The 72089-nt window shown below is 37.8% G+C and overlaps 4 protein-coding genes across 4 annotated transcripts in view; all 4 read left to right on the forward strand.

Annotated features, from left to right (window-relative positions):
- Positions 1-2684: 2684 nt before the first annotated feature.
- On the forward strand, positions 2685-12437 carry LOC120528587 (extracellular calcium-sensing receptor-like). Its single transcript, XM_039752793.1, has 6 exons — positions 2685-2899; positions 4599-4890; positions 5373-6185; positions 6802-7029; positions 8219-8342; positions 11524-12437. The coding sequence occupies exons 1-6, from the start codon at positions 2685-2687 to the stop codon at positions 12435-12437; spliced, it is 2586 nt and encodes an 861-aa protein (XP_039608727.1).
- Positions 12438-19559: 7122 nt separating this feature from the next.
- On the forward strand, positions 19560-33015 carry LOC120528681 (extracellular calcium-sensing receptor-like). Its single transcript, XM_039752872.1, has 8 exons — positions 19560-19613; positions 24429-24546; positions 25443-25623; positions 26233-26524; positions 27152-27961; positions 28626-28853; positions 29706-29829; positions 32105-33015. Exons 1-8 carry the CDS (start codon positions 19560-19562, stop codon positions 33013-33015), a joined length of 2718 nt encoding a protein of 905 aa, XP_039608806.1.
- Positions 33016-35207: 2192 nt separating this feature from the next.
- Positions 35208-41342, forward strand: LOC120528777 (extracellular calcium-sensing receptor-like). The gene is made up of 6 exons (XM_039752925.1): positions 35208-35392; positions 35755-36046; positions 36838-37662; positions 38202-38429; positions 38832-38955; positions 40432-41342. The coding sequence occupies exons 1-6, from the start codon at positions 35208-35210 to the stop codon at positions 41340-41342; spliced, it is 2565 nt and encodes an 854-aa protein (XP_039608859.1).
- Positions 41343-64988: 23646 nt separating this feature from the next.
- Positions 64989-72089, forward strand: part of LOC120528874 (extracellular calcium-sensing receptor-like) — an 11932-nt gene continuing 4831 nt past the window's right edge. Inside the window, exons 1-4 of the mRNA XM_039752983.1 lie at positions 64989-65203; positions 68552-68840; positions 69031-69861; positions 70305-70532. Coding sequence (XP_039608917.1) covers positions 64989-65203; positions 68552-68840; positions 69031-69861; positions 70305-70532 — 1563 coding nt within the window. The remainder of the gene's footprint in view (positions 65204-68551; positions 68841-69030; positions 69862-70304; positions 70533-72089) is intronic.

Genomic DNA, 72089 nt, shown 5'->3' on the forward strand with positions numbered 1-72089 from the left:
TGTGGGCAGACAACCCTAGGGAAGACCCTCATCAATCCACGGAGGTGCAAACACCACCCGCTACCAAAAAAAGCCGCAACAGTGCGCGCCATCCCGTTCTGCAGGACCATGGGCAAGAAGACTGGGAAAAAGAAGGTCAATCCCAGTGGGCTGCAGGGCCTGACGGAGGCCGAGAGGACCTGGACCTACCTGACCGGGAGCGAGGAAGACAGAGTGCTAATTCGGGCCGAACAAGCCCGGGTAGCGAAGAACTCGGGACATGGACAACTGTCGAGCGCTTCGGACCCCCTAGACAGTCCGGGGGTGCCGACGTCCACTACGAAGGCGGTTTCGAATTTGTTTTTGTCCTGTTTTGCAGACGTCCGCCGAGAGAATCGCAGCGGCGTCTCGGATGACGGCCTCATGCTTTTGCCTCAGGCAAAATGGCCACAGTTCCCAGAAGGCAAGTCGCGACGCGAGACGGCTAGAGACAGCCACGAACGAGGACAACAGACTGGGCACCCGCGGTGCATGCCGGGATAGTGAAGGTAACTCGGAGTCCTCCGACGAGGCCGGTCGTCTCCTTACGGGTCCGAGCCTCCTGGAAGGGGAGGGGAAGGCGAGCGAAGCGCCACTGAAACAAGTCGCAATCGACAAAGAGGGACGGGTTGGGGCTGACGAGTCTGCCGGTGAAAAGGAAAAGGCAGATCTCAGCCGGCTCGGAGTAGCCAGCCGTGCCTCTGAGGAGTCCAAGTCCCAAGAGCCTTTGCGCGACCTAGCTTAACACGTGCCAGGGGGGGACGTGCTCATTGGTTCCCGGCCAGCAGGTAAAGAAGAGGCAGAAGCTAAAGTATAGCCGGTCGTAATAACTAACTTTATGGAATTACACTCGTTTCTTCCAGGACTTAAAGGAGCTGAAGAAACAAGTGGAAGAGCTGGGAGCGACGGCCGAGGTGCCGCTGAGGGAATTAATGAAATATCTACGGTGACTGGGCCGAGAAGCTCCGGTGGTGATCGATGCGGGAATACAGGTAAGTCCGGCCCGTATCGTAAAGAATAAAGGGACACAGTGCAAGCTGACACCGCGGTTAATAAGTAGCGGGTGTCAAAGCACCGTGTGCCCGACAAGAGACTGGAGCACAATGACTTAGTGGTCGGGTACTGGTGCAAACAGCCTGGGGCATGCGCGTAACGTGGCTTTCCGGAGCAGTGCAGCCCTTCAGAACCCGACCGGTCTTAAGTGCGGGGTAGTGCCGGGGGAAGCGCCACTCGTGCCGATGCAGCTGAACGGTGCTGTTCATCGGAGCGACGCGGTGCTAATGACGCCGCCTCCGGGTAAGCGTAGGACAACGGGTGTGCAGACAGCAAAGAGGCTCTCTTCTTTCCATAGAGAGCCTCAAGCTGAGCACAAGCCCCAGATGAAACAGGAGGTCCCCAAACCAAAGCGTGGGTCTCCTGACATATCTGAGAAAAGGCTAGAGGGCACCCTAGCGGCCGTAATGCCCTCCTTGGCAGATGAAGGGGCGGAGACGACACTGACGGAATTCCCGAGATGTTTTTGGTCCCGCAGAGGGAAGCAAACAGGAGGGCTTCGTCGGTGCCACAATTGCCGGCGACCGGGCCACGGATGGCGCCATTGTCCCCGGGGAGACAGGAGGTACACCGTCCCCCTAAGGTTCGCTCGAGGACAGGGGCAACGCAGTCAAGGCCCGGATGACACGTCCTCCTGGAGGAGGAGGTCCCTCGCGGGGCTGGACGCTCCGCCCCAGAAGTTGTCGCTAAGGGGGGGGGAACTGTGGAGGACTGCCGGCTTCCCATACCGGTCCACACCCCCAGGCCACCAGGAGGAGCTCTCCTGAAAGCAGGATCGTGCCCCGAGGTCCAGCAGGGCCTTATGGACTTTGTAGTGTTTATACACAGCCCTGCTGGATACCTTGGGTTCCACCAGGAGTCGCTGTGGGGGAGCATATGGGCACTGTGATGCCGTATGCTGTTGAATAAAATGACTGATTGCCCTGACCCGGAAGGAATTAGGAACTATGGACTGATGGGGCAGAAACACCTCCGGGTCAGGGGCTATAAAAGGATGGTGCCTCAGTCCAGACACTGAGCTGTGCTGGGAGGTGGAGGAGCAAAGTGTCTGGGCGAGGAGGAGAGTGATTATAGTGTTGTGTTGAAAAGAGTTTATTATATATGAGTAGTGTGGAGGGTGCTTGGTGCACTGTGGGAAAAGAAAATAAAAAGTATTGGACTTTTGCCTGGTGTCTGGAATTCTACCTCAGGGTTCAAGGGAGCACTAGCGCCCCCTACTGCCACAACGTATACTAAAAAAAAGTTGTATTGAGGTTTTCTGCATTTGTTAATTCCTTATTTAACCACTTTTCATAACAAATCTATCCATTTTATACCACCTGCTCAGTGGTGCTGATAATCATAATAATACAAATAATAATAATACAAATATCCAAATAGCTTCTGAGTAAAATGTTTAAAAAGTGATACTTAAGCTTAAGCTGGTTTAAAGTTGACTTACATTTGTCTCCTACTGATGTACAGAGTTATAGTCTTTGCTGCTTTGGTCTTTGCTTTACTATGGGACTAAGAAAAATAAACAACATAAATTTTATATGTTCTTAGAGGTACCTCCTGGGAGTATGTGCTAAGCATAAAATGACTGGCAAAAATCACAGCCAGCATTTGCTGAAATGACATTTAAACTCAGTGCTTCCATGCTCGTAACCTTACTGGTTCTTGTGCCCGTTTGTGAAAATTCCGCATGCAAACCACAAGGACATTTTCAGTTTAACGAGTTATATAAACCTGGAGATGTGATGCTAGGGGGAATATTTGCAGTGCATTTTAAAGCAATAGCACCAGAACTGTCTTTTAGGACAAAACCTGAAGAATGGAAATGTGAAAGGTAGATTTTTACATATATGCATGGATATAATATAATCAATGAATTAATATTACATTTGATAATGGATTAGCTCATTTTTACTGACATGTATTCATCTTAATTTTACCTTGCACGTGAAAAGTTTGTAAGTTTTTTCCACTTTTTTTAATATATTATAACTTTATAATTATATATCCTAGATATATTGAGTCTATCGTTTGCAATTTTATTTTGTTATGAATGTTTGTAGAATCAAGTAGAATGTCTATATTAATTATTATGTTATCCACTTGGCTGCGGTGGGCTGGCGCCCTGCCCGGGGTTTGTTTCCTGCCTTGTGCCCTTTGTTGGCAGGGTTTGGCTCCAGCAGACCCCAGTGACCCTGTCCTTAGGATATAGCGGTTTGGATAATGGATGGATGGATTATCCACTTGGATTGCTCTTTTTATAAATCTTTCTACCCTAATGTCAAACCCACTGAACAGTGCATTTAATGTCTTAAATCCGCAGTTGAGCAGCTATTAGGTGGTACTAGAGTGAACTAAAAAATTATAAAGAAAATTTGAAGAGAATTTTGAAGTAATTACAATCTTGTTGGGATAAAAGCAATTTAAAATTCAGCTCAGTGAAGAGCTTACATGCATCACAAATTTGATTTCAAGCACAGTGTTAGTTTTGGTAAACTTGTCTGGTGTACCATCAATTATAGCACAATTTTAGTGATTGCCAGACTAATCTAAAAGAATACACAGTAAGGAAAAATAACAGATTTTAATAATCAATAATATACAATGAAGATATCTAACCTATTTGAATGCTCACTAATAATATTAACCAAAGTAGAAAGGTTACCTTCATCCTTCCTTAAAAATAAATACAGGAATAAGCTGAATATGGAAGCAGATATGTGTTACCAAAACTGGAACATAAAGATTCTCTTTACCTTGATACAGGCTCAGCCTTCACATTGCCTTGTAAGCATTTGTGAGTTAAATCCATCTTTTAAATTTTAGACCTGAAGTCACGTGTAACTTGTGAGTTTTTTTTTTTTTTCATTGTTTTTAATTGAATGTACATGTAACTGTATATGTAAGTTAAAAGTATGGAAATTTTAGGGTTTTTAATTTTTATTTCACACATTCTTGCATTAAAAAAAACAACTGACATGCATGAGAAAAAAGAGTTTAGTACTTAACAATTTACAATGTTGCTTTCAATTTCTAGAAGGACGACAACAAGAAAAGTTTTCAGAGGCTGTACCTTAGATTTGTGATATGATAAAGCCAATTTGCTATCATATTCCAGGAAAACTGTCTTTATATACAGTATATGTTTTGATTGGTCAGTATTCTCACAAATATTACATTGTACAGTGACTATTGTGTCACAAGGCATATGGACAAAAATGTCATCACGGGATTTTTTGCAATTTAGGATTTAATAGTATTCAATGATAGTAGTAGTAGTATTTAATTATCTAAAGTAAATAATCATGTAAAGTTAAGAAACTGGGCTTTTTAACATTTTATTAAAATATTTGCCTTGAAAATGTTGGCTCTTCTTTATAATTTTGTGTTTGTACTTTCAAATATTTTAACTTCAAGATTTGATTAAAGCAAAACTTTATTTTATTATTCAGTTCTTTGAATAATTCTGTCTATGATAGAGCAAGGCATACACTTGCTTTCCAAACTAAATTCTTCCTTTTTTCTCTTAACAGTTTTGATATCAATGTCTTTCAAAGGGCACAGGTCATGGCATTTGCAATTGAAGAAATAAACAACGATCCAGCCCTTCTTCCTAATGTATCGCTGGGTTACAGGCTGTATGATGACTGTATGAATCTGCAGGTGTCTCTCAGAGCGGCACTGACTCTAATCGGAGGTCTGGGGGATGTTAGAGCAGATTCTGACTGCAAAGGACGCCCTCCTGTTGTTGCCATTGTTGGAGAACCTTTATCAACTCATTCTATTGCTGTTTCAAGAACTGTGGGCGTATTCAGCATGCCTATGGTAAGATGTTTGTTACTGTATATAATATGTATGCTACAGAATCTATTTTTTCTTTTTATGTAATGAAAGTTCCAGGCTACATCTAACAATACGTGACTCTAGTAATTTGCAGTTAATTATAATGTATGTGCAATGTTTTTTTTATTAATATCATAATCAATAAATCATCATAATTAGTTGTAAAATAATGTAGAATGTGTAAAACAGCTACTAAACTGCATTATATTGGTACTTGCCTAGCTGAAGAAGGGAACTTCTATGATGAGTGGAATTGTTTTGATGTTAAAAGGAAAAATTCTTTTATCTCTTTATGCATAATTGTGTCCTATTTAGATTGATTGTTATCCCACAATTTTTGTACTGAATTTCTATGTTCTGTAATGTTATGCTTAGTGCAATATCATGTAGTGTGATGATCATAATATACAATTTCTACAGTAAAAAATCCTATGTGTGTGCTTATTTATGGCTGCCTTCCTCAGATCAGTTATTGTGCCTCCTGCTCCTGCTTAAGCAATAAGCTGGAGTTCCCTTCATTCCTTCGCACTGCCCCAAGTGATGCCTTTCAGATCAAAGTAATGGCTGAAATTATCAAGCATTACAGATGGACCTGGGTGGGCACTGTTGGAACTGATGATGACTATGGACGTTATGAACTGAGAAGTTTGAACCAAGAACTTGAGTCCTTTGGCTGTATTGCTTTCTCAGAAGCCCTCAATGTCAATGAAAAAGGAAAGCTGCTCAATGTAGTGAAGATCATAAAGCAGTCCAGTGCCAAAATCATAGTGGTGTTTCTAACCAAGATGGATGCAGCTGTGTTTATCACAGAAATTGTGAGACAAAATATTACCGGCAGGCAGTGGATAGCTAGTGACTCCTGGAGTCCTTTTCCTATATTTGCAAGCAATGAGAACTTTAAATCATTTGGTGGCACGATAGGTATCATTCCAAGAAGAGGGGTTATCCCTGGACTGGAAACGTTTCTACTTCAACTTCGCCCTGATGCCGATCCCAGTCGCATTTTGTACAAGCAGTTCTGGGAAGCAATGTTCGAATGTAAATTCTCTTCAAACTTATCAGTTCTAGCAAACAGCAGAATGTGCACTGGGTCAGAGGACCTTGGCAGTACAAAGACAGAATACAGCGATGTTTCCCAGTTAAGAGGCTCTTATAACGTGTATACAGCAGTGTATGCAGTAGCACATGCACTTCACAGCTTAATGTCATGTGAAAATGGAAAAGGGCCTTTTCAAAATGATTCTTGTGCAGATGTGGCAACTATGCAGCCCTGGCAGGTAAGGACAAGGGGATGGTGTTGTGAGAAACTGTTAAAATATTCTAATTAACCAGTTGTAAAATAATGCCAACAGGTTCTAAAACACAGTAGTTGCTTTTTTAATATTAACACATTTGTGTGACAAGGGTCTGAAGCTGTTAGCCTATCTGCTTAGCAGCTTCAGAAAACTAAATTCAGTTTGCCTTTAGCTTTCATTTGTTCTACTTGATTGCATAGTTTATTTGGGTACTCCAGGTCTCAGTCACATCCTGTGACAAGTGTGTTGACTGGCAGCTTTAAACTGTCCCTCTGTACCTGTAAGAGTGTGTGTGTGCTCTGTGATCAATTGAACACTCGTACCATGTTGATTCCTTGCTTAAATCAGAAGCTTCTGTATTGAAATAGATTTTGACATGAACTAATAAAATGAAATATGCATATATTTAATTGATCGTGGTATCTTAACTATATATTTCATTTTTAATTTCTAATGCATATTTTTTAACAGTTATAAAAACATGATATAAAACACATATTCTGCATTTGTAATAGACAAACCCAGTGAAACTTTCTGAAAATAATATCAAATCCTACTGTACATTACTTAATTTATATTATAATTATTTTATTACAAGCTTTTACACTACCTTAAGAAGGTCAATTTCACAACTGAGACAGGGGACCGAGTGACTTTTGATGAGAATGGAGATCCTGTTGCTGTTTTTGATGTTATAAACTGGCAGAAAAACGCAGAAGGAACAGTGATTAGCAAAACCATTGGAGTGTTTGATGAATCTGCTGCAATGGGGAATCATCTTTTTCTCAAGGAAGAGGACATATTTTGGAACTTCAAATTTGGAACAGTAAGATGAATGGTTTTTTACTATCTATTAGCAGTTTATGTATTAAAAGTCATGTATTCATTATTTTCATGAACATTAGAAAGTTTTGAGAATAGCAAAGGATGAAGAAGATGGCGCACCATCTTTCTCTCAAAGGAGAATATATATTTTGGACCTCTGAATTTGGAACATTAAGACTAATATATTTCTGAATGTATTCAGTTACAGTTGTAATTCCGCTTTTGTATAAAACTAAAATAGGTGTTTATTAAGAAATTTTGGTAACAAGTTCATTTAAGTATTTATTACAAGAATCTGTTAGTAGTCTACATAATAGATAAATCATGTACTCTTTGTTTTAATACATATTAAAAAGCTCTAAGAAGAGTAGAAATAGTAACGGTGTAGAATTTTTGTAATACAGTGATTATTTAATGAAGTGTAGTATAATGGCATTGCTTAGCTCTGTTGTTAACCTGCATCTTCTCTTGGCTTCTGCACGGTTGTTTTTTAAGTTGTTCACATCCTAAAGGTGTCCAGGATGAATTATGACAACAAATTGTCCCAGACTAAGTGTGTGTAGCTGACGGATCGAGTGTGCCATGCAGTGCACAGGTATCCAAAACTTAGTTGCTTACTCACTCCCAAAGTTTAGCAAGAAAGATTCAGTATTTGACCAAGTATTTGAATAAGTTAGGGTTCAAAATTAATAATTTAATGATTAAATATAAGTGTACTGTATATATAAAAGTGCATAAAAATATCTAGCGTGCTTGGGGTGTTTGAAAGGGTGTGTGTGTGTGTACATGCACTGCCATACAGGAAAAAAATATCCATTTGTAAATTACAGAAAATGGTTTGTTGTCATGTGAATTTACTTCTTAGAACTGCAGTTCACTTCTCCACATCTCCAAAGAGATGTTTAGGTCAACTGGTTATTCTAAATTTGCAGCACTATGCGTATGTCCTGCGGTTGACTGACAGCCTTTCTTTCTGAGGTTATTTGCTGACTGGCATATCCCATGTAAGACGAATTGGATTAAGCCAGTTTATGAGTGTATGTTTGTAAGGCATAATGTAACGTAAAAACTGACTTCAGAAACCAGTGGCTGCTACTTCCAGAAATCATTTTTTTAAGTGTGTTGCAGTAATATATATAAAGATGCTACTGTTTCACCATGTTACATATAACATATCATCATTACTTCAGATTCCAGAATCTGTGTGCAGTAAGAGCTGTCTACCTGGAACAAGAAAGGCTACCAGGAAAGGAGAGCCAGTTTGCTGCTTTGATTGCATGACATGTGCTGAAGGAGAGTTCACAGATGAGATAGGCAAGTAAAGTGTAATGGAATATTCTTTACAAGAAGTTTAAATGTTCTTCATTTCTTCACTCTATAATCAGAGCTGTGCTGTATCTAATTTAATTAAGTACTAATGTAGAAAATGAACAGGAGGTTAAAGGTTAAATCAGAACAGGAGGGTCTGGTTTATGTAAATTTGCAATTGGATTATTACATTATATTCATAGTGGAATGCAATTAATTGTTGGTCAGCATTAAAGAATGACAGGGCATACCTTTTTGGATGATTATGCGTGCCAAAATTAAATGCAATCCAACTCGTTAACTAGAATGAAATGTAACGGTTGAAAATGTGGTGCATTTGGTTTTAGCAGGTTTTATCATGTCATAATTAAAAACATCGAACAAGTGATTGATCGCTTTTCATTCCTCCACACAATTTTCATGTCGGTTTTAAATGCAATACAAAAAGCGTAGTGCATTTTCATTCCTGCCCATAGATCATGTGTCTTAACTAAAAAATAATAGCCATATTGCATTTCGCTAAGCAGCAGCTCTGTGTGTACTGCATTTAGATTAGAGTGTGTGCCTCAATAGTGCTAAAACTAAAAGTAATCAAATGACCAATCAGCATCAAAAATTGGGGCAAGGAAGTCAACAGTTGGGGAAAGCAGCTGGACTCAGAAGATAGCAGGGCTAACCATTGTTGCATAACTTAAGAAGTCATTTGTAAGATACTGTGTTGTAATATGCATATTAGTAAAACAAGTTCTGTGTACAGTTTCCATGCCTGGCACATTTTCACTTGTTTCACTTTCCTAATTTACTAATGCTTTTTACAGTAGAAGTTAACACTATTGTCAAATATTCATAAATTATCAATTAGATGGTTGTTATTGTTTTACAAGTGGTTGAAAATTAAAACTAACCATAATGAGAGGAACCATTTAGGAAAAATCACTTTCAATGAAAGGAAGTTGACTTGGGTTGGTGGTGTGCAAGGATACCGTCAGCAGCAACTGTTACACAAACGAAGGTCTCTGGTTTCGTCCTTCATCAGGAGCTGCTTGTGCTCCCTTTATTAGTGATGCTGGAGGTGCAGAGAGCTTGGGGTCACAGTTCTTCCAGGGGCATGGGTTTCTCGTTACAATTAAGACAGACAGATCTGCTGTTTACAGATTTATCAATCATTTTCCTGTATTCACTTTAATGTGGTCCCCTTAAATCCAACAGAATAGATAAATCTTATATAGGTAAACCCTAAACCATAACCCTCAATATGGTTCTAAAAATCATTGATTGTTTACTATTGTCCACTGTCATTCAATTCCAATGTGTAAAACTTCAAAGGTAAAATATCTAAATCTGCCTTCTGCCCAGTACTAGCATAATCTCCAGTGCATTTCTACCCTGACTTGGATTAAGCAGGTTTCAGAATGTTAAGTTATGCATAATAAACTCTTGCTAAGCACTGCACAGTTCATTTCATAAAGCACATGGTGTAACATAGCTAGCAAGACTGATGGTCATAGCTTAAAAATTATGAAACATATATACATTCTCAAATCGGTTTAATTGAATGTAGGGTTACAGGGGACAGAAGCTTATCCTGTCAGTTTTCGGTTTAGTATGGAAAAAATCTGAACAGTGTGCCAATTCCCCATAGGTCCACTCAGAAGCATGATGTAAATTTGAAGATGAGCAAGCTTAAGAAGCACATGTTTGTGGATGTTGCAGGAGAACCCACTTACACACAGAGAGAACTTCTGAATCTCTACAATTTATTGTGCAACTGTGCCACTTAATCCTGAAGCAGATTTAATGATTTGTTAATGGCAGAAAATTTTTTTTAAAAAGACTCCAGCTCCTATAATAAATGACAATAGTATTATCAATTGTATCTCTATAGCTGCAACATTTAACATTTAGTTTTTATTTGTGAAATATCTTGAAAATGTTTAGTGTGTTGACAATTTTCCATTGAAGATATTTTATTCTTTTTTTTTCTCTCCTTATTTTCTATTTTCTTTTTCTGTGTGCTTTTCTGACCAACAATTAAAATCTAAACATTTTTTTCTGTATTTAAATCTTACCCTTAAAAAATACACAACTGAGATTTTCATTCAGTCCGTGTGCTCTCGAAAGATGCAAAAAAGACAAATTTAGCGATGAATTTTTAAAAGCATAGTCAAGTAAAGTGGAGGCAGGTGAAGATAACATAAGCAGTTTTCAGTTTAATGTACAGATTGCTCAATTCCAAGGACTTAGACACCATCTCTGCAATATATAAAATTATTTTACAGTCCCTCCCTTTCAAAGATCCAAGAGGAAAATGGGAAAAAGATCTCTTAATCAATATATCAGAAAAGGAGTGGAAAGTAGCAATGCAGAGACTTAACACGAGTTCCATATGCGCAAAGCATACAATTATTCAACTCAAAATTATATTTCGAGCACATCTGTCTCACTTAAAATTGTCCAAAATGTTTCCAGGGCAAGATCCAACCTGCGAACGCTGCAATCAAGTCTCAGCCTCACTGGGTCACATGTTTTGGGCCTGCACCAAATTAACATAATTTTGGATCAAAAATTTTAATTACCTTTCAGACAGCCTTGGTGTCACAATCCCTCCTAACCCATTAACAGCTGTGTTTGGGGTTCTTCCAGATGGGTTTAAAGTGGAAAAACACAAACAAACTATGATTGCATGCACTACACTTTTGACACGCAGACTTATTTTGCTAAACTGGAAGAATCCTAACTCTCCTCTTTTAAGTCGGTGGGAAACTGATGTTTTATACTATTTGAAATTGGAAAAAATCAAATATTCAGTTAGAGGATCTGTACCTGGAAGGATCTAATCAATAATATTTTAGAATAAGCTCTTAAAGCACAGAGGAAGCAGTTATCTCCTCATTTCTTTTTCGTCTCCATCCGTCTCAATTGGTCTGTTAAACTCATCAATTTGGGTATGTTTACAAGCCTTAAGTTTTACCCCATTGGCCATGCACTCTCACTCTCAGGGGTGGGGGTCGACTTTTTTTTCAATCTCAATCCTATTTTTTATAAAAATTGATCGATTTGTATGGAATGATTACAATAAAATTATTAAAAAAAAAAAGAGTTTAACTTACAAAACAATTACACCTTGCAGTGCTGTGAAAGCTTATTGAAATCTGAATATTGTTTTTTTTTTGTTTTGGTTTTCTAGATTCAGTTGAATGTCAGGCATGTCCTCCTGATTTCTGGTCCAGTCCCAAGAGAAATAAGTGTGTTCCAAAAGATGTTGAGTTTTTGTCATACGAAGATGGCATGGGAATTACTCTGACAGCGACAGCTTTGTCTGGAGTCTGTTTATCTGTTGCTGCTTTAGCAGTTTTTATTTACTTCCGAAGAACTCCAGTTGTTAAGGCCAACAACTCTGAGCTCAGTTTTCTTTTGTTGGTGTCGTTAATTCTATGTTTCCTCTGTTCTTTGTGTTTTATAGGAAAGCCCTCACCGTTGACCTGTATGTTGAGGCATGTAGTGTTTGGAATCAGTTTTGTTTTTTGTATTTCTTGTATCCTTGTGAAGACAATTGTTGTACTAATGGCATTCAAGGCTACACTGCCTGGTAATAACATGATGAAATGGTTTGGTGCTACCCAGCAAAGAGGCACAGTCTTTGCTCTTAGTTTTGTTCAATTTCTCATATGCATTGTATGGTTAGTTACATCCCCTCCTATTCCAATGAAAAACACAAGATATAACAATGCCAAAATTATCTTTGAGTGTGATATTGGATCAGTCACAGGATTTAGCTGCCTGCTGGGATACATTGGCTTATTGGCTTGTGTTTCCTTTTTGCTAGCTTTTCTCGCAAGACGCCTACCAGACACCTTCAATGAGGCCAAATTCATTACTTTCAGCATGCTTATCTTCTGCGCAGTATGGATTACGTTCATACCTGCTTACGTCAGCTCACCGGGGAAGCACACAGTGGCTGTGGAGATCTTTGCTATTCTAGCATCAAGTTTTGGTGTTCTTGTTGCAATATTTGGTCCAAAATGTTACATTATTTTGCTAAGACCAGAGCTAAACACTAAAAAAGCCCTGATGGGAAGAGATATTGTGAAAAAACAATAATGTACCTGAATAGCCCTATTGTTGAATTCTGTAATACAGAGCTAAATGTCCACTTTACAGGTTTTTGTAGCATCTGTACACTTTTCTGAACAGCTGTTTAAATACTATTCATAGAAAAAATAGTACTTTTCAAAACTTATTTAAATATTGGCAACTATTTACGAAAGCTTATTCCCACCACTCAAACAATATTGTGTTATTTCTGAAAGGTACTGTATTATTATTCAAAAGCATTGTTATTTTGCACAATGTACTGCATTATTTTGCAACAGTATGTCCTGTGATGGCTAATGAGGGATATATTAATAATGTGCATACATGCAAGCTTTAGACAAGTAGTGAACAAAAGGAATAGGTGTAAATTTAATTCTGCCTGTGCTGAGGGGTACATTTAATCTACATATATTTAGGTTCGTAGGGAAGGCAGTGACCATCACATCAGCAATTGGTGTAAGGCAAGAAGCAACCTGCTGCTGGCAGTAATATGCCGCATATGTGTGGAGGGAGAGAGGAAGAAATAACACAATACTTATGTAATTTCATAACAATAGGAAGTATTGTGAAATAATAATAATTATTGTGAAACACAATTCTTTTTCAAAATAACACAATTTATTTTTGTTGTTGAGTGGTGAAATAAGCTTCCGTACTTATTTTTTCACCTGTATACACAACAGTGCAGCTGGATCTCCAGGATCTTCGTGTAATAAATCTATTTTAGATACTCTTAATGTCAAATGCTGTGTGAACAATGAAAGCAGTTCACTTGTTCTTTCTGTAAGTAAGCTAGCTTCTTGATTTGAATGCCTTCATTATACAACTGAATCTCACATACAGTTGTATTACAGTAATCCCTCGCTATATCGCGCTTTGACTTTCGCGGTTTCACTCTATCGTGGATTTTAAATGTAAGCACATCTAAATATATATCACAGATTTTTCGCTGGTTCGCGGATTTCTGCAGACAGTGGGTCTTTTAATTTATGCTACACGCTTCCTCAGTTTGTTTGCCCCGTTGATTTCATACAAGGGATGCTATTGGCGGATGGCTTAGAAGCTACCCAATCAGAGCATGTATTACATATTAACTAAAACTTCTCAATGCTATAAGATATGCATCCCGCGCGGAGCTTGATTGTTTGCTTGTCTCTGCCTCTCTCTCACCCTCTCTGACATTCTCTGCGCCTGACGGAGGGGGTGTGAGCAGAGGTGCTGTTTGCTTAAAAGATACTGACGCTCCTCTAAAAAAATGCTGCTTTATTGCAGTGCTCGGCATATTTAAAAGCACAAAAGCACACGTATTGATTTTTTGATTGTTGCTTTAATCTTGCTCTCTCTCTGACGTTCTCTGCGCCTGACGGAGGAGATGTGAGCAGAGGGGCTGTTTGCACAGAGGCTGTTTGCTTAGAAGATACTAACGCTCCTCTAAAATGCGGCAAACTTAAAAGCACAAGTATTGATTTTTTGATTGTTTGCTTTTCTTTGCGAGCACTCTCTCTCTCTCTCTCCCTCTGAAATTCTCTGCTCCTGAAGAGAAGAAGATCTATTTGCATTCTTTTAATTGTGAGAAAGAACTGTCATCTCTGTCTTGTCATAGAGGACAGTTTAAACTTTTGACTAAAGGGTGTTATTTCATGTCTAGAGGGCTCTAATAATGTTAACAGTGTGGGAGAGTTTATAAGGGCTTAAAATATATAAAAATAACTACACAAACATATGGTTTCTACTTCGCGGATTTTCGTCTATCGCGGGGGGTTCTGGAACGCAACCCCCGCGATCGAGGAGGGATTACTGTATTTAATTTTATGTACTCTTTGTCCTGGGTCTTCTGGAATGCTGTCAAGCATGAGAATAGATGTATGATATAACAGGTGCAAGTAACCAAATGGGAAATAAGTATGGCTGGTTTGTCACACAGTTGATGTTACATTGTTTCATTTACTGATTGAGGGCCCTTCTGTGATATTTATTTTAGATTTTTTTGTTTTCTATCAGCATTTACCTGTGTTTCCTCTTCTAATTTTCTCCCATAATGGAAATTACATTGAATTGCAAGCCAAATTTCTGTGTTTAGCTGTGCCTTGAAGAGCAACTGGTGCTCTGTCTATGCCTGCTTCCTGCCTCGTCTCTAGTACTCTTGGGTTAGACTCTGAAATAGAAAAGGTGCTGAAATAATGCATGAGTGGATTTATTATTAAGAATGCTGAAACAATATACCTTTATTAAATTGCTTTGAATAAACATGTTAATTGATAATGTTATATTTATTTATTGAGGTACCATCTAATGTAACTAATATAATGCATACATTTTATGTACATATTGTCATATGTATGACAAAGACCCACACCAATAAAAGGTTTGGGGCAGCCACCCATATATTGTTACTGGCTGCAATGGATAATTTTTTGGTACAGAATTGTACAGGTTCAAGTCCACAACTGTACTGCCCTATACTGGCAAATTTAATGGAGAGCGGAGGAAGTGACATCATTCCTGGGATCAGAACTGGAAGTGATGTCATCAGTAGGACTGAAAGTGACATCATCAGTAGGGCTGGGACTGACATCATTAGTGGGCCCGGAGCAAGAAGTGCCATCATCAGAGCCAGGCAGGATTTCCCGTATCTGGTCTGCAGAGAAGTGAGAAAAACAGTCAGTGCACTCCACCAGCCCCTGGTCTGACATTACTCTCATTCAGACCCTTCAGCAGCCTCCCATGTGCACGTATGTGACAATATGAAAGAAAAATTGTGTAGCTCTTTTCTTACAAGACATAGCACTGTGCACTCACCAAGCAAATAGTAGAGCACACAAAAAGCAGCCCCACACATGGTAAAGGTACGTACTGCAATTAGAGGCAGGTTTCCATGCATGGTATTTTGTTTTGTTGGTTGCTATTTGTGCGTTTACTAGAGAGACGACTTGAAACATTCATTGCGACAGCATTTTTCAAATTTTAGGGCTGTATGTTCTTACACGTTCTTTCAAGTTTACATGTCAGGGGTCCTTGACACAAAATCCTATTACAAATGCTGCTGCAAAAATGGTGTACTACTGGTTCTGTGAGCAAAGCTGACTGTTAGGATAGAAATCCTCATCAGTCGCCACAGCAATTATCATACCAGTGTGAACATATTAAAGCTTTAAAAATTATCTATATATATAATTCATGAAAGGCACGCACGACAGTGAGCGCAAGTAAGACAGAACCACGCCCGCCAACTCACAGAGCCCCGCCCACCAACTCTAAGACCATGGGATACGCTCAACAGAGCCCCGCCCACCAACTCTAACCCTTCTACCGCGTCATGGATACGTACCACAGAGCCCCACCCACCAACTCTAACTCTCCTTCCACGTCCACCCTCAAAACTGGTCCCATCCACACACAGCCGACACAGCATTTCTTGCCAAGCATCTGCAGTACGCTTAAATCGCTCAGTCCAATCCAACAGCAGCTGTACGAAAGCTTTTCAAGAAAAACCCTAGGCAGAATTTACGATGCTACAATGCCCCGACATGTCACACCAATGTTGCAGCGATTTTCGTTGGAGAAGATGGCGAACCGCCTACCAAAAGGGACATTTGCATCTATTCCATAGGCAACTCCTGTAGACAGATTTCCACGCTCAATATGAATTGCAGTCCTATGGTTTACCCACTTTTATTCCCTTACGGAGACATTGGCTGGCACAAAGATTTACAACATGTTCCAGATAAAAGAACCACCAAGCGAAGAAGGCTTACTCAATGCCAATTTTACGCATACAGATTCGTAATGAGGAATATATTTAGTATTTTGCACTCCAGTGGGGAACTATTCCAACAGTACGTCATAGATGCGTATGTTAAAACAGAGAGCGTGCGACTCAACTATCTCAGATTAGATCAATAAGGACTGTCAGACGCACTGCAAGCAAATGCTGAAAATAAAAAACGTATGTTTAGGCAAAATGATCATATTACCGTCCACATTTCCAGGAAGTCCAAGATACATGCAACAAAACTGTCAGGATGCCATGGCCATAGCACGTAAATTCGGACAGCCTCATTTGTTTATCACTTTCACATGTAATCCTGCTTGGCCGGAAATTCTACATGCACTGTCGGATACCCAAAGACCAGAGCACAAACCTGATATCCCACATGCTGTTTATTCTTCACAATAATTCTAACAACCAGTCTTCAGCCACGGTCAGTTGTACATGACTTTTTCTAGGGTTAGATCTTTCGACTCATTATCTGTCGTCACCACCAAAACACCTATTCACACCTGCGTCTTTCAAGAAGTATTTATTTCTTCTTGATTTCTGAATTCCTTTGTTATTGTTTCCCGTTTCTATTCTTACACCGCTGTATGCTATGGCGGGCTTCAGCTAGTTCTGTAATAAAAACACAATAATAATTCCAAGAGTAATATAAAATTTGTTATTCTTTTGTTTCTAATAGAACTCTTAATGACACTAAAACATTTATATGACAATTCCAAAAATGAAGACCCGCTGTTGTAACTCCTTTAAATTTCAGTCACCCCATGACTGGATTTTGCTTGCATTAAAGGTGAAGCTGATAAATTTCCTTTCAATAATTTTTACAATACGATTATTTTTATTATTGTTGTGTTCCCTTTGTATTATTTTCTAAAGGCATGGCTGTATCTGTTTATGTGCCACACACATATAAAAGAAAATAAACTTCTTTAAGAAAAAAGACAATTTGCTAAATTTTTTTTGTTTATGTCAAGGTTTTAGGTGAAAAAGGAAATAAAACCTTAACAGGTTACCTACTGTATATATTATAAATATGAATATAAATAGTTTATATATCTAAGTTTATGAACCAACTCTATGTGCATCCAAATGCAGAGATGGCTCCTGGCATAGCCTATGTTGTGATTTATCACACAAAGTGGTGTGAGGCTTTCAAAAACAGTCAGGGAAGCAATCCTGAATCCCACCAACCTACCCAGAAGAGGTGTATTAAAAGGCAGCCTAGCTTCCACTTGAGTGGCTTGTTTCAGCCTACACTCAGCCAAAAGGCAACTCATTATCAAAATTCAACAATATATTCAGTAAAGTCCCGAAATAAACTTAAAATGCCCCATTTGACAGAGGATGATCATTAACTCTTGGCTTGAAAAGGGTAAGGAGACAAGAAATGTTTACAGGAGCATTTATTGAGTGAGAAGGAAAACAAATTCAGAAATTGTTCAAAGGAGCAAAAATGATCAAAAAAGGACAAAGCAAACGAGTTCCAATTTGAAATACACAATAATAACCAAAGAAAATTAGAATACCCATGAAAACCACCAGAATGAATTCAAAATGAACCACATTGACTTCACTACCCAGCGTGCCTTCATGGGGCCGGTCCATTAACAGTAATGGATCAGATGTCCTGCCTCTTTTGGATCCACCCATAAAATACAAATCACAAATAGACACTACATAATCATGTAATAGACAAATAAATGAACAGAAAAATACAGAAATAATGGATAACAATGAACAAAAATAAAAAGGCTGCATATGCTGGAACAGCCAATCTTAGAAAGTTAAAGTTTTGAGTTACACTCCTATTAATGTTTGCTTAATTTGAATAGAATATAAATTTCTTCCATAGTCATAGCTTATGGTATATTCTTTTCACCCTATAAGTTAATAAGAGATAGAAACTTTTTGCTATAACTGAGAAACAGTGTGATAATAAGCTCATTTGTGTTTAGAACAGGCCCCAGTACATAGGGACTTAAAAGGCCCATTTTCTTCTCAGAGATGGGATAAGCACACAGTTTTCTGAACATTTTGAAATGGTTCGGAAATGTTAAGTAAATAGTAATGATTTGAGATGTAACAAGATTAAGCTTAGAACTGAGCTATTTTAATCTTTTTTTGTGTGAACTGTTTTATTTTGAAACTTAACTAAACTTTCAAAAACGAAGATATTTTGTCTGTGGAATCATTTCTGCGCGTCAGGCTTTTGTTGACTCCCATTTTTTGAGTTAGAGCTGCTGAACTTTGGTAATTTTGGGAAAACACAGCTACATATGCAATTAGCTAGGGTGTGGTAAATGGTCAGTCTGTCTTGCAGTGTGCATCCAGGTCTTCCTGATCCTCATGTCTGCATCCAAACCACACTCATATTCACGGATGCAGCCAGGCTCCCCTTTCAATAGTCTGTACTCTTCCTCCTCCTCCACTGTTTATGTTGTCTACTAATCAGAATATAGCAACAGAAGGGAGAGCAGTGCCAATATAGGAATCTTTTTTACAATATCTGTCACTGTCCATGTCAGTGGAATGCTTGCACCCCTCTTTTCTTTAAATGTACAAAAAACATATGAAACTAATCATAATCGCTTGCTATGTAGCAATCATAAATCTCATTTAGGCTTTGATCTATTTCAGCTTTCCCTGATGATGCACAATATCTGTCCTGTGTTTCTCTCTGTTAAGCTGATTCAGATGTATGTGGCTTTTCGCTTTACATAAATGAAGTACCTTTCGTATACTTGTATCTTTTTGGCTTCAGTTCTGCAAACCTCTGTATCTAAAAATCTGACCTGCAATCCTCATGGACAATTTCAGTTTAATGGGTTATTCAAAGATGATGATATCATGCTGGGTATAATATTTGCATCTATCTATCTATCTATCTATCTATCTATCTATCTATCTATCTATCTATCTATCTATCTATCTATCTATCTAACTATCTAACTATCTATCTATCATCACACGCATGTACATGGGAGACAGTTTAACAGCTCATTTGATTGTAATTCTCCACCAATCCAGCAGCTGGTGATATGTGATCACACTCTCCTTTTTCTCCCTCTGCAGACCAGAAGACTCACAGCTCTCCTCTAATGATGTCACTGCAATGTCTGCCTATCTGGACCCACCTCTTCCTGCCTGGAACTCACATAACTGAAAGAATCACAATCTTCAACAGTCAGAATAGGAATCTGGTCTAAGAAGACTTGTTTTGATTTTTAACACTTTTTTTCGATTTCAAGTTTATAATAGTCAGGGTTGGCTACAAGGCTGTTCAAACATTTTTATTGCCTTGTGTTTCTATTACAGTGGCATAGTTGGCAGGATTTTTGCTGTGATGCAGCATGAAACAGCAGGACTTGAAAGCAGTCCTCCATTCCATGGCCAAGGATCTACAGGTACATAAGTGTAGGTGGAAGAACAAGAGACTTGGCTCACTGAATCAGAGGTATGTAACCAAGGTTGTGTTGCTCTCCGAGAGGGGCAACAGATAGGTCTGTCCCAGGTATTGTTTCCTCACCACTATGATGGTGATAAAGTGTTCTTCATATGGATTTTCGGGCATACTGCTAACCATGATTACCGGGGGCGTACAGAGTGGGAGCACATACAGTACAAGTGTCATTCTTAAGAAAAAGAGAGAAGTGCCAACAGAATGAGTCTTTAAAAACAATAAAGGAGAAATGTCCATTTCCCCGATATAAATGCTTATTCCAAGATTTGATTAATTAGATCGTTCCATATTTTAAAAGCATTTTTAACAGATCATCTAAGTGAGACTTTCTTTTTTTCTAAATTTAAATAGTACAGAACATCAGTTACCCACTGACTTATAACAGGTAGGCTGGGATTCTTCCGGTTGAGCAAGATAAGTATATGTGCTAGTAGTGTGGTATAAGCAATTAAAATCCATTTGTCCTTCTCCACTTTAAGCCCATCTGGGAGTACACCAAACACAGCTGTTAATGGATTAGGAGTGACTGTGACACCAAGGCTCTCTTATAGGCATTCAAAATTTTTTGTCCAAAATGATGTTAATTTGATTCACGCCCAAAACATGTGGCATAGTGAGGCTGGAGCTCGATTGCAACATTCACAGGTTGAATCTTGTCCTGGATACATTTTGGACAATTTTAAACAAGATAAATGTACCCAATAAAAAAATTAAGCTGAATGAATGAATGCTTTGCACATATGGAGCTAGAGTGTATTCTATGAATGGCTGCCTTCCACTCCTTTTCTTAAATTTTAAGTGAAAGGTCCTTTCTCCATTGTACCCTGAGATCTTTGAAACAAAGAGACTAAAATGTTTTTATATATTATTGAGATGCTTTCAAGAATGATCAGTATTGCCTCTGGATTAAAAATAGGTGGGGATTGAGGAAAATTGGGCAGGTTTTTTTTAGTAAGGTTTCTAATTTGAAAGTAGTGGAAAGATTGTGTTGATAGGAAGTTAAATTTGATGCATAATTGTGTATTAGATGCAAAGATATTATCTATATACAGTCCTGTAAGTGTTTTACTTCCAGATGTCTTCCAAACATTAAATACTGTGTAGGTTTGAGATGGTAGAAAAAAGTGACTATCATGTAGAGGTGCAACAGATAAAAGCTTCTCTGTCTTAAAGTGCTTCCTGCATTGGTTCCATATTCTGAGTGATTGATGGACAATTGGATTGATAGTATATCAATTTGTATTTACTGTGTCAGAAAGCAGGGCGCGTAAAGAAGTTCAGCATATTTTATTTAGTATATTTTAAACTGGTCTAAAAGAAATGGGAAGGTATCCAAGTCTAATACTGTCTACAAGAGGGTTTACTGGGAAAAGCAAACTTTTTTTAAATTTATTTTGAGTCTAGATATCTTTTGAAATTCTGCTAGTGCTTTGAGAACTGCTGGTATGGAAGTTTCTGAGACTGACATACACAGTATCATATCATCTGCATATAAAACCTTACATTTTACAAGTTTCCTATGGTTTTAGTATGTTTAGAGTATGTGTTAGTAATTACACACTACCTTATAGCTCCTTGTTTTGCTTTAGATGCTAGAATCAGTTTGTAGCAAAAACTGTCATGCTGGTACAAGAAAAATAGCTAGAAAAGGAGAGACAATCTGCTGTTTTGACTGTGTGCCTTGTGCTGATGAACAAAACAGCAATCAGACCGGTAGGTAAGGTTTGTCATGAGGCAAACATGCAAATTTAAGTCTGTGGGTATCCCTGCAATCAAACCAAGGTTACAAGGACAGGTTTAGCATTTTTAAAGTCTTTCATCAAAGCTGCTGGCAAAATTGAAGTATTGTAGAATAATTTCAATATTACTATCTCTCTGCTCAAATTTTAGGAATTTAATCCTTAAGAAAATAGAAATATAAGCCTTTAGATATTTTCAGAAATTTACTGTGGCATTTATGTATTTCCCATTTAGATTTGAATGCAACAAATGATCATCTGAACTCTGGTCTAATTATAAAAAAACAAATGTGTGCTAAAGCAAATGGAATTCCTTTCCTATTATGATGCTATGGGCATTACATTGGCAGCTACAGTTTTGACAGGTTTCTGTGTAATAGCTCCTGTATTTTCATTCTCCTTTGAAACACTCCTGTTTTTAAAGCCAACATTTCTTAACTGAGCTACTTTTTGCTGGTATCATTGATGTTATGTTTCCTTCACTCTTTGTCTTTCATTGCAGAGCCTTCACACATAACTCCCAGGCACATGGTGCTCCGGATAAGCTTGGTTATGTGCCTTTCTTGTATCCTGATAAAACTATTTTGTGATAATAGCTTTCACTGCAACACTGCCTGGAAAAAGTACAATGAAGTGGTTTGGTGTTGTTTAGCAGAGGTATAATATGGCTCATCACATCTCTCCAAAGTCCCACTAACAACACCAAATACCAGACTGTAAAAATCTTTTATATTTGTTGTACTGGGTAATCATTTACCAAAACTTTCAGTTATCTATGGCAGTAGTCAAATCAATAAATAAAAAAAAAAAAACTATTTTTCACTTCTAAATTCTAATGCTGTGCTACAGAAATTATGCTTAGGGTTAGGGTTAGGATAATTTATTTCCCTTTCTTTCCATACATCTTGTAGATGATGCATAATAATTCTGTTTAAGACAGTCAATAATGCCATTTTAGTTCTACTGAAGTTAATTGAAATACAAGGTGTCACGCACGAGTACATGGGGAGCGGCTTAAGGACCCGCCGGGCGCCGTGATCAGCCGTGCCGGGGGACAGAGGCGAAATACTGACCTTTCTTCTTTTGATTCCCTAGAAGGACCAAAATGCCACCGCCATAGACGTTCCCGGAAGTCTACAACTCCCTCCAGCTTCTGGGGTCCTTTCTAACCTCCGGTCCCCCAAAGATGACATCATTCTTCCCATCATTCAACACTGCTCTCCCCATCATTTCCTGTGCACCCTTATAAAATGTCTGACATACTTTATTTTGACTGTCTGTTATACTGGGTAGAAAATACTGACTAAAATGAACCTTTTCTTTTACAGTATATGGGGCTTAAACCACCCCAAACCTTTATACTTGTCTGTGCTTTTATTACAAAGGCTATTGGATTATCATTCAATTTATTCTGGTCCCATAGTTGCAACTTTTAAAATGTAGTTTTTAATCTCTGTAATATTTCTGAAATATTAATGTTGGATTAACAATTTTCCCTAGAAGGTATTTTTATTATTTTCTTAATGATTAGGAAAAAAAAACAAAACAAAAAAACAATATTTTCTGCAATTAAGCCTTAGTGTCATAAAACCACAACTAAGTGTGATTTTACATTTGTACTCTAAAAAATGTAAAGATTTGTTTTTCAGAATATGCTATAGGAAGTCTCCTAATGCAAGTAAAGTTGAAACAAAATTTTGAAGTTGGCACTTTAGACAAAATACAGTGATTGCATCATGATGAATTTCTCCTAGCCATATACATGTAAAGTGGAGGAAGAAAACTTATTAAAATCCTAATATTGCCTGTTTTTTCTTTTTTACACTAAATTCAATGTCAGACATGTCCTCCTAAATTCTGATCCAGTCTCAAGAGAAATGAGAGTGTTCCAAAAGATGTGGAATATTTATAATATGAAGATGGCTTGGGAATTACTCAAACAATGACAGCTTTTGCTGTGTTTTAGAAGTTTTTATTTGCTAATGAGGAACTCCAGTTTTTAAGGTCAACAACTCTGAGTTCAGTTTTCTTTTGTTAGTGACATTAGTTGTATACAGTACTTTCTTTGTTCTTTGTGTTTTATCGGAAAACTCTCACTCTTAACCATTATGTTGAGTAGTGATGAGCAAACTCTGCGAAGAGAGAACTCACTGTGATTTCAGCAAAATCAATTAAATGTTTGAGAACTTTACCAGACTCACTGAAACACATTAAAATCAATGAGAAGGAGGAATGGAACTAGTTTTAAGTGGATTATAATGGTGCAATGCTCTTTTAAGGGTTTAGATTATCGGTAGAAAATGTGTGTATACTGGTGCATACTAGCACACCAAGAGAACTGGTAGCAAAGAACAAAACATGCTTAATTTAACAGTGAAGATACAACATACAATAAATCTATGCAGAACAAAGACGTATTTTCATAATATTCATATTATGGTCAGCTAATGTACCCCTCAAATGAAAAACTGCATGAGGGCAGCAAATATACTGTAGCTGGAGTGGTGACATCATAACATAAATCTGAGGTTTGAGTATACTCAAAGTATGCATGTGTGAAAGATCTGCGCATGGATGGTAAACCTCTATAATGTTATGTTGGCCATGCAAAACATCTTGGGGTGATGGGAAAAAAATGTTTGTCTAAGCCAGCTACATGGCAAAATTCCATGGAAAATATTTAACAAATATTCATAGAGCACATTTGCTGCGAAAAACGCTTTGTTGAATTAACACTAAAGTTGAGGCACGTGATGTTTGGAATCATCTTTGTGTATTTTTGGTATTCTTGTAAAGACAATTGATGTACTCATGGTATTCAAAGCTACTCTGCCTGGTAATAACATCAGGAAATGGTCTGGTGCTGCCCAGCAGGGGATAAACAGTCTAGTTGTATTCAGTTTATGGTTAGTTATAGCTCCTACCGTTCCAGCAAAAAACACAAGGTATAACAATGCCAAAATTATCTCTGAGATTGATATTGGAAATTGGCTTTTTGGCTTGAGTTTCCTTTTTGCTAGCTTTTTCTTACTGGACACATACCAAGCACCTTTAATGAGGCCAAAGTCATCACTTTCAGCATGCTTATCTTCTGTGCAATATATGTTACTTTCAGACTTACTTATGTCAGCTCACCAGGTAAGTTCACAGCAGCAGTGGAGATCTTTGCTATTCTAGCATCAAGTTTTGGAGTCCTTGTTGCAATATTTGATACAATAGTATATATAATTGTACTGAGACCAGAGCGAAACACTAGCACAATTATGAGGGGTTGAGATAATGGAAAAAAAAAACAACAATCTAAATGAACAGCACTAATGTGGAATCCACTGTGGTAAATCTTTAGGTTTGTGTTTCCTTTAAAACATTTTCCCATGGTGGCATTCTACAAATGAATGAAAGCAGATACACCAACTTATCACAAGCTCCACGTTGTTAAATCCAATAAAGACCTATTTAGGAACATTTAATGTTAGGCAGAAAGCCCAGAGGGGGCTGGGTGGTCTTTTGGTCAGGAAACCCTGCTTTTTTTACCTCCAGTTTAACTGGAGGTTTTTTTTCTGTCCACCTTGGCCATCTGACTTTATTATCAGACTGTCATTTAGAAACTTGAAAACACAATTTTGTATGTAAGGACTCTTCTGCTCTAAAGTATATATCTGTGTTACTTAAGTGAGCATTATTTATCTTTTGAATACTATTTATTCATTATTATTCTTGTCTAAATTGAATTTGTTTTTCTTTGCGTATTACTGCTTCTTTGGCATGTTTTATAGCACTTTGAGCTACACTATAAAAGTGTACTATAGAAATAAATGTTGTTGTTTCCCTGATAATGCACAATATCTGTCATGTGTTTCAGCTGAGCTGTGGGATTTCTGTGTAACAAAGCATAGTTTTATTTTAAATACATGGACACCTCAGGAGGATTAGACATGCAGTATATACTGTAAAAGAAGATATAAATATTCAGAAGTATGTGGCTTTTGGCTTTACAGCAATGAAGTGTGTTTTGTATACTTGTGTGTTTTTAGTTTCAGTTTTTCAGACATCTATTTCTAAATATTTGACCTGCAATCCACATGGAAAATTTCAGTTTAATGGGTTATTCAAAGCTGGTGATATTATGCTGGGAGCAATATTTGCAGTTAATTTTAGAGCAATACCCCCAGAATTAAGCTTCATATCTAAACCTGAACAATGGAAATGTGAAAGGTGAGTGTATTAAAATTCACTATCTATCTATCTATCTATCTATCTATCTATCTATCTATCTATCTATCTATCTATCTATCTATCTATCTATCTATCTATAATAATGCTATCTCTAGATAAAGATATATCAGTATCTATTGATGCTAATATACAGTAAATTAAAAATAGAATTAATGTCATAAGTAAAGACTGCAGAAAAACAGAAACTTAATGAGGATTTAATTAGAATTTCAACTAATGAGTCTGATATGTTATACAATAATTACCAATAGAATATGAAAAATAAGCCATAAACAGGGAAACATCAAGCGATATTTGCAAAAATACACAAATGTATATAGTAGTTTTAAGCCCAAATTCTTATTATCTTCTGTTAGAAAAACTGATTGTCTGAGTAAGTTAAGAAAGATAGTGCAGCTACCCATTGTTGAATAGGATTTACTTTATTTTGCCAATTTAACAAAAATATAGTATGATGTTCTTAAAGGATACATAATAGAATGCTACTATAGGGCTTCTCTTTAAAGTTAACTTTTAAAATAAGTGATCACTTTTAAATTTTTACAGAACAAACTATACCATATGCTAAATATTTTAATTCTCCTATAGTTTTGACCTTGCTGTATTCCAAAGAGCACAGACCATGGTGTTTGCAGTTGAAGAAATAAACAAGGATCCTGCTCTTTTGCCAAATATAACTTTGGGATACAGACTCTACGACAACTGCATGAACCTGCAGGAAGCCATGCGAGCTGCGGCAACTCTTATTGGTGGAGAAGAGGAGGTTAAGGATGATTCCAGCTGTGATGGAGTTCCTCCTGTAGTTGCTATTCTTGGTGACCCATTATCAACACATTCCATTGCCATATCCAGGACTGTGAGTTTGTTCAAGATTCCTCTGGTAATGTTTTCTATCAATAACCCATATATGATGAAAATATTTAAAGTAAATGTTTACTGCTACTTAATTTCCTAACTTTCTGCAAATACCTTCTAATAAGATTTTAAAAGTGAGCATTTTAGAATAAAATTTTAAAACACCTAATAGTGGTTAAATTGTACATGACATTAATTGTATCTTCTCAAAATAATTTAATTGGAAAACTGGAAATATAGTATTGAGTGATTTGTTATAGCTATTTTTCCCTGAACTGAAAAATGTAATATTCTGACTGGTAGATTATAATACAGAATATTCCAATTAAAAATGAAAGAAATCAACCCATTGATTTGAGTTCAGTCATCAGTCATCAAGGTGAAACCTGTAATTTTACGTATTTAAAGATAATTGATATCTCAATGAGTGTGATGCAGTTTAACTGTGTGAAATGTTTTCATTAATGTTTTACTATCGGTGGTTTCCTCCCTGAAATCATTAACTTGTAGCATATCTGAACAAGCAAACTACATATTTTGTATACTTTATCAAATCAAATATCTAATCTAAATCAGTGTATACATATTAAAGTCTTTCCATTAAGGAATGCTGAAGCTCATATTCTAATCTTTGCAACTTTTTCATTTCTAGGTCAGTTATTGTGCAACTTGTTCATGTTTAAGTGATAAGCAGGAATTTCCTACATTCCTGCGGACAATCCCAAGTGACACATTTCAGGTGAAAGTGATGGCTGAAATTATGAACTACTTTGGATGGACCTGGGTTGGAGCTGTAGCAACTGATGATGACTATGGGCTATATGCTCTGACCAGTTTCAACAAAGAAGTGAAAAAATTTGGTTGTGTTGCATTCTCAGAAACATTAAAGACAAACGATAGAGCAAGACTGCTTCAGGTCATTAGTGTTATAAAACAATCATCTGCCAAAATCATTGTTTTGTTTCTAACAAAAACTATCATGGGAACATTTATAAAAGAAGCTGTTCTTCAAAATATTACTGGCAAGCAATGGATAGCAAGTGATTTGTGGAGTGCCTATCCTTCACTGGCCAGCAATGATAATTTTGACTATTTTGGTGGAACCATTGGGATCATCACAAGAAGAGGCTCCATTCCGGGCTTTGAAAAATTCCTCCGTGATATTCAGCCTACTTCAGATGTCAAAAACAACCTCTACAGTCAGTTTTGGGAAACACTATTTCAATGTAAATTCAAAAACTCATCAATGGCAGGAGATGGAAAAGTGTGCACAGGGACAGAAGACCTGAAAAGCATCAAAAATGAATATAGCGATGTGTCACAATTGAGAGCTTCCTACAACGTTTATAAAGCTGTGTATGCCCTAGCACATGCCCTGCATAACATAGTAATGTGTAAAGACAGAGAAGGGCCTTTTGAGAACAACACATGTGCAGACATTACAAAGGTGCAGCCCTGGCAGGTAAGGGAATCCAGAAGCACTTATTGAAACTGTGAAAGTTAATGACATGTATTAAAAGAAGAAGAACATGACTGTGTAAGGAAAACTATGTGATAAAGAAGCAGAACACTTCTTTTAGTTTTCTGTTGTCTACACTTTGGCAACACTGTAGAAGAGGGTTATTAGGAAACAATGTAGTCATCGACCTCACGGAGGAAACTATTAGTTTGGGAATAAGTTAATGCTAGTGGTTACGGTCATACTGCAAAATAAATAAATAAATGAAAATACAAGTGAATGAACAGTACATTGCATCATTTGTCATCTAGTGCTTTTGATTTTCCTGTGGTATTTTGATTCAAAACTGTTTTATAAAACTGATGAGTTGAAAGAAGTAGGTATGAATAGATGAATAGTCTATGATCCCAAATATGTTTCTTAAATTCTTCCAGACCTATATGTTAATTTATAAGCAACCTATTTATATGAGCTTCATTAATCTGTGGATAAAAATCAACCTCCAATTGCTCTATTAATATATAGTATATCTATAGATGTGTATATATAAACACAAATGTATTTATTGATGGCCTATAACGCAGATTAAATTTTTTTATATTTTTCTCCCATTGCTGTTTATATATAAATTAACAATTATGACATTTCTTTTATTGTTTCATCTAAGCTTTTGCACTATCTGAGAAAAGTCAACTTCACTACTCTTTCAGGGGACCGAGTAGCTTTTGATCAAAATGGAGATGCAGTTCCAATCCTTGACATTGTAAACTGGCAAAGAGCTGAAGATGGAGGCATGACCACTAAAACCATTGGATTCTTTAGTGAATTTGACATACATGAGACCCAGCTGATGATTAATAAAGACGACATCTTCTGGAATTTTGAATCTGGGAAAGTGGGTGGCTGTAGTTGTCTTGTGGAATTCAGTGAAATATGAAATATTTACAGTAAAATTAGGTTGTTACCACTATTTGCATAAAGTTTTCAAAGACGTTACATTGCTTTTTTTTTTTTTTAATTAATTTCTACATCTGAGGATTGCTCGTTGCATTTCTTCTTAGTATATACTCAGAACAACATGCTGGAAATTGAACCACATTATCTTTTGCAGTTTGTTCAAAGTAAACAATCAAAACCGGTATCAGACACCAGCAAAAACAATTATGTAAATATTTACTAAGTTGGAACTGCAATGAGATATTTATCCTACAGTATGCAATGTGACAATGATGTACTGATTTTTTTTATTAATCTCATTGTGTGATTTCTAATACTGGCTAAAAAAGGAGTCATACATGGTGATACAGGGTGCTATCTTTCCACCCTTAAAGTAGGAATTACCATATAATTAATAATGTTTCCTAATAATGTTATTAGTGAGAAGTCAAGCAAAATGACACCCTTTATTGGCTAACTAAAAAGATTACAATATGCAAGTTCAGACAGTTTAAAGTATTAAATAAACCTTGTAATCAGTAATGACACTTTTACACACATTCTCATGTAAATGATTTAATCAAGCAAATATATCCATTATTTTGGTAAATTATGAGATATGATGATAATAGCCATTACAGCACAGATACTACGGATAAACCTGACATTTGCATACTTGATAGTCACTTAATTAAAAAAGGCAATAACACCTCACATCAAAGTGAAGTTTCCCTATGGTTTTAATATGTTTTGAGTATGTGTTAATAATTACATGCTTCCTTATAGCTCCTTATTTTTTGTTGTGCTTTAGATGCCAGAATCAGTTTGTAGCAAAAGCTGTCAACCTGGTACAAGAAAAGCAGCTAGAAAAGGAGAGCCAATCTGCTGTTTTGACTGTGTGCCTTGTGCTGATGGAGAAATAAGCAATCAAACCGGTGGGTAAGGTTTGTTATTGCACTGCATAAACACGGGGCAAACATGCAAATTCAAGGAAGTGGGTGACTCTGTAATCAAATCAAGGTTGAAAGAACTGAGTTTAGCAGTTTGAAGAAGTCTTTAATCAGCTATGTTGGTGATATTAAGATTATTGCTTTGTCTCTGTCGAAACTGTAATAACTAAACCATTAAGAAAACAGAAACTTACAGAGTTGTAAAAAGTGCTCTGAAATGATACTTGAGTAAAGTTGCAGTACTTCATCAGATTTTCACTTTTACTGAAGTCTGAAGTATTTCAATAAAAGAAAAATCTTGTGTAAAAGTAAAAAAGTATCTGCTTTCAAAAGCACTCAAGTACCAAGTAAAAATAGCAATTTATAAAAATGAGAAGGTGCAAGGCTCTGCCTACAGGACACAATACATGTATTTTATTTTTAAACAACACTCACGCAATATTTGTGCTACAGAAATGCACTGCAGAATAGTAAATTGTGCAAATGCAATCATGTTGTTAATCAGTAGATAACTGCAGTCAGTTTCATGGTGATGACCCGAAGTGTGGTACTAGTGAGTATAGATATGACTTATGCTGTACCTCCACACTAGGATACCTAGCAGCTGAAGAGAAAAATAGTAAAATACAATGCAAAGAAGTAAGAAAAAATAAACACAAATTGGTCTTATTATACTTTACTGAAGTAAAGATGCAAATATTATGTTAAATAATAATACAACAATTTTATAATTGTTTATCTTTAACAAGAATTCTTTTAAGAAAGCAGAGAGTTCCTTTACTTAATTTGGTTTCCAATTTTATCTTTAAACTACTTGCTTGAGCACTCATGTAAACTATCAAATTAACTACAATTAAAGTATTATTAACTTTCTGGCATAACCAGACGTGTATACCAGTTGGTTGTATCATAATATAAACTGATATTTTTAATGCACAATTTAAATTGCGCAGGTTAACATTTTCCAGTACATGTAAGCATTAAACTAACTTGCTTTAATATTACACTACAAATAATTCAACTTCCAAAGAAGATAATGAAATGACAATTACAAATCTGGGTGTCCTACTGAAAAATGCTCTGGGTTGGTTCTGTTAAATTAAATGTTTTCTCCTGAATCACATAAAGGACTGATATGATAAAAAAAAGTACAGCTCAGAGAAAAAATAAGTCTCGCAATTTGCAATTTAGTTTAAGACAGAAACAGATTTTCAGAAATTATTTAATGATTTACTCAGAGGTTACCCTTGCACACAAAACTGAAAAATTCGCTTAATAAGCCAGCTGTACTTTTCCTTAGTCATTGTGGCTCTAGTGGATTCTGGTCAGTAAGGCTGTGCTCTGTTAGCTTTCCCTGAGATTAAATTCCATGAGGTAGCAACAATAATATGTATCTCTTCTTGAAGAAAAGCAGACACCCCTTTTATTAGCTGTTACATAAAATTGGGACAACAAGAAAGCTCACAACCCATGAGCTCTTGCAAGGAACCCAGTTTTCTTCAGTTAAACAGCAAGGTTTATGGCTGGACTCATGCTAGCATTAAATTAATTCAGCTTGTCAAAATCCGCCAAACATGCTATGGGAATTACATTGGCATGCAAAATACGCATTTTGTTTGCACAATATTTGCGGTTTCAAGATATTACCTGAAAATCTAATTTCCACAAGATTAAAAAGACACTTTTTTTGGACTTCAAAGGATCTGTCTAAGATAGCTTAAGAATAGGAAAAAATAAATGGTAACTTCCACATACATCTTTAAATTTGAAGATGAATTCTTGAAGGCAGAGATTTGTGTAGGTGCTGTCTTCAAATACGACTATGTGGACTATTCAGTTTCTCAGTCTCAACAGTAAGCAAGAAGCATGAGACCGACCTACCAAATGAACAGTGGAAGACACCCTATTGCTCTTTTATTTTTGAATGATTCCATTGGCTGTGTCCGAACAACGTTGAATTATAACAAAAGTTCACAACACACCCTATAGGTCTCTTAGATGAATTTATAATAATTTGATCTGCGTAATGAGTAACTAGGACTTGCTGGAAAATGTAATGAAGTAAAAAGGATGCTATCTGACCTAAAATGTAGTGGGGTAAAAGTAAACATAATCCTAAAGTAAATTTAGTCAAGTAAAGTACAAATAGCTGAATAATGTACTTAAGTAAAATAACAAAGTAGTTATAATTCGTTATTTTACAACTTAAGCCACAAAATCGTTTTTCAGAAATTAATTCATTTATTTTTTTCCCTTTTAGATTCAATTGAATGCATCAAATGTTCATCTGAACTCTGGTCTAATGATAAAAAAACCAAATGTGTGCTAAAGGAAACAGAATTCCTTTCCTATGGAGATGCTATGGGCATTACATTGGCAGCTACAGCTTTGACGGGTTTCTGCTTGACAGTTGCTGTGCTAGCAGTTTTCATTCACTTTCGAAACACTCCTGTAGTTAAAGCCAACAATTCTGAACTGAGCTACCTTTTGCTGGTATCGCTGATGTTATGCTTCCTATGCTCTTTGTCTTTCATTGGGCAGCCTTCACACATAACCTGCATGCTCAGGCATGTGGTGTTTGGGATAAGCTTTGTTATGTGCATTTCTTGCATCCTTGTAAAAACTATTGTTGTGATAATGGCTTTCACTGCAACAATGCCTGGAAAAAGTACAATGAAGTGGTTTGGTGTTGTTCAGCAGAGGTGCACCGTTTTTGTCTTTACTGCTCTTCAGGCTTTGATATGTATAATATGGCTTATCACATCTCCCCCAAGTCCCACTAAAAACACCAAATACCAGACTGCAAAAATTATCTTTGAATGTAACATTGGATCAGCAGCAGGATTTGGCTGCCTTCTGGGATATATTTGGCTACTGGCTGGTGTTTCTTTTTTGTTAGCATTCCTTGCCAGACGTCTACCAGATACTTTTAATGAGGCCAGATTCATCACGTTCAGCATGCTTATCTTCTGTGCCGTCTGGATCACTTTCATCCCCGCTTATGTCAGCTCTCCTGGAAAACACACAGTAGCTGTTGAGATCTTTGCAATTCTGGCCTCAAGCTTTGGTCTTCTCTTTGCAATATTTGCTCCAAAATGTTACATTATTCTCCTAAAGCCACATAAAAACACCAAGAAATCTTTGATGTGTAGAAGCTTACAGAAATACTAATGACAGAAAATAACAATTTCACACTGATAAGTATTTTTATTTTGGCCTGTTATATTTTAGATATTTGATTGAAATAAAATAAAATAAAACTGACAACTCTATAAAAGAAGTTCATTTTTTAAAGCATGATGTGGCACAAAAAATGTTTTCGCAGTATGTTGCCAAATATTCTCCTTTTTATGTTTCCCTTCAAAGTGCTAAATTTAACATTGTTATTTTAAAACAATACCATGGCAATGTTTAGTCTATAGTATAATACTGTATATCATAAAAGATATACACTTTAATTTGATAAAAATATATTCCTTGTTTATTTTATTTTGTATCCATTAGGCTTGAATAAAAAACTAAATTGCCTTTAAGTCTAGAGTATTGTTATTTTTCCTAATATGGAACTTATTAGTCAATTTCAGTTCTTGCTGTCTATCTGGTCATCCATCAATTTTAAAACCTCTGTAATTTTTTTGTAATTTTAAATTGTTCGGGTGCTAGTAGGTATTGTTATTTTAAGATTACCTATGAAGACATACAAGTAAGTCCAAAGGATTGCCATAAAAAATATCTTAAATGTAAATAGACTGAAAGCAATGGATAAACATGTTAGAACTGTAAAATAGAGAAACCTCAATAGAAGGGTACTAAGTAACAATTTGGTTAAGAGGTGAGGTCTTTTCAAGCCCGCTATTTGGTTATTTTGCATTCTTCAATTTCCTTCACTTTTTTCTTTCTTTATCCTTTCCTGTGTAAATTGCAAATTTTTTAAATAAAAAAATATATGTATTGTACTTGTTGTCCTGGGTAATCTTTATTAGATGTTCTGGGTTTTCTAAGGCAGTAGTAGTCAAATCTGCAAGTTTTAAACAACATATATATTTTTCATTTTACCTTCTAGTGCTGTTATTTACTGTTATTTATTTTCCAATCTATCCATACTATAAAAGAATAGACATTGTTAATGATACAAGAGAGTAATAGATAAGGATTGTGGTTGAAATGGTCTATAATCCCATTTTAGTCTGTCAACCTAAAGTAAATGCCTAGAATCCTTGGAGACACAACAATTTAGACAACAAATCTTTAACAGAAGCCCTCTCCACCATCACCCCATCATAATTCTGATATTGGCCCAATATTGAGAAGGAAGTAGAGCAGGCCAAAGTGATTCTGCATGTAAAGCAGTACAAGGGAACCAAAAACAAAAGGTCTTATAACCATCCTTAGTCAGACGGTGAAACAAATCCCAGGTTATTTTTAGGTGAAACAGTATTTTTGACAAAATTCCAGTTCCTATTTACCTCTATTTATGATTAAGCCATCAAAAGGATTTTACATTTGTCATAGAGATATTTGGGATATAGCAAAGTAATAGTTAAACATACCAGGGGAATTTCAAATGAGCAGTGTAAGTCTATATAGTAGACTAAGAGTTTAATGGCAGACCTCTCTGTAGAGGATTTAATTATATTGGATCCTAGAAACAATTAATTGATAATTTAAAATACGTATTACTGTTTTGATTACTTTAAGAATTCATATTATTCTTAGAACACATACTAGAAAAAACACTGAGCATAAGAACATTCTGTAAAAAGAAGTCTAAATACTTAAAGGATTATTAAAGTTTCTGTAAATAAGAAAATAAGCAAATCTGATATTTTATTTGTATGTTTCCTGCTTTTGAATACAGTGATGAAAACCACAATGACTTAAAATTTGTGTCTAGAAATTCATTTGATTGCTTTATTTTAGTTTAATAAGTTTAATAGAGATTTCAGTGTTTGTACAGTACTGTGTCTACATTTATAACCAGATTAATACTTTTTAATCAATGACTTATTTCAAAAATATAAGTATTCTAGTGGATTATTCTTTCAACTTACTATATATATTATGGAGCACATATGAGAAACTAGAGGAAGACCAACTTTAAAGAGATTTAAAAAAGCAGATAAAGATTCAAACTGCAACATAAATAAAATATGAAGAGTAGCTGCCAAGCTGCTGTTTAACAGTACGTCCAGCCCCCAGTGGCCCCAGCTTTACTCGAAATCATTTGTGAGACTAGCTTTTCAAACTGTGCTTCTCTGGAGAGGAAGCTGTTATCTACAGTATATAAGACTCGAGACAATAACCAGATCTGTAATGGGCTACATCTTCTAGCAATGAAATGCATAGTGTGTGTATTTATACTTATGGCTTTAGCATTTCCAGCACCTGCACCTGACAAATTCAAATGCAAGTCACAAGGAAAGTTTGCTTTTAATAGCTTATATAAACCTGGCAATATCATGTTAGGTGCAATATTTGCTGTCAATTTTAGGGCAATACCACCAGAGCTGTCTTACAGAAGTAAACCTGAACAATGGAAATGTGACAGGTAGAGTACACTAAGTGCACAGTGTTGCTTGTGCTTACTTTTTTTTATAGAAAGAAAAATATAAATAATGGATACAATGTAACACAGGACATGCCATTTTATATTTACATTTAGTAATAATTTACTAATTGTTCTTTTAGCTCCATAAATGTATATAATTTAATAATTATAATATATAGTATATTAAATATATAATTTAATAATAATTGCTATATGTCTAATGTAATGAAAATGTGTGTATTTTGTATAGTAATGCTTAATTGAATACAACTGAATACTTAATTTAATACTATTATTACAGCAGCATTCCTGTGTGAGGTGTTTTATAATTCATTTTTAATTTAATCTGTTTCATTTAACAGTTTTGACATTGCAGTTTTCCAAAGAGCTCAAGCAATGGTTTTTGCGATCGAAGAAATAAATCAGGATCAGACTCTTCTTCCTAACCTGACATTGGGGTACAAACTGTATGATAACTGTGTGAATCTCCAAGAGGCAATGAGAGCAACAGCTTCGTTAATTGGTGGAGAAGATTACATTTTTAACAATTACCAATGTCATGGAGTCCCCCCTGTCATTGCTATTATTGGAGATCCCCTTTCATTACATTCTATTTCTATATCAAGAATACTGGCTCTGTTTGGAATGCCTCTGGTAAAATATTTTAATATTTATATGAATTTCGTATACTTTAGCTAGTTTCAAAATGTTCATGTTTGCATTCATTCTACTGAACCAATGTTGTCAGTGTGTATGTTACCAAAAAAATACAATCCACTATACAGTCTACTTATACATACTGTATATACCTGTATACATTTTATTTTATATTTTTTCTATTTTGTTTTGCAACTTCAGTGTTATTACTTAATACACCTTGCTTGTAATGCTAGGATGTAAGAGTGAAAGATACTGGCCCCATTCCTGTTAACTCATTCTGCATAAAGATTTATATATTTCAAAAAAAAAACAAAGAAAGAAACATGGCTCCAGCAGTTACCAGGAATCTGACTGGGTTCACTAGACAGAGTTAAAAGACACCACACAGGATAATGCACATGGTGAAAAATTGAAGTTTATTGCCATTGGAATCATTTTGATGAAAAAATAAACATTCAACTTTCCTTCTAGCAAATTAATGAGTAACTAAATTTAGTTTTGTTCATTGAGCTAATGGAACTTGTTTTGTATCTTCTGTTATTTATATATGCATTGTATAAGCTTTCTACATTTCATTTATTTTATTACAGATGCCTCTGACATATCCATCATTTTTATTGATTCCTTTCATTTTATTCTAGAGTTGCTCCAAAATGTCCTATTGAAATATCTTGAAATATTTTTATTGTGAACTCTTTATTTATTTATTATATGTCTTAGTAAATTGTGCATTTTTATTAGTCTGTGTCACATTGATCTTGTTATTTTGGGGATGCCTTTTACAGATCAGCTATTGTGCAACCTGTTCCTGCTTAAGCAACAAGCAGGAATTTCCTACTTTTTTCAGAACTATTCCAAGTGACACTGTTCAGGTGAGAGGAATGACAACATTAATGAAACATTTTGGATGGACTTGGGTAGGTGCAGTAGGAGCTGACGATGACTATGGGCTTAATGCTCTGTTGAGTTTTAAAGAGGAAGTCGAAAAATTTGGCTGTGTTGCTTTCTCAGAAACCATCAATATCAACGACAGAACAAAAATATTTCATATAATCAACATTATAAAACAATCGTCAGCAAACATCATTGTTTTGTTTCTAACAAAAATGGTTGTCACTGTGTTAATGAAAGAGATTGTTCACCAGAATATTACTGGCAGGCAGTGGATAGCAAGTGATCCATGGAGTGCTTATCCTGTTTTAGCCAGCAATGAGAACTTCGCCTCATTTGGTGGAACTATAGGCTTCCTTGCAAGACGGGCAGAGATGCCAGGATTTGAACAATTCCTTCTTCAAACAAAGCCTAGTTTAGACCCCAATAATAATCTTTTGGCCCAGTTCTGGGAAGCACTATTTCGATGCAAATTTTCAACAAATGATTCTAAAACAAATGCTTCTGTTGTAGAAGAACGAGTGTGTACTGGATCAGAGGACATTAAGAGTACAAAGACAGAATATACTGATGTATCACAGATTAGAGCTTCCTTTAATGTCTATAAAGCTGTGTATGCCATTGCACATGCCTTACATAAATTAGCTTCTTGTGAAAATGGAAAAGGGCCCTTCGGGAACAATACCTGTGCATATACGTCAAGTGTACAACCATGGCAGGTAAGCAAAATATTCTAGAAATGTTCAGAAGTAAGTGAAAGAGGTCATGTATATTTAATATAAGAATTGTCATAAAAATCATTCTGTCCTGACGCAAGCTACTGTTCACTTGACCTCCAAGTTTGTAGACTTTATATTAAAAGGGCTTTTCCATGGTAAAAATTTCATATTGTTTATTATTTATAGAGAACATCTTTTATTCTTTTAATATTTGGTACAGGTTATTTAAAAATGTAATTAATTTAATGAAGTGGATTCTTAAAACAAAGTCAAGCGCTGACACACACAATGCGTGGAGGTTAGGGGTAGGTTGCATTTTATTGTTAATTATAATGAATTTAACTTGTATTAGTTATAATTAATTCTTAAACCTTATTGATAAACTTGAATTACATAATATTACTATTATTATTATTACTACAATTGTATAAATTGATAAGAAATTTTAACTGCAGCTCAGAACAGAAAACTTGTTTGTAAAATTGATGAAATGAAGCTGCTGATGATTTTACATATCTGTTTCTTTTTTCTACCATAAGGTTTTCCATTATCTTAAAAATATGAGTTTTACAACTCGCTCAGGAGACAGAATGGCATTTGATGAAAATGGTGACACACTTCCAGTACTTGATATAATAAACTGGCAGAAAGACAAAGATGGCACCATGATAAGCAAAACTGTGGGTTTTTTTAATGATTCAGCTGCAGCTGGGCAGAAGCTTACGATTAATGAAAGCAATATATTCTGGAATTTTGATTCAGGAAAGGTATATGAAATCACTAGTTACAGTTCTTGGCTTTGGAGGACTATATATGACTATAACATGTATGTTTTTTCTTTCCTTTGTCTTTAGGATATGCTGTCACTGACAAAATATTGTATTTATCTCATGTTAGAAATAATGGCACAGCCTTCTAAACTACATGGAGGTTGATGGTTTAATTTCACAAAATGATAGAAATTATTATCATTTATTATTAAAAAGTGAATCTTTAGTTTTTGATGTATTGATAGACATCAATACAATTCTTAATGCATGTATTTTCTTTAAAAGAGAGTTTAGAGATAAGTATTAAAATGTGACTTGCTACACATTTCTATAGTTAATTTGCTTATGTCATGGTTTCAAACAATTTTCTGTAAAGTGTGTCGATTGACTTTATTTTAGACCCCTAAATCTATCTGCACTGAAAGCTGTCAGCCTGGTACAAGAATAGCAACAAGAAAAGGAGAGCCAGTCTGCTGTTTTGACTGTGTGCCTTGTGCTGATGGGGAAATTAGCAGTGGAATAGGTAAGCAGGTTAAAATACATTCTTTGAACTCTATACTAAATAAACCATTTTAAATATATTACTGTTATTTTTATGTTACTAATAAGACTGTTAAACTTATGATACATACTTGCAATTTCAGGGTTATAGGTAGTATCAGACTGATATGATGATGCTCATAACATAATGTTAAACAAATAATTACATTTTTATGCATTTAATTGCTCATTAAAATAGTGATTAATTTTCAACTTGTACAATGTTTGAGAAATTGATAGAAGTGTGGATATTTTTCAGTCACTAATAAAGATCAAATGCATCTTATTCTGCATAATGAATGAATATCAGCACCTTAGAGTAAATAAACACCTACCAGGTAAGATTAGAACTTGACTTACGACTGTCTAATGAGTGTCACAATGTAAATGGCCATTTATAGTCTGCCGCATTCAATTTGTAAGAGAATGTTGAAATGTAGCTGCTGAAAACTAAAATCTCAGAAGGATCTAAGTGTAGTAGAGTATAACTGGAGTAAGCCTGTGGTAGAAGACACCACAACTGTTAGAAGCTCAGTTATTCATTTCAGCCTAATAGCCAAGAACAGCTCATAATAATTGCCACTTATGTAAATAGTTAATAGTTACTTAGCTTCATCTTCAATCAAATTAAGAGGAATCACACAAAGATATCTGAGATGTATTGATTGTTAAAATCCTTTCAAAAACAAACTGCAGAACTAATACATGAAGCCAGTTTTCTATTAAGTGGGCCATTATGAAACATCGTTATTTTTGTAGTCAAGTTTCATGTTCCTAAGATGAACAAGTCAAAATGAATTCAATAAAACCAGATCACCACAGCAGTATTAAACTGAACTGAGGATAAGTACAAAACATAATGAATAACAAATCCAAACAACATTAGGTTTATAGAATCATCATAAATCATTCAAAACTGTTTTTTGCAGGCAAAGTCTCAACAAGTTTTAAAATTATTATTATAACATTTAATTGGATATAAATTGAATTCTTTCAGTACTCTCTCCATTTGTGTACTCATTTCCTCTACACATAAACAAACTCTGGACTTTGACGCCTGTCCATTGCTGAGCACGCTCACATGCATGTTCACACTCAACTTGACACTTTCAAGGGACCAATTAACCTAACAGGCACATTTTTAAGATATGAAAAAAGATGCAGAGCACCTGAAGTAAAAACTCAGAAAGATATTTAGAGAACATACAAGCTCTACACAGACAGTAATCATGCCTATGGTTCAGATTTGCTCTTCTGAAGCTGTGAAGCAGCAACAGTAACTATTGTGGTGCCCTGCTACCCAGAAAAGAAGCATGAATTGTACAAAGAACTTCCCATACACCACTAATGAAACATGATTAATTTTGTAAGTGGTAAGCAGGACAGAGTTAGTGTGCCATATATCAACTTTTCTTAAACAACACATTTTTTTATGGATATTTCTCATTTTCTTTTTCAGGTGCCACTGAATGTCTGAAGTGTCCACAGGATTTCTGGTCAAATGATAAAAGAAGCCAATGTGTGTTAAAGGAAATCGATTTTCTGTCATTTGGTGATGCTATGGGAATCACTTTAACTACAACTGCCTCCATTGGAGTCTTTCTGTCCCTTGGTGTGCTGGGCATATTTGTCAATTACAGAAATACCCCAGTTGTGAAAGCTAACAACTCGGAACTCAGCTTTCTCTTGCTTGGGTCGCTAACACTGTGCTTCCTTTGCTCTTTGTGTTTCATTGGACAACCATCAGACTTAACTTGCAGGGTGAGGCATGTTGCATTTGGAATAAGTTTTGTTCTCTGTATATCTTGCATTCTAGTGAAAACAATTGTTGTAATAATAGCTTTTAAAGCTACATTACCGGGTAATAACATAATGAAGTGGTTTGGGGTTACTCAGCAGAGAGGCACCATTCTGTTTTTCACCATTATTCAAATGATCATATGTATAATATGGCTGAACACGGCACCACCATTTTCATCCAGAAACACTAAAAATCAAAATGTGAAAATTATATTTGAATGCGATGTCGGGTCAGTAACTGGATTTAGCTGCCTTCTGGGATATATTGGTCTTCTGTCATGTGTCTGCTTCATTTTAGCTTTCCTGGCAAGAAACCTCCCCGACACGTTTAATGAAGCCAAGTTCATCACTTTCAGCATGCTCATTTTCTGTGCAGTCTGGGTCACATTCATACCTGCTTATGTCAGCTCTCCAGGAAAATACACAGTGGCTGTAGAGGTGTTTGCTATATTGGCATCCAGCTTTGGACTTCTTGTTGCAATATTTGCTCCGAAATGTTATATAATTTTGCTCAGACCCGACTTAAACACAAAGAAAGCCTTATTGGGAAGAGAGCAGAAAAACAAATAATTTGCATCACCTGTTCAAGCAAATCATTTAATTTAATGTCTGTGCTTTAAAAGAGGTTTCTGTAGATATGTGTCAACAATCAATATTACTTTTAAAAATAAGCCATGTGGTATTTAACAATTTTTGGAAATGATTATGTTAAGCTGAAGTAAAAATAAATATAAATTAAAATTGTTGACCGGAATTACTATTTTAGTATGTCTACTTCATCATACTGCTAATACCTGCCAAAGCTGTAATTTACACTTCAGGTGTATTTAATCACTGATTTTTATTTCACATGATATCGTGTACCTCCGTTAGTGATGGTCACAATGTGCTCTGTGACAGATCACATCAAGAAATTGCTCCTGTCATGTGCCTTTAAATGCCAGAATAGGCTGTGAAGAAAAAAACATTTAAAAAAAATGGATGGGTGGATATATTAATCATTGAATTATGAAAATAAATAACATATGCTTAAAATATCAAACATGAATGCGCTATTTAGGTGCCACAATTATGTAGTGTCAAAGGACAGATCTGTTTTTTAGGCCAATAACTTTTTATTTATTTGGGTTTATATTGGGTGTTCAAGTTTTTTCTAGAGATGTTCATAGGATGCTAAGGATGGAAACATTAGGGTGTGTGTCGGTCTGTCCTGTATGACACGTGAGCATGTACTTTGTACTTAAAAGCTTTCACAGTTACTGTCAAAGTAAAGCTGAAACCACACAATGTACTGCATTCACTGTCACTATGTATCATCAACCTCCTCAGCAGGTAAACATATTCCAGCATTGTGTTGGGCTGTCATGAGTGGTTACTCTGTTGTCAGCATTACTTGGGAAACAACACAGACGACAGCTGTTTGCTTAAGCTGAGTTTTGGCAATCTCTGACTTGGAGTTCTAGAAATTTAAATGCAAATTTTTATTTTGTTCCCTGGCTTTTGTTTTCTCATTTGTTATAAGGGTTGTTTGAAGTTCTCTGCTTTTCAGTTAAAAACATTCATGCACAAGGAGAGAATTAGGAGATAGATTAATGGAGAGAAATGCTCTATTAAGGTTTCTGTTGCGCATTCTGGAGCAGGTTACCTGAATGTCTGTGTAACCCATAGGGGTCTGATTGATTGAAAAACATGGAAATGGAGATGTGGTAGTGAAAAATAGGCAGAAGTTTGAATATGTGTACAGACCGAAGTATATGTAACATGTGGAAGTTCTGATGGTGGTGCATGTTGTACAGTGTATCAAATCGAAACTGGGCATGGGAAGCTATTACATTACTTTTTTGGATGAAGAGGAGAAAAACTCTTTTCAAAGACTCGTTTCAACAAACAGGGAGGGGATGACTGTTCATCTAACTTTCCACCTGATTCACTATTTGATTTTATATATATACATCATTCACTATCTATATATATAATTCACTAAGGCAAGACAACCATGGAAAGCACGCCGAAAGAGGCGTGGATTCACTAAGCCGCCGACAAGTGAGACACCTATGGCGGACGCAGGAAGGAGCCACTCCCATCAACTCCAAGACCATTGGATATGACAACAACTCACAGGGCCACGCCCACCAACTCGGACGCGACAACACAGAAAAAATGGCGCCATTTATATTCGTCTGTCGTAGAGGCCACATACAGTGCAGGTCAGGTTAATGTCATGTGCATGTCATTCACCTCCGAGCTACGTTGACTGTTCATGGAGGCAGGTTTATCGCGGAGGTGAATCGCCATATGCAGCGTGTGAAATGGTTTGCGAGGGGTATCCCATGGGATTCTTAAAACAATCCTTTACAACTGAGGTTAAAGCACAATAAAGTAAGCAGTCTTTAAAAACCAACTTTTCGGTTACGACGCACGACCGCATGCACCATAGCAAACTGTTTTACACGCTACATACAGCTATTCGCATCCACAACAAACATGCGTCTTCTTAGATGCTGCTGCAGGAACACGGAAGACGTTTTCCTGCCCACCAACACTCCTTTTTCACCGGCCAGCGTCTACCCTTCGCTCTCTAGGCATTCACACTGCCTGCCCATTTGCCCGGACGAAAAAACTCACCAACCACCCAGTTAGTCCCTCTTGTCTGTGGTAAGAGTCCACATGCACGTCTGAGCCACGCGGCGTTTGTTATGCCGCGGGTTCACTATTGTGTTGTATTTGCTCTCTCCAGAGTTCCATCTTTTCATTCACTTACTGTTGTATTCTCACAACAACCCGTTTTAGACATCCGTGTCTTTCCAGAAGTGTTTAGCATTCAATAAAAAATTATGCATGAGATTGACCGTGTGTTTACCCAGCGCAGAGAGGCGTGGGTAAACCGTTGAACCCCATTCGGGCTGCAAGCCGTGGAATTCCCACTAAGTGTGACTCATACGCTCCCACTCATTACGTCCCTACCCTTTGTACACACCCCCCTCCTACCGTGGTCGGGTATCTTGGTGGATTATATATAGAAAAGCAGCCAAAACCAAGGGGTATCCCATGGGGTCCTTAAAACATTCCCTTACAACTGAGGTTAAAACACAATGAAGTAAGCAGTCTTTAAAAATCGAGTTTTCAGTTACGACGCACGACCGCGTAAACCATAGCAAACTGTTCTACACGCTACATACAGCAATTCGCATCCGCGACAAACATGCGTCTTCTTAGATGCTCCTGCACTTTGTACACACCGCCCTCCCACCTCTCTGCTACTGTGGTCGGGTGTCTTGGTGGATTATATATAGAAAGTCAGCCAAAACCGCACAGAGCAATGAAAAATCTAGAGTTCCATCTTTTCATTCACTTTCTGTTGTATCCTTAAACCCTCCCTTTTTAGACAACTGTGTCTTTCCAGAAGTGTTCAACCATCAATAAATAATTATGCAGCGTTTGGCATGCCACGGGTTTACTATTGTGTTGTAATTTGCTCTCTCCAGAGTTCCATCTTTTCATTCGCTTACTGTTGTATTCTCACAAAAAAACGGTTTTAGACAACCGTGTCTTTCCAGAAGTGTTTAGCATTCAATAAATAATTATGCATGACATTGAGTGTGTGTCTACCAGGCACAGAGAGGCGTGGGTAAGCCGTTGAACTCTATTCGGGCTGCAAACTGTGGAATTCCCACTAAGTGCAACTCATACGCTCCCACTGGTTGCGTCCCAACCCTTTGTACTCACCCCCTCCCACCTCGCAACTACCGTGGTCGGGTGTCTTGGTGGATTATTTATAGAAAAGCACGGAGCTGAATGGACGTCCTTCTTCTCTCCTCCCATTCCACACTCCGCGCCGTGCAACCCCATCTCTCCGTCTGGCAGGAGAAGGCGCGAGGACGGTCCGCCAATTTTCAGTCACGGACGATTGTGTGTTGGTTCGTTTCGTGCATTGTTACAATGTTGCTTTTCTTGCTGATTTATTACATTATCGATTTTTCAAATTTTAATTTTCTCCCTGTGCTTAAAAATCATTAAAAAACCAGCCTGATTATGCGGCGTATGGTATGCCGCAGGTTGGCTAGTTTGGTTTAATTAAGTACTCAGAAGGAAACTGAAGATAATGTGAAGAACTGAAAATTGCTCAGCTATTTTAGGTTTCAAACCCTTTGGATAATACATGTATCATTAAAAAGGAAAAAAAAATCTATGATTTAAGAATGAACTGACAAGGCAGAGTTACAAGCAGTGAACAGACTAACAAGCAATGAAATTAAATAAGATCTGTTATTAGTGAGGATTGCCTTCTAATTAAGCAACTGGGTTGGAAAAAACACCTGAAGCCACTCTCCATATGTATATGACAAAGGGTGCATAAACCTGACACAGACTGATGCAGGACACAAGTTCACATTTTTTTTATTTATTTTTTCTTACCAGTGGGAAACGTTTCCCACCTGTACAGCACAGTTCCCAAGCACAATACACAACTCCCAAAACACAATTTCTTTCTCTTGCACTTTTCTTCTCATTCACTTTCTCTTCCTCTTTCCACCTCTACTCCTTCTGGCAAGCTTTTTCTTCCTCCAACCGACTCTGGCTCCCAGAATGGTGGCAGCTTTCTCCTTTTATAGGGCACCCGGAAGTGCTCCAGGTGCTCAGTGATGTTCTTCCGTCAACACTTTTGGGTGTGGTGGAAGTGCTACAATAAAGTGCTCAGCATTACCTGCAGCACCCTCTGGTGGCGCCCACGGAAACCAACAGGACTGCTCCAAACTCCAACTCCCAAGGAGCCCTATGGGAGTCCAAAGCACTGCTGCAACCCGGGGGGCTGTCATCTAGCTCCCTGCAGATGCTCTCTCCTGGTCCTTCTACTATATAGGTGTTGTTTATATATATATATACATGTGGATGTCTCTTTGACTTGACCTGTGGTCCCTGAGAAAATCATTCTAAACCATCTTTTTTGTAATATTTCCAAATCTATGCTTAGTTTCTAGTCTTTGAATAATGAATAGCTGTTATGCTTCTGGCATATATGATTGTGTGCAAATCCTTTAACATTCGTCTTTTTTGAGCTTGCCTTTAAGTTTTGAAAGTGCTGCTCTGGACCATTTCCTGGCTGGAACACAATAATGGAAGGAGGCGTAACGTGGCCAGGATGGGGCTGAATCAATATCTCATGCCAAGGGATTTATTAGTGGATGGAAGTCGGGAGCTGGGATGTCAGGAGCAGTTCGTCCATAAGTATAATAGATGGCAGTGCTCCGCTGTAGTGGAATCAGTCAGGGCACCTGCAGGGATTTATGGGAATCATAGTCCTCAGGGAATATATTCTGTCAAGGTCCTTGCGTGCTACCAGAGGGCACTGCAGGGAGAAGGACTCCCTGTTTCAGGAGGTTTCTGTTAGGGTATGCCCCAGTACCAGAAGTACTCCCAGGTCTGACATAAAAGTAAACCATCCAGCCTCCACCAGTGAGTGAAAGTCCGGAGGCAGAAAGCAAAGCGCACATGGAGGAGGAAAGTGTTTATTGGAAGGCTGTGGAGTGGATTGGCCGGAAAGAAGATATGTTGTATAATGCAAACCTTTATTTTGCACCAAGGACTGTATTGTGTGATGGGTCTGGGGTTTTGGGGCTCAGTGGCATTCCCTGTCTTTTACAACTGTCGCAGTCGGCAGGATTTCCTAGCTGTCTGTTTAGCAGGGACTTGCATCAATACATTTGTTGTAAAAATACAGACCTCTTAGACACAACTACTTTAAAGTGACCAGTACCTTGAAATAATAGGAAGGAAATCTGCAAAGAAGAATTGGATATTAGAACAATTAGAACAATTAGAACAATCTAGACGAGAACAGGCCATTCAGCCCAACAAAGCTCGCCAGTCCTATCCACTTGCTTCCTCCAAGAAAACATCAAGTCGAGTTTTGAAAGTCCCTAACGTCTTACTGTCTACCACACTACTTGGTAACTTATTCCAAGTGTCTATCGTTCTTTGTGTAAAGAAAAACTTCCTAATGTTTGTGCGAAATTTACCCTTAACAAGTTTCCAACTGTGTCCCCATGTTCTTGATGAGCTCATTTTAAAATACAAGTCTCGATCCACTGTACTAATTCCCTTCATAATTTTAAACACTTCAATCATGTCACCTCTTAATCTTCTTTTGCTTAAACTGTAAAGGCTCAGCTCTTTTAATCTTTCCTCATAATTCAACCCCTGTAGACCTGGAATCAGCCTAGTCGCTCTTCTCTGGACCTTTTCTAGTGCTGCTATGTCCTTTTGTAGCCTGGAGACCAAAACTGCACACAGTACTCAAGATGAGGCCTCACCAGTGCATTATAAAGGTTGAGCATAACCTCCTTGGACTTGTACTCCACAGATCGTGCTATATAACCTAACATTCTGTTAGCCTTCTTAATGGCTTCTGAACACTGTTTGGAAGTTGATAGCTTGGAGTCCACTATGACTCCTAAATCCTTCTCATAAGGTGTACTCTCGATTTTTCGACCGCCCATTGTGTATTCAAACCTAATATTTTTACTTCCTATGTGTAATACTTTACATTTACTGACATTAAATTTCATCTGCCACAAATCTGCCCAAGCCTGTATGCTATCCAAGTCCTTCTGTAATGATATAACGGATTCCAAATTATCTGCTAATCCACCTATCTTGGTATCATCTGCAAACTTAACCAGCTTGTTACTTATATTCCTATCTAAATCATTTATATATATTAAAAATAGCAGCGGCCCTAGCACTGACCCCTGTGGAACACCACTCTTAACATCGCCAGTTCTGATGAGGTTCCTCGCACCATCACCCTCTGCTTCCTGTGTCTGAGCCAATTCTGCACCCATCTAAAAACATCACCCTGAATTCCCACTTCTTTTAACTTGATGCCCAACCTCTCATGTGGCACCTTATCAAATGCTTTCTGAAAGTCCAGATAAATAATATCATAAGCTCCACTTTGATCGTATCCTTTTGTTGCCTCCTCATAGAATTCCAACATGTTAGTAAAACACGACCTCCCCTTCTGAACCCATGCTGACTGTTCAGAATAACTCCTGTCCTTGTCATGTGTTGCTCAATCTTATCCTTAATAATTCCTTCCATTAATTTTCCTGTGATGCTTGTTAAGCTTACTGGCCTATAGTTGCTTGGATCTGCCCTGTCACCCTTTTTATATAATGGGATGATATTTGCCATTTTCCAGTCCTTTGGAATCTCTCCAGTGCACAGTGACTTCCTAAAAATATGTGTCAAGGGTTTATATATGTACTCACTAGCCTCCTTAAGAACACGAGGATAAATATTATCTGGGCCTGGTGATTTGTTTGATTTCATCTTATTTAATCTGAGCAGCACTTCTCCCTCTACAATTTCCAAATCCCTCAGTACCTCCTTAGTAGTTGTGTTTACCTCTGGCAGGTTATCCACTTGCTCACTTGTAAACACCTCAGAAAAATGTAAGTTTAGGGCATCTGCTATTTCATTGTCTGTATCTTTTAATTCCCTTTACTATTCCTGATGAACTTGACCTCCTCCTTAACTGTTCTTTTACTACTAAAATACTGAAAGAATCTCTTGGGGTCTTCTTCGCCTTATCTGCTATATTCCTCTCCAACTGTCTTTTAGCCTCTCTGATATCCTTCTTAATGGTTGCCCTCATGTTCTCATACGCTACGGTTCTCTTTGCAGTCATTAGTCTTATATGCCTTATACAGCAGTTTTTCCTTTGCAACTTCTTTTTAAATCTTTATTAATCCATCGTGGAGATTTTTTAGTTTCCTATTACTTCCAAATTTAGGTATGTATCTGTCCTGCATTACATGTAAAACATTTTAAACCTGTTCCACTGCTCCTCGACTGTCTCCACATTTAAAAGCTTATCCCAGTCTATCCTACTTAGACTTTGTCGCATCTGCTCAAAATTAGCCCTACTAAAGTTCAACTTAACAATTTTAGTCTTTGCATCTGTACTCTTACAAAATACTGAGAATTGTATTACATTATGGTCACTTGACCCTAGTGGTTCAATCACCTCTACACCCTCAATTCTATCCTGATTATTACAGAATACTAAATCCAGATAGGCTTCACCCCTTGTTGGTGCTTTAACATGCTGTGTTAAAAACAGTCGCGATTACTTCTAAAACTCCTGCTCTTGTGCTCCTCCATCTGTAAGGTTATCCCAGTTAATATTTGGATAATTAAAGTCCCCATGACTATAATATCCCCTGTAAACTTGCCTTTTGATATTACTAAAAGATGTGTGTTGAAATTACTGTCTGAATTGGGTGGTCTATAACACACTCCTAAAATGAGACCTTTTCCCTAATATTTTCCAGGCGAAGCCACATGTCCTCACTAAGATGGAGCTCATCATCCAACTGAAGATGACTTACATTTAATTCCTGTTTGGCATAAACAGCAACCCCACCTCCTTTTCTGTTCTGTCTATCCTTCCTAAAAATGTGTATCCCTCTATGTTACACTCATCCCCATCTTTGTTATTTAGCCAGGTTTCCGTTATTGCTATAATATCATAATTGTGCTCTGCTACATACAACTCCAACTCACTTACCTTATTTTTGATACTTCTAGCATTAAGGCAAGCTATTTTTAATGTGTTAATCCTTCTATCTTTACGTGTTTGCTTAAAATTTACATTACTATGCATTTTTATTTCTACACCATTGTTTGTTCTTCCATGTATAGATCTAAATCTGGCCTGTCCTAAACTCCCTGCCCCCATTCCCTAGTTTAAACAATCCTCGACTAGCCTACACATACGCCTCCCCAATACATTGGTGCCCCTCCGGTTCAGATGTAACCCGTCCACGGCGAACAGGTCCCATCTGTTCCAAAAGGAGTCCCAATGCCCCATAAACCTATACCCTTCTACCCTGCACCAAGATTTGAGCCACGCGTTAAGCCTTCTAATCTCCTCAATCTTACCTGGACTGGCGCGTGGCACAGGCAGAACTTCGGAGAAGACTACCTTGTCAGTTCTGCTCCTCAGCTTGGTACCTAACTCTTTGAATTTGGATCGCAGAACTGACAGACTACCCTTATGTATGTCATTTGTTCCAACGTGGACAATGACAACTGGATCCACCCGCTCTGGCCAAGAGCCTATCCACCCTTCCAGGAGGTCTCCCACCTGTGCTCCCGGAAGGCAACACACCGTCTGAGACTCTCTCTCTCTGGAGCACACCTGCGCTTCAATCCCCCTAATGATTGAGTCCCCAACTATCACTACCTCTCTCTTTTTGGGAACTGGTTTTGAGGTGGCCCGTTGGGGCTCCTCAACCCTGCCTACCACCTCAGAATTATCAGAGTCACCGTCCAGCTCCGCCAGGACATGATAACGGTTAGACACTTCTAATTCTGGGGTTGATGCCTCAGGACAGTGTGCACCCTTTACCTTACGCCTTGCGACCGTGACCCACCTATTCCTACCTGTCTGGTCTGGAATCTCCTCAGCGCCACCTTAGGGGTGCACACTATCTCTAAAGGACACCTGGGCCAAGTCCGCCAATTCTCTATTACAACGCAGGTCAGCCAACTCCTCCTCCAGTTCAGCGACCCTGAGCTCGAGGTGCTGGATCAGCTGGCATCTCTTGCAGATGTAGCCCTCATAGACAACTGGCTCTTCCAAACCATCATCTAAAAAGTCCAACATCCAACAGGACTTGCATTGCACTGGCCTCATTATTAAAATTTGATTTGGGATTACTAAGCTGCCTTAACTATATATTTTTTTTTCTTAAAATTAAATTTCTTCTTCTTTCAGCTGCTCCTTAACTTAAATGGTAACACTAAGATCTGCTACAGATATTTTACACCTTTTCCCCCTTAAGCTCCTGTACTGTTCTCCCTCTCAGCTGCCTGCCTTTCTATGAGGTTAACTTTACTTTTCTCTGTCTCTTCTAGCTTTGCGCTCTTCTTACTTATAAGCTCTTCACTCGCACTGTTTGTATTCCCCCGTATTAATGAACCAATACACTGTCGCCCACTTAACTGTTCTGCCTCTGGACCGCTAAGGACTGTTTAATCTAAAATAAACAAATAAATAAAACTTTACTACCTTATTTGCTCCTACTGCTCCTTGTGCCTGAACGGTGTCTTAACGCAGGCCGCTTACCTGCGCACTACTGAGTTTCCACCTTTTACTGCTTTGAAGTCAGCCGCGGCCTTTTTTTCTTTTCCTTTAAACTAAGGAATCGCTGTTACGACGACGCGGTTATTTATTTACAAATGCCGATATCAGTTACTGCTGCTTTCTACCCTGCCGCCTCGATGCTAATTCAAATACAGATAACAAGAAAAAGAACAAGTACAAATAACTTTTCCAAGCGCACTTCCAAACACCCAGCTACTTTTGCTCTTGTGCGGGCGAAAAAAGCAAAAAACCCTTCTAAAGGGAAAAAGCTTTAAAAAATTCCCACACGGTTCCTTAGAGGCAACCAAAACCCAAGTTTTTAAGAGCAAAATGTATTTTTTTAATGTAAATCTCACACCACAGAACAAACCAACACTCTCAACAGACTCTAGCGTTTGCAAAGCACACGTCAGCACACGTCTACATGAAGAACGTTGCCTACCAACACTGCTTGGTTGTGGACCTATCTGGTGGGATGGTGAAGACAACCAAATTGAGACTGTCAAGCCACAAATGGAAAAGTTGTCCAGATCTGTATATGTGAGATGACCTTGACGAAGGTTGAAGGATGAGGTAGGTACCACAGCTGGAGTAGGATCACTAAAATTCTGGGAAAACCAGAATGGTGACCAGAGTTCCAGGGAAAAGAGTGCATCCTGGGAATTGTGTGTGAAACCCATCTTTAAATCGGAGAAGATGGGACAGGTGGGTCAAATTGAGTACTTCCCAACATGCTGCTGTTAAAACCCAAGAGCATGCGAAGTCAGAGCATGTGTCAACTGACTTATTGCCCGGAAGTCCCAAGGAAGTGTGAAATGGCCCCAGATGAATGTGAAGGGAATCACATGTAGACGAACATCTTGATTACGAGTTAGCAGTTCTTACCACTGCACCACCAAAGTGGTTATATTAAGGGCATGTCAATGTCGCACCCTAACGCAAGTTCTTTTTCTGTAGTTATATTTTTGAATAAAAGTGCACTTGTTTTATTATACTTGTACCTTTTGTGAAAGTGTTTATTTGATATTTGGACATCAGGATTCACACATTATACACTTTATGTCTACATTTTATCAATTACTAGCAAAATACCCGCGCTTCGCAGCAGAGAAGTAGTGTGTTAAAGAAGTTACAAAAAAGAAAAGGAAACATTTTAAAAATAACGTAACATGATTGTCAATATAATTGTTTTGTCACTGTTATGAGTGTTGCTGTCATATGTACTGTATATATACACACACACAGATACACACACATATAAACATATATACATATACATATATACATATAAACATATCTACATATAGACATATCTACACATACACATATCTATATACTAGCAAAATACCCGCGCTTCGCAGCGGAGAAGTAGTGTGTTAAAGAAGCAATGAAAAGAAAAGGAAACATTTTGAAAATAACGTAACCTGATTGTCAATGTAATTGTTTTGTCACTGTTGTGAGTGATGAGTGTTGTTGTCATATATATATATATTTACACACACACACATAAACATATATATATATATACATATCTATACATACACACATATATACATATATATCTACATATATACACACACATATATACACACATATACATACATACACACACATATATACACACAAATACATATATATATATATATACATATATACACACACACATATATAAACATATATATACATATACATACATATCTACATATATACACACACAGCTATTTTGTATCAGTGCAATATGCTGTTTGTTAAAACGGTTGACTCCCGCTCTTACGTGCAATAACAAATCAAATCATTCAGTTGTCTTTGCTCATATGTCATTTTAGAGCTGGACGCCTGGCATCTTTTTTTGGCCACAGGTTCGTTTCTGTTTGCTGTGAGGTTCTGTGTTGTGGAGATTCTCAGGATGGATTGCAGGTGCTCATCAGTGAGGCGACTCCTGTGTGCTGTTTTGTTAGTCTTTATCACTGAGAAGAGCTTCTCACACAGATATGTGCTACCAAACATGCACAAGGTTCGAGCCGCATGTAGACGGACTTTTTTTGTTCATCAAAGTCACCAAAGCGCCGTGCAAACTCAGTGTGCAGTGCGCTCAGTTTATCAGCAAAGTGCGTATTTGGGAACACCGTAGTGACGACTTGGTTTAACAGTACTTGGCAACAGGGAAAGTGGGGCAAGGTGAACTGGTGCATTTGTGTCTCCCATAAAAGCAGCTTCACTTGAAATCACGTTGTGATTGTGCACGGGTTAAAACGTCCGCTGAAGTGTCAGATTCTTATTTAATTATGCTGTTTTCTGTATCTTCTGAATTGCATTCAGGTTACCCTGATGCAAGGCAGCTGAAGCGCTGCATTATGGGATCTGTAGTTTATTGTGTTACCAGCGCTTCATATACCCGGCTTTAATAACAATAATACAGTATATAAAATGATCTCGGGCGGATATAATTACACGCCGGGCGGATGTGGCCCGCGCCCTTGAGTTTGACACATATGGACTAAATAGAACTTGAAAAGATATGTTTTTTCAAATGTGATCGCGCAATTCAGATAGAGTTGACGCGCACTACAGCCTGCATACCTCAATGAGTCATCCTCCCCTCGCTCTTACTTTTTTACCGTTCATCTAATGAATACACTGAGTATGGCTTTACCAAAACAATCATTGATGGCTAATAAAGTATCCATTATTCGAGTATGTAGAGCGGGATATATATATATACATATATATATATACCCGCGTATCGCAGCGGAGAAGTAGTGTGTTAAAAAAGGTAGAAAAAGAAAAGGGAACATTTTAAAAATAACGTAACATGACCGTCAATATACAGTATTTGTTTTGTAAGTGTTACTGAGTGTTGCTGTCATCAAGGATTTGATTATCATTATTTCTTTCAATCAGGTTCGTATTTGTAGGATGTGTTGTGTTCAAGTTACATTCCTTGTTTGTCAATCGTTGTAAAGATGACAGGTTTCATTCATCGATTCGTTTCTTACTGCATCAATAAACAGCTCGTCTTCTTCTTTATCTGAGACCTGACACACTGCATGCACGGGTTTTTTTTACACTGTCTACCTTTAGCGGGACATTGACTTTTTCCACCGTGTGCTTTGTTTCCGCAGTAGCTGGATTTATGAATATGCTTATCAGACGCTTCATATTTTTGCTGCCTTTTCAATTGTGTAATTCGGTTTTGTTCAGCTCTTTGGAACTGTTGCCTTTATCTGTGCACTGCGTCAGTTCACGTGAGCCGCTCGGTGTACATGCATCGAAGGTTCCCAGCTGTGCTGGTGCCATCTCGTGCTATGTCCGTGACTGTATTTAATGTTACCTTAGTCCTGGCACTTAAAACTTTCTCTCGCAGTTTCGCTGAGTTTGTGTCAAACACCACCCTGACCATCTCATCTTCCTCTCCATAAGCACAGTCCTTCACCCGTGAATATTTACCCGTGGCAGTTTGCTATTGGATTTCTTAAGCGCTTTTTTGAGCTCTTCCTGGTTTTCTATGTACTGCGTGATTACGTGGGAGGCGTGATGATGTCACACGAAACTCCGCCCCCACAGCATTGAAGCTCATCTCCATTACAGTAAATGGAGAAAAACTGCTTCCAGTTATGACCATTACGCGTAGAATTTCAATATAAAACCTGCCCAACTTTTGTAAGGAAGCTGTAAGGAATGAACCTGCCAAATTTCAGCCTTCCACCCACACGGGAAGTTGGAGAATTAGTGATGAGTCAGTGAGTGAGTGAGTGAGTGAGGGCTTTGCCTTTTATTAGTATAGATATATATACTGTCACAGATGTACGGGGACACTGCCCGGCCGGGAAGCCTGGACAGTCCCCAACTAGGACAATACTTCTCCTCGGCCACGAGAGGGCAGCCGCCCGGGTCTGTTTGGGAGCCACAAAGACAGAGCTGGGATGCCCGTGACAGGACGTGGCCACCGCCAGGGGGCGCCCGGACAGTTGGAGAATCCTGGATGGCAGCACTTCTGCCACACCAGGAAGTGCTGCCGGAAATAATTCCAAGAAGGCCCGGAGTGCTTCCAGGTGCTTTCCTGACACTTCCGCCACACCAGGAAGAGACATCAAGGGGAGCACCTGGGGCTCATCCGGGTCATGATAAAAGTGGCCGCCTCCTTCCAGACATGGAGCCAGAGTTGGGAGGAAGGAGACGAAGCTTGTGAGGAGGAGGAGGAAGGAGGTCAAAGAGAGAGAGAAAGAAAGAAAGAAAGAAAGAAAGAAAGAAAGAAAGAAGAAGAAGAGGAAGAAAGCAAGAGAGTTGGTGAGAGAAGGCATTGTGGTGCTCAAAGATAAAATAAAGTAGTGTGTTTTGGACATCCTGGTGTCAGTCTGTCTGTGTTTGGGGGCCACGGGTCCCTACAGGGCTGGGCTTCCAAGCCCCCTACCCAAGGCCTCCTGCATAACCAGGACGGACGCCCCCTCTCGGTCTGGAGGAGGCACACACCCTCCTCTGGTCCTCCAAGGGCTGGAGCCCGGCCGGGGACCACACGGGATAAACCGGCATTGGGGCGCCGCCTGGCGGTGGCCACAGGTCCCTACAGGGCTGGGCTTCCAAGCCCTCTACCCGCGGCCCCCAACAGCAGAAGCCCTCCTCTCGTCCTCCTGGGCGTCCCGGCCGGGGACCACAATATATATACATACTAGCAAAATACCCGCGCTTCGCAGCGGTGAAATACTGTCTGAATATTTTTATTAATAAAAAAGTAAACATTTTTATACTGAATGAAAATATGTAAAAAATTAATTGTTAAGGATCTCTCTGTATACCACGTTGTCAGTTCGGCCCTCTGGTTGTAATATGACTAAGCTGTGTGCTGAGCTCACTCTTGAGCATGCAACATACAGTTGGCCATGTGCAAAGCAATCCTGCCTCAAATCAATGCCAACTTTTTGTACTGTTTGTCCGTGAGACTTATTAATTGTCATTGCGAAGCAGAGCCTTACTGGAAATTGAACGCGTTTGAATTGAAATGGGAGATTAGATGGTATAACGGGGATGCGAGGAATAAAAACTGTGTCACCTGAGGCACTGCCAGTAAATATAGTTGCTTCAATTAGGTTGTTTTGTAGAGATGTGACCTGAAGTCTTGTGCCGCTACAAAGTTTCGTGGTTGTAAGTTTCTGCTTCCTTGGCTGAAGGTCGTAAATGAAAGAAGACACCGCAGTGAACACAGAAGAGAACCTGTGGATTAAATAAAACCTACACAATAACTATAAAAATCATAATAAATGAACAATGAAACAGCGGAGAACCCGTGGATTAAATGAAAAGGCTGCTTCGTTGGCGAAGCAAGGAAAAAGGACTTTCTTATATATCATTCGTTTATAAAACAGTGCAGAAGCTCTGAGAAAGCTGCTTCCTTCGCAAAGTAAGGAAACGACTGAAGAGACGCGGGACGCGGTAAGTGTTTGGCAAGGCAGCTGAAGCGCTGCATTATGGGATCTGTAGTTTATTGTGTTACCAGTGCTTCATATCCCCGGGCCATTAATAACAATAATACAGTATATAAAATGATCTCGGGCGGATATAATTACACGCCGGGCCGGATGTGGCCTGCGGGCCTTGAGTTTGACACATATGGAGTAAATAGAACTTGAAAAGATATATTTTTTCGTACATCGACCCCGCGTGCTATTGTGGTTTTGCTTGCATGCCTCAATAAGTCATCCTCCCCTCGTTCTTACTTTTTTACCGTTCATCTAATGAATACACTAAGTATGGCTTTACCAAAACAATCATTGATGGCGAATAAAGTATCCATTATTCGAGTATGTAGATCGGGTATATATATATACATATATATATACCGCCGAATCGCAGCGGAGACATAGTGTGTTAAAGAAGCTATGAAAAAGAAAAGGGAACATTTTAAAAATAACGTAACATGACTGTCAATATACAGTAATTGTTTTGTGAGTTTTACTGAGTGTTGCTGTCATCAAGGATTTGATTATCATTATTTCTTTCAATCAGGTTCGTATTTGTAGGATGTGTTGTGTTCAAGTTACATTCTGTGTTTGTCAATCGTTGTAAAGATGACAGGTTTCATTCATAGATTCGTTTCTTACTGCATCAATAAACAGCTCGTCTTCTTCTTTATCTGAGACCCGACACACTGCATGCACGGTTTTTTTTACACTGTCTTCCTTTAGCGGACATTGACTTTTTTCACCGTGTGCTTTGTTTCCACAGTAGCTGCATTTATGAATATGCTTGTATGTATCAGACGCTTCATATTTTTTTGCTGCCTTTTCAATTGTGTAATTTGTTTTTTGTTCAGCGCTCTTTGGAACTGTTGCTTTTTGTCTGTGAACTGCGTCAGTTCACGTGAGCCGCTCGGTGTACATGCATCGAAGTTTCCCAGCTGTGCTGGTGCCATGTCGTGCGATGTCCATGGCTGTATTTAATGTTACCGAAGTCCTGGCACTTAAAACTTTCTCTCGCAGTTTCGCTGAGTTTGTGCCAAACACCACCCTGACCATCTCATTTTCCTCTGCATAAGGACAGTCCTTCACCCGTGAATATTTACCCGTGGCAGTTTGCTATTGGATTGCCGCTGACGGACGGCCTTATATGGGCAGGCACTAAATTACAAACGCCAGCAGCAGCCTGTCTATGAACTTAATTTAAGGTTTAGGTTTACATCGTGCTTTGTTTCCGATGTAGCAGAACTCATGAATATGGTTGTATATGTCACTCGCTCGCTTCTTATTGTTTCGCTGCCTTCTCAATTATATAATGCATGTTTTCTTCAGCGCTTTTTGGGCCTCTTCCTGGTTTTCTACGTACTGCGTGATTACGTGGAAGGCGTGATGATGTCACACGAAACTCCCCCCCACGGGTTTCAAGCTCATCTCCATTACAGTAAATGGAGAAAAACAGCTTCCAGTTATGACCATTACGCGTAGAATTTCGAAATGAAACCTGCCCAACTTTTGTAAGGAAGCTGTAAGGAATAACCCTACCAAATTTCAGCCTTCTACCTACACGGGAAGTTGGAGAATTAGTGATGAGTCAGTCAGTCAGTGAGTGAGTCAGTGAGGGCTTTGCCGTTTATTAGTATAGATATATATATATATATATATATATATATTCCCCTTATCAAGCTGGGTCATTTTTGCTAAATCGCTTGTAATTCGACCTCTCCAAATTAGAATCATTGCTGTTATTGAACTATCTGGAGTATAAACACATGTTTGGTCTCTTTGTAAAGGTAACAATCTCTAGTTTCACCCTTAGTAGTCAGAATCACTGTAGGTGTGACTGATCAAAAGTTATGCACATTAGAACTCACAAAAAAAACAAATTTTTTTGTTCTCGCCTAAGTTTTTATGAAAATAAAGGAAAGCTGCAGTAGGCAGGTGGGGACAGAAACACACTATGTACCAACAGAATAACTTGTTGACTACTCAAATTTCAAATTTGAAAAGAATACCTGTAAAAATGACATTTTTACACCAGTTTTTATGTGGGCATGCCCAGGGGCTTTTTAGAGGGACCATTATCCACATTTTGGAACATATGGAAAAAGTGTAATAACTTTTGAATGCTTCAACCCACATATATCAATGAGGGCTCTACTGAAAGCTTACACCTAAATGAATCTATATCTACATACAGTGTCACTCTATTAGTTATAAAAATAATATAAACAATAAAAAATACACATTTCTATGTAAAAATAGTCAATACAAGTCTTATGGGCCAAAAATATATTTATATTTTTTATTTTTTACTTTTTTTTTTTATAAAATGCACACAAACTATATATATATATTTCTTTTACAAACTGTTACAACACAGCTCAGCGTTTTTCCATGTGCACTTGATGGCAGCAATCACTAGCAAGCAGAAAGCACAAGGGCGTGGCATGTCGCTCTCTGCCATTAGACGTCTCCTGGGCCGGTTGAATACTTTCGCAACGCGTACATGCATCTATTATTTAATCGAGCGTTTATTTACGCTTAAACTTCTACTTTTATTCATATTTAAAATGCGAAAAACTTGGCGAAATCACAATAAACAACCACGCACCAACTCTGCAGACTGGCACAAATGCCACCTTCACGCAGCTCCGATCGTTTTGTTTACAAGTTAGTATGGCAAGTTACATATCAAAATGCTCGTTGCTCATTGGCTGTAAGTTTTGAGTGTCAGTCACAGTGTCCAATCAAACTGGTAGATTCTACCAGGGTTTGGAGCTATATGTCATCCTTCAAGCTGTCTGTGACACTCGTTGGCTATACGAGGTGCCAGTCAACCCCAGACCCGTCGTAATTGGCCAACTTAGGTGTCGATCAGAAGCTAACACTTCCGTGTTTCATGCGGTAGCAAGGTTATCGCCGACAGAAACAAATTACGTCTGATATGAGCAATATAAATGAAAAAAATTACGTAGGTGGTCTCAAGTTATGAAACGTTTTCTGGAGTTTTTGTCCCTTTGAGAATATATCGTGTGTTTTGGACCTAAATCGTTTTACTGGATTATATTCGCTGGAGCCTTACGGACACAATGGGATCAATACTGCTCGGAAATATTGATGTTTGACTTGCAGGGGGTCTTCAAAGGTAGGGACAGTCAACTCTTAAAAGTATGTACTTCTCTGTAAAAAAGGCTTTAGTGTCAGTGCTGTGGTTGTTGTGTGTCAAAATGGTTTATATCATCGGAAAGACGAGACTTTGAAGTTTCATTTGATGGGTAGGGTGTCGAGATGCATGGCAGATGGGCATGCACACATTACTGTAACGTTTTTAAAACGCTGTTATGTCCCGGGACCGGTACGTGTGCGCGTTAAGAGGATATACACACACACAAATACATATATACATGTACACATACATACATACAGATATATATATATACATATATATACAGATCTACATATATATACATATCTACATATCCACATATTTATATACACATATATATACATATCTACATATATATATATATACACACATACATATTTACATACATACATACATACATATATATACATATCTACATATATATATACTGCATATAGCAAAATCCCCGCGCTTCGCAATGACGAAGAACTGCTTTTAAATTTTTATTAAGAAGAAAAGAAAACTTTTTTAAACTGAGGGAAAATATACCAATAACTGTCTGTTAAGGATCTCTTTGTATACCACATTGTCAGTTCAGCACTCCGGTTGTAATATGACCAAGCTGTGCACTGAGTTTACTTTTGAGAATGCAACGTATAGTTGTCCAGGAGAAAAGCAATGTTGCCTCAAATCAATGGCAACCTTTTGTAGGGTCTTTTCCTGAGACTTATTAATTGTCATCGCGAAGCAGAGCCTTACTGGAAATTTGAGGCATTTGAATTTAAATGGGAGATCAGAGGGTATAACGGTGATGCAAGGAATACATTCAGAGTGTGGCGCTCTGCTGTTTTTTTGTGTAGCTGCCTTCACACAGCTTCTCCGCTGCTTTATAAACGAACGCCATATAAGGCCGTCGTTTCTCCTTGCTTCACGGTTCTGTACTGTTTTATTGTTCGTTTATTACGATTGTTCTAGTTATTGTGTAGCTATTCGAGACTTACTTTATTGTTCAGGTACCCATTTCCTTTATTTAATCACCGGCTTGTACGCTATTTTTTGTTCGTTTATTACGATTATAGATATTTATCGATTCCCTTCTTTAGCTGACTACCTGCTCATATAAGGCGCTCCGCTAGTTTTTTGTGAAGCAGCCTTTACACAGCTTCTCCGCTGTTTTATAAACGGACGACATATAAGGCCATCCTTTTTCCTTGCTTTGCCAAGGAAGCTGCCTTTTTATTTACCCATGGGTTTTCTGCTGTTTTATTGTTCGTTTATTACGATTGTTATAGCTCTCTTTATATATCACGTTGTTAGTTCAGCACTCTGGTTGTAATATGATGAAGCTACACGAGCTCACTCTTGAGAATGCAACGTATAGTTGTCCAGGAGAAAAGCAATCTTGCCTGAAATCAATGGCAACTTTTTGTAGGGTCTGTCCCTGAGACTTATTACTTGTCATCGCGCAGCAGAGCCTTACTGGAAATTTGAGGCATCTGAATTGAAATGGGAGATCAGAGGGTATAAAGGGGATGTGAGGAATACATTGAGTGTGGAGAAACTCTAGACAGTGTGTGTATTAACTTGTGGATTTTTCTGTGAGTATTTGGTGGCAGCGTGACGAAGTTGCTTCCGCAAGACAGCGTTAGCTGTGGAGCTCAGCTCGCAGCATATTCTTTCCTACCTTGTCAATTGTGTAATGCGTTTTTGAACAGGTTTGATGCATGGAAGTGATCACTCGTACTGCGTTTAGTCAGTTCAAGTGAGCTGCTCTCTTGTGTGATGTTGCGATGTCCACAGCTTTATTTAATGTTAGCTAAGACCCGGCACTTAAAGGTTTCTCGCTACAGCAATTTTAACTCCGTTACAATGTGATCCAAAGTCTCGTTTATACCTCGTGTCTTCTCATTAAACTTGTATCTCACGAATAAAGTATTCGACGAAGGCATGGCAAAAGCCAGCGGGAGCGTGTCCATAAACTTAATATAAACTTACGGTTTACACAGTGCTTTGTTTCCGCAGTAGCTGCACTTATGAATAAGCTTTGGGAGCTCTTCCTTTTTTTCTACGTACTGCATTCACAGTCAGTTCACGTGATTACGTGGGAGGCGTGATGATGGATGATGTGACACGCAGCTCCACCCCCCACGGCCATCGAGCTAAAGTCCATTACAGTATATTGAGAAAAAAAGCTTCCAGTTATGACCATTACGTGTAGAATTTCGAAATGAAACCTGCCCAACTTTTGTAAGTAAGCTGTAAGGAATGTGCCTGCCAAATTTCAGCCTTCTACCTACATGGGAAGTTGGAGAATTAGTGATGAGTGAGTGAGGGCTTTGCCTTTTATTAGTATGGAATATTAAAACATGAAAAATGTTTCTGTTTTAACATTGTGTTAACATAGATTGTTGTAGACATGGAACCCACATGAAATGTATGTATTTCAAATAACGATATATTATTTACCCTATACAACTCCAGGCAACTCACATGCATGTAAACAGACTTGAGGTGAGAGAACTTTCTGCCATTTCTGTGTTGATTGGGGGGTGGGATAGCAGGCTGCTTGCTGCTTTTGCTGATTGACACATTTACAACACAAAAGAAAACTGATGGAGAGGTGCCAAGGGATTTAAGGTGGGCCAGAATTCTGAGTTTTTTCTTAGGCTTTGGTAATTCTATTGTTAAATACAGGTCATAACAGAAAACAATGCCTATGGCAATGGTCCAGGAGGACCTCGATAACAGATGTTCCATCCCGTTATCTGCATGTCAGAGACTGTGCTGAGCATCTGAGGATTAATCCAATGTCTAACTATGGTTTTGCTCTTCCTTACATGGGACAGCTGTATGAAACCTGGTGTCCATGGATTGGTGTGGATTTAACTTTACCCCTCGTGGGACTGGCCGCTGTACCCCACAGGGCTAAGCTAAGGGAGGAGCTCTGGAAGTGCTGCACTGGATCCTAACCCAGCTGGGACACCATAATGGAAGGACAGTATGGAAGGAGGTATAACCTGGCCAGAATGGGGGCTGAATCAACATCCCATGGAAAAGGAAGTTCCTTTCCCAGTATAATAGATGGAAGTGCTCCACTGGTGTGGACCCAGTGAGGACACTCGCAGGGATTTATGGGAATTGTAGTCCTGAGGAACAACCCTGTGGGGGTCCTTGGGTGCCAGCAGAGGGCACTGAAGGGAGAAGGATTCCCTGTCGAGTAGGAGGCTTCTGCCTCACCTGGAAGTGCTTCCATCAGGCTTTGCCCTGGTACTTGAAGTACTCCTAGGTCTGACATAAAAGCAAGCCATCCAGCCTCTTACAGTGAGTCATAGTTGGGAGGTAGTAGGCAAAGCTCACCTGAAGAAGGAAAGGGAGGAGTGTTTATTGGAAGGCTGTGGAGTGGATTGGACTGTAAGAAGTTATATTGCACAATAAAAAAACTTTATTTTTCACAGTAGTGTGTCTGGGGTTTTGGGGCTCACTGATGCCCTCTGTCTTTTATAGTTTTCATTGTTTGAGGTCTCAGAGGCCATCCAAAATGGGTGACAATGTTGATATTGTGTTTATCAATGTTATCATCATATAACACACAATGCACACTAAACATAAACACTGTCTTTTTAATTTGCTTTGATGGCAGTAGAGTATGTTACATCATAAACATAAATTTAAAAAATGTGCTGAAATATGCATAAAGAACATGTCTATATGATGTATCCTGGTTTGTTTTGGAAAGGTATTACTGTATCATGGACTTGCATTGTCTTAACTGCCTCTAATATGTTATTTCTTTTTGAAAAGACCGTTATGTAACATGTCCCTGTGATCTACGTACATGTGATGTATATAACAAAATATGTTATTAAAAGAAGTTTTTTTTAAAAGGATTCCTTCCTAACATTAGTTATATTCTCACATCTACAGTTTTAAGAAAGATCCGCCCTACTGTTCATTTTAATAAGAATTCCTCACCTCAAAGTGCTGCAGTGGTCAGCACTTCTACCTTACAGATACATCGACGTATGGGTTTGAGTCCTGTAGTCTGTTTTTGTTCAGAGCTGTCTGTGTCACATTTCCTCCAGGTACTTTGATTGTCCTGCCACATTTCCAAACACGTGTAGGTTAGGTTAATTAGTGATTCCAAGCTGCCCTTGCATGAGAGTGACTCTGAGTGTATGTGTGAATGAGTTTAGCAGAGGGCTGACGTCCTGTGCAAGGCTGTTTGCTGAATTCCTTCCAGTGTTACCAGGATAGGTGTTGGCCATCATATGATCTTAAATTGCATAAGTGGGATTGAGAATGTTATGTTATTGCTCACCTTAACATCATACCAGTAGATATTGAAATGATAAGTTGTAAGTTGTATTTTACCAATTTTAAATATTACATGAAAATGAAGTCTACTCCACACAATTCCTTTCCACATGTAGATTTATAGATGCTGCCTATGTATTTTGCTAAGACTGTGACTTTCATTTGAACATTAGAACAGTCTTGACAAGAGCAGTCCATTCAGCCCAACAAAGCTCATTAATCCTTTCCACTTAATTCTCCTCAAATAACATCAAGTCTAGTTTTGAAAGTCCCTAAAGTCTTCCTGTCTACCACACTACTTGGTAGCTTATTCCATATGTCTATGGTTCTCTGTGTGAACAAAAACTTCCTAATGTTCATGCAAAATTTACCCTTAACAAGTGTCCAACTGTGTCCCTATGTTCTTCATGAATTTATTTTAAAGTACCTGTCTTGATCCACTGAACTCATCATTGTATCCCATCATAATTGCAAACTCCTCAGTCATGTCTCCTTTTAATCTTCTTTGCTTTAAACTGAAAAGGCTCAGCACTTTTAATCTTTCCTCGTAACTCAACCTATGCTGCCCTGGAATCAGCCTAGTTGCTCTACTCTGTACTAGACTTTCATACCATGATGGCTCAGTGGCTATTATCTTCCATATTTTATATTTCCATGTTCTTCTGACAGGTTAACCAATGTTCTCAGGGTGACAGGGTGACACCAGTCAGTTGTAAGGTTTAATGTTTACAGCAGGATATCTTAGCCTCTGGCCCACACTGCCATCCAGCAAAATTCAGACAACCTTCTGTTGTTGTTCAGGGTGACCCTTTTAATTAATAAATAAGTGGATACCTTCTTTTGCGCATTCATTAATGCCTCATAGTAAATAAAACCAGGGTAAGGTCTTCAGTAGTGTGCAGACACATAGTATAGTATAATGAAGATAATAATAAACCATAAGGTAATACATTTACAGTAAACTCTAAGTAATTGTATCAAAATGGCAGGAAACATGTTTGTATAGACAGTGAGGAGATGTAGCGACTGTCCTATCGAGTATGGGGCGACTTCTATTTTTACTTCTTTGTTTTGCAAACATCTCTCAAGAGAAATAGGTGCATGGAATATAAAATGTACTAAAAACAACATTTACTCAGTTGGTATTTTGTATGATGCGGTGTTTATTGTATTCCTTAGTTCCATTGTCTTTATTTATTAAAGTAATTTCCTCTACAGATGAAGCATGTAAGCTTCAAAGAAAATTTACCTTTAATGGCTTATATCAGAAAGGAGATATTATGTTAGGAGGGATATTTGCTGTACATTTTAGGTCAGTGGCACCGGATTTGTCTTACAGATTTCAGCCTGAACAATGGAAATGTGAGAGGTATGTGTTTGTTTGTGTAGGAGATTTTAATGTGGACATCTTTGAATATGCAGGAGAACGCAAATGATCAATGGAGAAAAATAAACATGTGCTGCTTTATGTCCTTGTTAAAATGTTTCATTTTGTTTCATAACACATTGACATTCTTCTCAGTGTCTGATATGTTTGTTGTAGAAAAAAAGGCTCATTTCAAATAGCAGGAGGTGATTATCAGTTAAACAATTGAATGCAGCAGTGTGGGACATTTAAAAAATGTCATAAATAATAGTTTGTAATGGTTTGTTTATAAAAAGGGTATAACTGATTGCTAATGCTTCACCGTAATTCAACAGTTAGTGTTTCAAAATTATTACAATGAAAACAATCATTTACAGTCTAGGGTCCTGGATTGAAATCTTAGCCTCTCAGTGTCTATGCAAGATTTGGATGTTCTTTCCACATCTGCCTGAGTTTTTCTGCAGGTATTCCAGTTTTACTCCCACATCCCAAAGGCAGGCATGCTAGGATAGTTGGCAACTCTAATTAGCTCTGCATGAGTGAGTGCTGTGGTGTGAATGAGTGTGACCTTTGGAGATCTAACACTTGAACCTGATGCTGTTGGCAGAGGCTTCAGTCTACACACTGCATTGAACCGACTAGATAGTAAATGGGTGGGGTACTAATTCATGTTAAAGCTTAAAAACAAAGATGGGGTAATAAAAGAAATTTTTACAGTCTAAAAATTAAAATTACTTCTGCTGTGCACTGCATGCTAGATCTTAAACCTATGATTTTAAAAGCAGTACCTTTTGTGTTTAATGCTGTACACGTTTACAAAAACTAGTAACATATATTCTCAGTAATAACACTAATGAGTTATATTTTGAACAACTGAGTTTTGAATTGATTTTTTGCATGTAATGTTTAAGGTTACATGGTATATTTTCAAAAGTGTCTATTTGGATTAGTATATTTCATGTAAACTTCTCAAGTATAGGTTTGTAAATCTCTTGTAAAAAACAATGAATGCAAATATATTGTCTTATGCTACCATTAGCTTTTCATCTACACATCATTTTTTCCACTGAATGAAAAATAAAGACAGAAATGCTTTTTGTATTGAGATCAGTTTTAGAAGCAGTCACACACAAGAACATACACACACACACACACACATATACTGTATATATATAGTTGTGTGTTTATATATATATATATATATATATATATATATATATATATATATTGTCACAAGAACGAGACATGGACAGATAAAGAGTTGGGGCAGCCACCGTATATTGTGGTATCCTGGCTGCAAAGTCGTTTTCTTATAGAAATACAGAGCACTGAAGTGCATACAACCGAGTCCAAAACAAGACTGAGGAAACAAAGGAAAAGGGGCAGGTTTTAAAGGGGGAGACAGGAAGTGAGGTCGTATGGATCTGGCACGTGGTCTTCCACCATTGGCTCGTAGCCGGAGGTGACATCAGAGGGACTGGAGCTGGTGTGGCCGACTTCCATTGGCTCAGTCCCGGAAGTGATGTCAGGAGCTCCAGGTGAAGTCCCCCGGGGATGGTCTACAGGCAAGGGAGAAAAAGAGTCAGTGCACTCTGCCACACCCGGCATGCCTCGAACTGCCTTCACTCGAGCCCTTTAGCTGCCTCCCATGCGCGCGTGTGTGACATATATATATATATATATATATATATATATATATATATACTTGTATATAATGTAAGTGTACAATGTGTATAATACATATAGTGGCAGAATTTTTATCTGCTTTAGGTATCTTATTTAAATTCCTGGTCTGGTCACTACTGTGTTAAATCTGCTTGCTATCTTTATGCTTGTGTGAGTTTTATTCAGGTAACCTTTTTACTTTCCACACCCAAAAACATAGCACTGTGTGTATGAGAGTCCACTGTAAATCTGTCATCTCATCTAGGTTTAGTAAAATAAAAATAGTTTCTCTGTGATGCCAGAACTGTTCTACATGGTAGATCAGAGCCAGTCAATCCATTAGGAAAAATAGGTGGCACAATTTATGAAAGTTATGCGGCATGTGCGCTGGAGACTGGGGGCTAATGATCGTTAAACTTGGATGATACTGGGTGGGCCCAGTTACCTGCTGGGTGTCGTTTATGAGAGTAAAATTGCACTGCCTTGTACACCAAGGGTTATGCACTTATTAAAGTAAGTGGTATACACACTTGTGCAGGGGTGCACAGTTTGGACACTGAGGGGGACAAACACACAGGTCTTGAAAGTCTAATAATACCGACTACCATCTATGGACAGCCATGCCAATGACTCCAAATGGGCTTTGACTGGCACTGTGGTATATTCAAAGACTTACTAGCACTGAAGAGTTTTAGTGAAAGTTCATTAGACAGGATAGAATGGTTTAAGTGAGTTTTAAATGGAAAAAAAAGTACTAATAAATAGTAAGAGTTAATATAAATGTATTACTGTAATGAACGATCAAAATGAATGTTATTTTTAAAAAGACAGAAATCTTCTTTACATAATTCCAAAAATAAATGTATAAGAAACTGGCCATAGTTCAATAATTAATAACTGAACGGATGTTGTGGGGTTTCATTTATGTTAATCAGTTTCTTTTTTGTTTTCTGTTTGTTTTACAAAAGATGCACTAATTTTGTATTTAGTAATATGTATACTCCATACATGTCTATTACTTGAGAACTTGTCCCGGCACCCTGCAATTCCACTTAGTGAAAGGCACAATACAAAAATAAACTGAATTGAATAAAATAATCTAAAAAATATTTAAGGAATGCAAAATCCAAAGTTTGTTTCACATGATAAATGATTGCAGGTAACCTTCTTTTATGCCTAACACTGTTGACGTCAATGAGTAAGTTACTGAAGAATAACCAATAAGGGACCTGCTGCAGTTGCTGTGGTTTCCAGGACTGTTTGCAGTTTAATCTTAGCCAGTGCCATCAAGTTCATGTCACATCATGGGTATTGTAATAATAAAATTTTTAACCAAAACAAGAAACCTGCTAACAAACAGGACAGGACCATTGGCACTTGCACCAGAAGGATTCAGGGACAGTTTTTTTACCCACCAGTCATAAAGTTGTTAAATATGGAAGACAGAAACGGATTCACTGTGGCCTAATTTAAAGCTGACCTAACCTGTATGCCTTAGAAAAGGAGATGGATAACTGGAATACCTGGTGAAAACTCACAAAAACATGGCGAGAACAAGTAATCTCCACATAGGCATTGACTGGTGCTAGTATTCAAATCCAGTCTATTGGAACATTGAGACTGTAGTACTAATATGAAACATACAAAAAGAGAGTAATTACTTGTGATTTTATTTTTTGGCTATAGCTTTGATATTGCAGTGTTTCAAAGATCACAAATAATGGTGTTTGCAATAGAGGAAATAAATAATGATGAAACTCTCCTTCCTAACGTAACACTGGGTTACAGATTGTATGACAACTGCATCAATGTACAAGTGGCTATGAGAGCTGCAGTCACTCTGATTGGTGGCTTTGAAGAAGTCACCAATTACAGCTGTGAAGGAGCCCCTCATGTTGTTGCCATAGTGGGAGATCCTGTCTCAACAAACTCAATCGCCATATCAAGACTGCTGGGTCTCTTTGGAATGCCTTTGGTAATTATGTTTCTAAAATATAAAAATAAATCTCAAATACTGCTTTTTAGAAGTATATTTTTATACAGGACCTTGGTAAAGTATAATTTTAACATAATCATAATAATAATTATTATTATTAATAATTACCTTAATCAATTTAAATTTGAATTTGGATAAATATTACTTTTCCATTTTCAATCTTCTGCAGGTCAGTTTTTGCTCAACTTGTGCTTGTTTGAGCAATAAACTGGAATTTCCTACATTTTTCAGGACAATTCCAAGTGATGCATTTCTTGTTAAAGTGATGGCAGAAATAATCAAGCATTATGGGTGGACCTGGGTCGGGATAATTGCAAGTGATGATGAATATGGGCTGTTTAGTCTGAAAAGTTTAGGAGAGGAAGTCAAGAAGTTTGGGTGCATTGCTTTCTCTGAAGCTCTCAATGTTAACAATAAGGAAAAAATGTCCCATCTAATTCAAATTATCAGGCATTCAACTGCCAAAGTGATTGTGGCATTTTTGCAAAAAATGGATGCTGCGGTGCTGGTAGATGAGGTTGCCCATCAAAACATTACTGGAAGGCAATGGATTGCAAGTGATTCATGGAGTCCCTTTCCTACGTTTGCCAACAATGAAAAGTTTGCCTCGTTTGGTGGGACCATAGGTGTTGCAGCAAGAAGAGGGGTGATCCCTGGCCTTGAAAAGTTTCTTTTACAGATTCAAGCTAATAGTGATCCAGAAAATAATTTGAAGAAACTATTCTGGGAGACCATGTTTGAATGCAAATTTGTTCAAGTGAATACTTTTGCTGTAAATATTTCTACACTGGAGAGCAAAAAAGACTGTAAAGGAACAGAGGACATGAGGAACACAAAAACAGCCTACAGCGATGACTCGGATTTAAGAGCCTCCTACAACGTTTATAAAGCAGTCTATTCGTTAGCATATGCCCTTCATAATCTGATGTCCTGTGAAATTGGGAAAGGGCCATTTGAAAATCACACTTGTGCAGATATCCGAAGTGTGCAACCCTGGCAAGTGAGTAAGATTGCATACATTTCTTTTGATTTGTGTAATTTATGAATATTTTTTTTATAATTTATTTGCTCTTAACAAAATTGCCCTTACTTAATGTATCATCAATATTTGCTTTTTCTTGGCCTAGAGCCATAGCCTGTCCTCAGTGTAAAAGGTGAAATGCATAAAAATGATCTGAATGATATACAGTACCAGTCTTTCTATGGGTCTCCCACTGTTCTATTGCTTTAAAATGTAATTCAAAGGATTCTTTATTGATGGAGTAAATGTAAAATTACAGGCTTTCCATTTGTACAAAAACTATACATTGTACAAATAAATTTGTACATTTTAGTAATTTAGATTTTTGACTTTTTCTATCATTATAACTGAAAGCAATACGCCTTATGATCTGTATTAACACTTACAGGTATTGTATACCAAAATGGTAATTTTCATTACAGCTCCTGTACTACTTAAAGAAAGTTAATTTTACAACTCGTCATGGAGAAAGAGTCTCTTTCGATAAAAATGGCGATGCTCTTGCAGTCTTTGACATTGTAAACTGGCAACGAGCAGCAGATGGCACCATGTTCAGTAAAACTGTTGGCGTGTTTGATGAATCAGCACCTGCTACAAAAGAACTTTCACTTAAAGAAGAAGACATTTTCTGGAACTTTGAATCTGGCAAGGTAATTTTTACTCTCTCTGCATCCTCTAAATGCATATCTTTTAAAATTTGTCCTGGTACTGAGTTAGGCGTAGCTCTTTGTCTGTTGCCTTTAGTTTGCTGAAGTGAATAGATCTGCTGCCTCCCAGATGAAGAGAGTTGGATTTTAAAATGGACCAGCTACTGCTTGTGTACAGTTTCTAAATTCTTCCTGTGTCTGACTGTGTCTTTTCAGGGTACTCAAGATTTTCTCACATATCTCTAAGACATGTACAGTATATTAGGTTAAGTGGTGATTGTAAGCAGAGCTTGATGTTAGTGTGTGAGATTATGTGTTTGAAAGTGCCCTGCAATTCACTGGTGATCCTTTTACAGCTGGGTTTTGCTTTGCTCTAAATGTTACCATGATAGGCAGCAGCTTTTGAGATTCCAAGTTGGATTAAGAAGCTGCTATAACATTAGTGTGGATGATTTATAGTACCTTTCAGCTTTACCAATTTGTGAAGAAAGAGAGCATGAATTTCTGGTTAGTTTTACCTGCAAGTGTACCTTGTTGCTTTTCATTGACAAGAGAACTCAGAAGATGTTATAGTTTTCATACCATATTATTGCTAATATAGAATAAATTGTATGTTGTGAATTTTCACTTTTAGTCACTTGATTGTTAGTCACCTTTTAATTTTCTTAAATTGTGTCACCACTTTCAGCTTCTTTCATTTATAGTATGTTTTTAGCTACTGGTTAGTTTTTTAGGTTGCAACCTGTTTTTTAATATTCTTCTGAAAATCTTAGTAGAGCTGTTTGTTGCAGAAAATACTTTTCTATATTTAAAATCTGTCTTTCTGATTTTCATGAGAGAACTACTTAACGGATTTAGATTGATTTTTTTCTATAATTTGCTTGAACATTCCGGTTAATTTTGCGACTTTTCTCATTGCGCTATGTATCATTGTCTGCTTGCGGTACGGATTTATTTGCACGAATCAGGAGAGAGGGGCTTGGACCTCCTCACTCGCACGCCAGCCTCGGTGTGTATCTTACATCTGCTTAGCTAGCGAATGAGAGGACTACTGATCTAGATTGTGTTTCTTCTATAATTTGCTTGAACATTACTGTTGATTTTGTGACTTCTCTCATCGCGCATTGAATCATAGTTCACTTGCAGGAGCGATATATTTGCGTTAATCCAAGACAGAGGCTGTGGGCTGAGGGGAAGGGGAAGTGTGACATCAGGAGTGGGGAGCCGGGCAGGGCCCTCCTCACTTTTTCATTAAGATGTGTGTGGAGCCGTGGGGAATAGCTAGTAGAAAATAAAAAGGTCTGGAGCCATCACCAAGAACTAAATCCAAAGATTTCTTTTATTTAGCATGTGAGGAGCAAGGTTCTCCATAGCAAGTCCGCTTAGTCTTAACAGAACAGCTCCTGTTATCACTTCATTTACATATAGCTGCTAGTAAACATTTCAGTCCCACCAATGAGCACTCAGATAAAAGGTACATTCTGATGATAACCCCTCTGGTATTAAATAACATGCAAGGGTCCCCAAACAGTTAATCATTAAAAGTCTTAATAGACTCTT

Source organism: Polypterus senegalus, chromosome 1 (assembly GCF_016835505.1).
Source record: "Polypterus senegalus isolate Bchr_013 chromosome 1, ASM1683550v1, whole genome shotgun sequence".
NCBI lineage: Eukaryota > Metazoa > Chordata > Cladistia > Polypteriformes > Polypteridae > Polypterus > Polypterus senegalus.

Excerpts from the sequence above, each read along its gene's own strand:
- LOC120528587 (XM_039752793.1), top strand. The coding sequence starts at position 2,685 with ATGACATTTAAACTCAGTGCTTCCATGCTCGTAACCTTACTGGTTCTT. Across the intron at positions 2,900-4,598 it reads GAAGAATGGAAATGTGAAAG|TTTTGATATCAATGTCTTTC; the intron begins GTAGATTTTTAC and ends TTCTCTTAACAG. Across the intron at positions 8,343-11,523 it reads AGAGTTCACAGATGAGATAG|ATTCAGTTGAATGTCAGGCA; the intron begins GCAAGTAAAGTG and ends TTGGTTTTCTAG.
- LOC120528681 (XM_039752872.1), top strand. The coding sequence starts at position 19,560 with ATGAAACAGCAGGACTTGAAAGCAGTCCTCCATTCCATGGCCAAGGAT. Across the intron at positions 24,547-25,442 it reads TACTTATGTCAGCTCACCAG|TTTCAGTTTTTCAGACATCT; the intron begins GTAAGTTCACAG and ends GTGTGTTTTTAG. Across the intron at positions 28,854-29,705 it reads GGAATTTTGAATCTGGGAAA|ATGCCAGAATCAGTTTGTAG; the intron begins GTGGGTGGCTGT and ends GTTGTGCTTTAG.
- LOC120528777 (XM_039752925.1), top strand. The coding sequence starts at position 35,208 with ATGGCTTTAGCATTTCCAGCACCTGCACCTGACAAATTCAAATGCAAG. Across the intron at positions 38,430-38,831 it reads GGAATTTTGATTCAGGAAAG|ACCCCTAAATCTATCTGCAC; the intron begins GTATATGAAATC and ends ACTTTATTTTAG. Across the intron at positions 38,956-40,431 it reads GGAAATTAGCAGTGGAATAG|GTGCCACTGAATGTCTGAAG; the intron begins GTAAGCAGGTTA and ends TTTCTTTTTCAG.